The sequence below is a fragment of the Lactuca virosa genome, chromosome 1 (genome assembly GCF_052849685.1).
Source record: "Lactuca virosa cultivar CGN04683 chromosome 1, Lactuca_virosa_CGN04683_v6, whole genome shotgun sequence".
NCBI classification, from domain to species: domain Eukaryota; kingdom Viridiplantae; phylum Streptophyta; class Magnoliopsida; order Asterales; family Asteraceae; genus Lactuca; species Lactuca virosa.
In genome coordinates, this window is record NC_136426.1 from 52747437 (window position 1) to 52819525 (window position 72089).

At 33.7% G+C, this 72089-nt stretch overlaps 1 protein-coding gene and 1 long non-coding RNA gene across 2 annotated transcripts; one reads left to right on the forward strand and one right to left on the reverse strand.

Moving 5' to 3' along the window:
* Positions 1–28549: 28549 nt before the first annotated feature.
* Positions 28550–36023, forward strand: LOC145130506 (heavy metal-associated isoprenylated plant protein 7-like). The gene is made up of 5 exons (XM_079065317.1): positions 28550–28663; positions 28750–28903; positions 29117–29322; positions 29413–29506; positions 35471–36023. The coding sequence occupies exons 1-5, from the start codon at positions 28655–28657 to the stop codon at positions 35902–35904; spliced, it is 897 nt and encodes a 298-aa protein (XP_078921443.1). The 5' UTR covers positions 28550–28654; the 3' UTR covers positions 35905–36023.
* Positions 36024–39649: 3626 nt separating this feature from the next.
* LOC145104758 (uncharacterized) lies at positions 39650–40701 on the reverse strand. Its single transcript, XR_013707166.1, has 2 exons — positions 40422–40701; positions 39650–39831 (listed from the first exon to the last, which is right to left on the reverse strand). It is a non-coding gene; the product is annotated as an uncharacterized LOC145104758 (long non-coding RNA).
* Between the last annotated feature and the right edge of the window lie 31388 nt (positions 40702–72089).

Genomic DNA, 72089 nt, shown 5'->3' on the forward strand with positions numbered 1-72089 from the left:
GATGACAACGAGGGATTTTTGGATTATAGGCCAGTAGTTGTAAATAACTGTTGTAAGGCTTATAATGTACTGTTTATGCTTTTGGTCTGTATCGGAACATGACATCCCGAGGTTTTGATATATAATGAAAACATATATTTCTTTAAGAAATGTTTTGATAAATTTTTATCATGTTTTGTTTTGGGGACAAATTCCGCAACATCTTTTAAAAAGATTTCCCTGATTTTATTTTAAAAGCATAAACTAAATCGGTCTTTTCTGGCCGAGAAATTTGGGGATGTCACATTTTATAACAACCAAGTTACTGGTTGTGTTTTCATATGTCAATGTGCAACTGACACGCAACTACAACTCACACGTCTCCGTTTGAAGAATATAAGATATTATCGTCTCATATTTCACTCGTGATAAAATCCATGAAGTGATTCAAATGAGTGTGGGTTGAATCCAATACTCGAATCTCATTCCAGGACCAGTCATGAACACTGCAGCCACTTTGTCCCAGACAAACTACAGACCCTTCATGACAGTCTTGCTTCAATACCTATTTCCAAAGTATGATCGACTGTGGATAGTTTGAATAACCTAGTTATTCGGGTAGTCAAAACATGCAAAGTGAAACAAAAAAATAATCGAATCCAATATGGTCTCAGAACTTATGAATATAAATAAAAAACCTTTTATTTATCACCATATTTATTACACATTATTCATTGCATAATGTTTCAAACAATAGTTATGCCATACACCAAGTATGCACACTATGTTTGTCCAAACAATAGTTATGTCATACACCAAGTATGCACATTATGTTTGTCTATGATCCTTACTTTGTGGAATAGATCAATTGAACATAATTCCAATGATTCTCATTTCACAATCCCAAATCCTTATTGTAAGTGTAAGAACTCCAAATTCCTGCCATTTACCGAAATCTGTTAGATTCTAAACTCATATGCATTGATCCTTTTGTAATGATTATGCACAAAGTCACAAAGACTTGGCAACAGAAATTACAAAGTATTCCAATGGAGATCAATTCCATGAAACGAAGTCTCAAATTCAAAGTACATTCCTTTGAACATCCTTCTTGCATTAAGTTTTTCTAATCTTACACAGATTGAATAACTTCCACCTATGGAGACATTTCCATATTCCAATTTTGACTATCACTTCTGAACAAGAGTTGCCTCTTTTCAGAATATGTCAATATGGTCCTTTCCAAAAATTTACACCATACTTCCAACAGTCCATGAGCAACCAATCTTTGGTAAACCTCAGATTCTTCTCGACAATTGTTTAATCATTTTAGTCATATCCAATTCTAGACCTTTTCCCCTCTTAATGCCCTAGGCATTTGGAAAATTTAGAAATGATAAAAATTATAGCACATGTAATCGATCCTATATCCGAAGCATATGGGACACGATTCATGATGTCTCACATAAAAACATGATCCTAGACCAGTCCTTTGCTACAATATTTTTGTTTTTGCCATGTTTTCATAATTCCACAATGAAGAGGGATGCCGTAATCATAATCGAATTTTAAGAACGCAATATATATATAGAATTTCCTTATGTTGAACCATTCCAACATAAAATTCATATATATATATATATATATATATATATATATATATATATATATATATATATATATATATATATATATATATATCCATCCTTGACTAAAGATGATTAAAACTCAATCTAAGCTTTTAGAATTGAAATGAAGTATAATTTCCTCTCCCTTAATTATAGCAAAACAACTTTTCAAAATTTGCAGAGTCACGAATTGAGACTTTTATTTTCTATAATTAACACTTTACATAATAATCATGCTCCCACTAACATGATAATTATTATCATAACACTTATGCTCCCACTAGCTTTGACATGTATCCAGAAATTAGCTGGACTTCTAGAAATCAATACTTTATTGACTTTCTTACCAAAGTTCAGATTTATGATACGAGATGCTTTGATAAAACTTTATCAAAATCATACACCTTTCCTTAGATAGCTCACATGTGTGTCTAAACAATTACGAAGAGGGATGCCGTAATCATAATGTTTAGACCTTTTTGCCATTTCTCACAAGTCCATGTTAGTGTGCCGGTTAACCACACACGCTCCACTAACGACTTTGAGAATGCAAATATCACAATTGCTATCTACTTAAAACCTACTTAGTGAAAGCGTTTCCTCACCATCATTTTCATGAATCGGAGAGAAACCTTATGACACTTAGATTTTATGGTGTATCTATTCCTATCCATGTGAATTTGTCAAAACCATAATCACAAGACAAGGTTAGTGACAAATCCAAACTCATACGGACCGAACTTGTGCAATCTTAACTTCTTGCCACTTGGCAGTACAAGGCCTACCATTGCTTCCAGACTGTTATGCAAACGATTGAGAACTTGTAGAACTCAGATGCATAGTCAACTTTAACTGGAATGGGCACAGAAATAAGAATATGTCAACACGATAGGTTACAAACCTCAAGTCGTGCGCCAGAGATAAACTACAAGTTTTATTTTTGATCAGTTCTTGAAACTCTTTCAGGACCTTTTAGACTCCCACTGTCCTCTTGACATATAAGACTCTCTTTCCAAAAACCATTCATTGACAAACAAATATTCAAGAGATAGTGCGGATTCTTATCAAGACAAACACTTCACACAATTGGCCTTAGTTGGTCCTTGTTTTATCCAAAACATCACAACTTACCAATTTCTAATGTACAAGAGTAGAAAACATTTTACTCTTACATTTGACAAGTGTTATAAACCTTCTTTAAGATATGTCACTCAAGTTACAATCTTGGAGTATGACTCTAAGAATTGTTTTGGAACGAAGTATGACTCATCTTCTTGATTTAACTATTTCAACAATTCATGATTCTTCTTCTTAGCCATAGAAATGCACTAAGATGTCTTTAGAGGACCAATTGTGATATGGTTTCTTAATCATTAAAATTATCACAAAACATGATACTAAAGTACTCTCCCATCTTTTCAGATTTGAGAAACTTTTATCTTTCTGCCTAATTTGATTCTTCTCATTCGTTCTGCCATACATTGAAACTTTTCCAATGCTTCAGAATTATACTTAAACTTGTAAGTATAACCATATTTACTAAACTTTAGTAAATCATGACGAATAGTCTTATCGATATTTGTGGTGGACTTGACCAGTGCACAAGAATGTACACTCGATCCCTTAGTACTTCACTTGACTCACATATACATGTGAACAAGGAATTAGTCTTAATTTCCAAAGATGAAAATTCTCATTCATCATACAATACAACTCGCATGATTCCAAGTTTTTGTCCATTTGAAACTTGGGTGATGAGAATCTTTCCTTATTTGGTAAATTTAGACACTACCACAAATGAAAGAATCAAATTCATATTTCCAATATTGCTAGAAACATACAAACATCAATTTTTCATAAATGCCATTGCAAGGAGATATAAAATAAAACAAAACAAAATTTTATTTATTTATAAAATGCGGAAAAACTTTTCCTTACAATGCAACTTTAAATGAAAACTATGCTATTACATATTTCCTAGCAATCTATCATAACCCCTAAGTAGTAGCTCAAAAATCCGATCTTCAAACCATGCGATTGAAATCCATCTTTGTGATCAGATTCATCATACTCTTCTTTTAAGCTTCCTTCCCTTTGCTTGATCCTGCCAAACATCAAAATGCAACCCCAGTCACATCATGTATTAAGAATCAACAATTAGGAACTTAACAGAGTTAGATAGTGGACTTACCTGAAGCAGAGTCAAACTTTTTGATTCTTCCTTCTCTCAGATCTTTCAGGTAGTTAGGGCAGCTTTGCGACCAATGCCCATTCTCTTGACAATAAAAACATATAGACAATTTGGGAATGGTACACGGGACTATCACAGACTTAGCCTTTCCCTTTACCTTTTGGTCAACCGGGTTGACCATGGCCGATCCCTTTCCATTGGGAAGAGAAAGATTTTCTGGACTTCCAATGTTACCATTGTCAATGTCCATGGAAGTTTGAGAAATACACCTTCCACCTAAATTTACTTTTCCAGTGCGCCAAAACATTTATGATTCAGCAGCAACAAGCAAATAAGAAAGATCAATAAGGGTCATGTCGTGATCTGTCACATAGTAGTCCTTAATGAACTCACTATATGACTCAGGAAGTGACTGAAGAACCCAGTCAATAGCCAACTTCCTTGGGACAACGACACCCAACATTCTCAACCTGTCAATGTGTGACTTCATCTCCAAGACATGAGAACACACAGGCCTTCCATCTTTATGTTTCATTTCGAGTAGGGCTTAAGTGATCTTAAAATTTCAAGTCTTCGAGCTTGTGGGTTAGGGAGAATAATTGGAGGAGGTGGAGGAAGAGAAGTATGATTTCCATGATCCAATCGCGGGACATCATCTTCATTAGGAAAACTTGTTCCAAGAGATTTGGGAAGATCATAGTTGTCTGATCTAGACATCTACAATGGGAGAAATTCAAGTTAGTTGATTTAAGTCCTTAATATAACACCCAACATGAAATATTAAGGCTTGGACCCAATACAATATTTTATAACTTGGAAGAGGGATGCCGTAATCCAAGCCATAAAATATTTGAAGGTAGGCGAATGGCGATTCACCAATTTCCACCATGAAAAACAAAATAGGAATTAGGTTTTAATTGGATTTGAAACTCCTAGATCTTTTGAGATTCATTGAAATTTTCAATGGCATGTTTAAATCTCGATTGTGCCCTCTCAAGTTTGTGATTGGGATGCCGATGATCACAAACAAGGTGTGAATAACCATGCAAATTAACTTGGTACCCTTAATTTTATCACCTAATCGATGTGTCGGTTACCCACACGCGCTCCACTGATTTATGATAAACATTAAGTCACAGAAGCGGTGGGTGAGAGCGGACACCCATTAAGCTGCCATTTTATAGGTAACAACCTTATACCCCCCTTATAGACCGACTTCGTGAATGAGGTCTACTAACGGTAAGACTGACTTGTTCTTATATATATATATATATATATATATATATATATATATATATATATATATATATATATATTAACTTATAATACTATAAAGTATAAGGGTTGAATTTTAACTTTTAAAACTCTAGGGTTTGGAACTAAAGTGTGTATGAGACTTTACAAATTCCAAAACTTGAGGGCAAGTTTTGAACAATTCAAAAAACTTTTGGTTTTTCATAACTTATGAGTTTAATTAAGGTTTTAAAAAACTTTAATGAAGATACTCTTAAACATCCATAACTTGAGGACAAGTTATGGAGTCCATAAAACTATTTATGAGAAAGACTCTTTAATTATGTAACCTATGAGTTTTTAATGGATCTTTAAAAGAAATGACTTTTGGTAATCTATAACTTGAGGACAAATTATGGACTCCATTAAAAACATTTAGATCAAGAATTACATCATCAAACAATTTGCAAATAATTTCTATGATCTACTAAAACTCATAAGTATGAACATTCATATCAACAATTTATAGAATCATATAAACATATATAAAACTTGAAAATTTGATAATAACCATTGAAAATGGATTAGCATAATCATTCCCACACCAAAAACAGGTTTTATAAGTCCAAAACAGTTTAGGGTAATGATTCTAGTCCATTTCCAGCAGCAAAACTCGAAAATCTGCACACAGGGCCTCCTACTCGCCGAGTGCAAGAGCCTACTCGACGAGTAGGATGAGTTTATGCTTGGACTCGTCGAGTCCCCCCATGGACTCGGCGAGATCACTGTACAGTTAGCAGAATTTCGACTTTTTCAAGCAGTTTGCATCAAGTATAATGAAAACAAGCCTAGGCTCTGATACCACTGATGAGTTTTGAGCATTCTAACACTCCTATGGTGTACATGCAACCCTATAAACCTTGGATCTATGTTTTCTCTATTATACATGAAAATATTCAATATTCCAAGGTTTCATCCTAACTAGCATAATATGAACTATATACAATACAAGAATCTAGTAGAATGACATTCCTTTTGATGGAGCTTGAAGTCTTGAACCTTTAAGAGCTTAGTGCCACAAGTGTTGCACCTCAAATGGTTCACACAACACCAAAAAACCCTTGGAATAACTTGAGGAGAAGACTACTTATGTTCACTCTTATGAAATCGGATTTGCCCTCTTATGTACTATACACTAGTGCCCATTTCATGAACTAGTGACCTCTTTATATAGTGTGGGGGACTAGGGTTACATTCATGTAAACCCTAATACCCATGACCTTTCATTTCCATAGGATCCATGGGTTAAAACTCCATGGACTATCCATGAAAGCTTAGCCCAACCTAAATGAACTTGGCCCATCCTATATATAAATAAGAGTCCATATTTAATTAGTTCCTTTTGATCACTAAATTAATTCTTGATCAATACTAATTAAATAATATGATTTCATATTAATATATTAGAACTTATAATATATTAATATAAATCATAAGTATCATTTTTCTCATTTTGTCTATCCAATTCTTCGGATGCCATGCAACCCAAATGGACCATGCTACTCTCGGGTCGAATACATACCAATAATAGTTATGGGCTTTGACATCTAATCCAACAGAAACTCCACCTCGCGCAACCAAAACTCACACTTGGAGAACTTGGCGTACAAGCTCTCCTTCCTCAGGGTATCCAACACCTCCCGCAAGTGCTCCTCATGTTGCTCCTGCATCTTGGAGTAAACCAAGATATCGTCAATGAAAACTATCACAGAGCGGTCCATCATCGATCTGCACACACGGTTCATGAGGTCCATGAACGCGGCAGGAGCATTGGTGAGCCCGAAGGGCATCACCACGAACTCATAATGGCCATAGCGAGTCCGAAAAGCAGTCTTCTGCACATCCTCCTCTCTGACTCGCATCTGGTGGTAGCCTGAACGCAAATCTATCTTGGAAAACCAAGATGCCCCTTGTAGCTGGTCGAAGAGATCATCAATCCTCGGGAGTGAGTAACGGTTCTTCACCGTTACCTTGTTCAACTCCCGGTAATCTATACACATCCGATGCGACCCGTCCTTCTTTTTCACAAACAGGATCGAGGCTCCCCAAGGCGAACTACTCGGCCTGATAAATCCATTGTCTAGCAGCTCATGCAGCTGTGTAGACAACTCCTGCATCTCGGGAGGAGCCAACCTATGTGGTGCCTTGGCTATCAGAGTCGCACTGGGGACTAGGTCGATCCGGAACTCCACCTGCCTCTCCGGAGGTATCCCAGGCAGCTCCTCTGGAAATATGTCTGGGTACTCTTGTTGGGTTTTGAGCATTCTAACACTCCTATGGTGTACATGCAACCCTATAAACCTTGGATCTATGTTTTCTCTATTATACATGCAAATATTAACTATTCCAAGGTTTCATCCTAACTAGCATATTATGAAGCACCTATACTACAAAGTTCTAGTTTCGGTTTTATCAACTTTATACCTGAATTAAAAACACTAGTTGTCCCATGCTCCAAGCATGTACACTATGTTTTTCTAAACAATAGCTTTGCCATACACCAAGTATGCACTCTATGTTTGTCTATGATCCTTACTTTGTGAAATAAACCAATTGAACATAATTTCAATGATTCTAATTTCACACTCCCAAATCCTTATCGAAAAATGTGAGAATTTCAAATTCCTATCATTTATCGAAATCTGTTTAGATTTTAAGCTTATATGCACTGACCCTCCTGTAATGAATATGTACAAAGTCACAAAGACTTGTCAACAGTCATTATAAGGTATTCCAATGGAGATCAACTCCATGGAAACTAAGTCTCATATTCAAAGTACATTGCTTTGGACATGCTTCTTGCATTAAGTTTTCTAATCTTACACAGATAACTTCCACCTATGGAGACAACTCCATATTCTCATTTTGACTATCACTTCTGAACAAGAGATGCCTCTTTTCAGAATATGTCAATATGGTCCTTCCAAAATTAGCACTATACTTCCAACTGTCCCTAAGCAACCAATCTTTGGTAAACCTCAGATTGTCCTCGACAATTGCTTAATCATTTTAGTCATATCCAATTCTACACCTTTTCCCTTCTTAATGCCTCTGGGCATTTGGAAAAATTTAGAAATGACAAATATTATAGCACATGCAATCGATCCTGTACCCAAATCAAATGGTACATGATTCATGATGTCTCACATAAAGACATGATTCTAGACCAGTCTTTTGCTACAATATTTTTATTTGCCATGTTTTCAAAATTTGACTATGAAGAGGGATGCCGTAATCATAATCGAATTTTGAGAACGCAATATATAGAATTTTCTTAAGTTGAACCAATCCAACATGAAATTCATATATATATTCTTGACTAAAGATGATTAAGGTCTCAATCTAAGCCTTTAGAACTGAAATGAAGTATATCCTCTCCCTTAATTATAGCAAAACAACTTTTTCAATCCCTGCAGCCTCACGAATTGAAACTTTTGTTTTCTATAATTAACATTGCTAACTTGCAACACTAACAATAATTATCATGCTCCCACTAACATGATGATTATTAGCATAACACTTATGCTCCCACTAGCTTTAACATGTACTCAGAAATCAGCTGGACTTCTAGAAATCAATACTTTATTGACTTTCTTACCAAAGTTCAGATTTCTGATACGAGATGCTTTGATAAAACTTTATCAAAATCATACACCTTTCCTTAGGTAGCATGCATGTGTGTCTAAACAATTTCAGAACTATGAAAAGGGATGCCATAATCATAGTCTCAATTGTTTAGACCTTTTGCCATCTGCTTTAAATCTACTTGGTGGAAGTGTTTCCTCACCATCATTTTCATGAATCGGAGAGAAACCTTATGACCCTTAGATTTTATGGTGTATGTGTTCTTATCCATGTGAATCGTCAAAACCATAGTCACAAGACAAGGATAATGACAAATCCAAACTCATATGGACTGAACTTATGCAATCTTAACTTCTTGCCACCTGGCAGTACAGGGCCTGCCATTGCTTCCAAGTTGTTATGCAACCAATTGAGAACTTTCAGAACTCCTATGCAAAGCCAACTTTAACTGGAATGGGTACTGAATATGTCAACACGATAGGTTATAAACCTCAAGTCGTGTGCTAGTGAAGAACCTTAGGTTTTATTCTTGATTAGTTCTTGAAATTCTTTTTAGGATCTTTAAGACTCCCACTATCCTCTTTACATATAAGACTATCTTGCCAAATATTCAAGAGATAGTGCGGATTCTTTATCAAGACAAACACTTCACACAATTGGCCTTAGTTGGTCTTTGTTTTATCCAAAACATCACAACTTACCAATTTCAAATGTACAAGAGTAGGACACTTTTACTCTTACATTTGACAAGTGTTTTAAACCTTTCTTTAAGATATGTCACTCAAGTTACAATCTTGGAGTATGACTCTAAGAATTGTTTTGGAACGAAGTATGACTCATCTTCCTAATCTAACCATTTCAACAATTCATGACTCCTCTTCTTAGTCATAAGAATGCACTAAAATGACCTTTAAAGGACTAATTATGATATGATTTCTAAATCATTAAGATGATCACAAACATGATACTAAAGTACTCTCCCATCTTTTCAGATTTGAGAAACTTTTATCTTTCTGCCTAATTTGATTCTTCCCATTCGTTCTGCCATACATCGAGACTTTTCCAATGTTTCAGAATTATACTTAAACTTGTAAGTATAACCATATTTACTAAACTTTAGTAAATCAAATAGTCTTAACGAGCTTTGTGGTGGACATGACCAGTGCACAAGAATGTGTACTCGATCCCTTTAGTCCTTCACTTGACTCACACATCCATGTGAACAAGTAATTAGTCTTGTTTTTCCAATGCTTGAAAGTTCTCATTCATCATACTATTCAACTTGCATGATTCCAAGTTTCGGTCCAATTGAAACTTGGGTGATGAGGAACTTTCCTGATTTGGTAAATTTAGACACTACCACAAATGAAAGAATCAAATCCATTTTCCAATATTGCTGTCAGTGGAATCATATAAGCAACAATTTTCCACAAATGCCATTGTGAGGATACTTCAAATAAATAAAATTAAACAATTTTCTTTTATTTTAAAACTTTGCGGAAGAACTTATCCTTACAATCCACATGGAAAATTGTTGTTATCTATTCCTTAGCAATATATCATAACTTCTTAAGCAACTGCTCAAAATTCTGATGCGATCGAAATCCACCTTCGCGATCAGAATCAACATATACTTCCTTTAAGATTTCTCTCTATTCTTTGATTCTTAAAAAATCAACATGTGACCCAGTCACATCATGTAATGAGGATCATAGAATAGAACTTAACAGAGTTAGATAATGGGCTCTACCTGATGTAGAGTCAAACTTATTGACTTTAACATCCTTAGGTAAATTTGGCAGCTTTGCAATCAACGCCCCTACATTTGGCAAAATAAACATATGGACCCTTTGGTAATGGGACTATCTCAGACTTAGCCTTTCTGTTTACCATTTGGTCAACCGGGTTGACTATGGCCAATCCCTTTCCATTGGGAAGAGAATGCTTTTTCTGGATTTCCAGTGTCACCATTGTCACTGTCCATAAAGTTTTTGGGAAGTTGATCTTCTAATCAAATTTGCTTTACTATCGTTCCAAATCATTGCTGATTCAGCAGCACCAAGCAAATAGATATGATCATTAAGGTTCATGTCATAGTCTGTTTCATAGTAGTCCCAAAGGAACTCACTATGTGACTTAGAAAGTGATTGAACATCCAACTTTCTCAAGACTTTGACACCCAACTCTCCCGGCTTGTCAATATGTGACTTCATCTCTAAGATGTGATCACACATAGACCTTGCTTGCCATTAGGGCTTGAGTGACCTTGAACTTGTGGGTTAGGGAGAATAATTGGAGGAGGTGGAGGAAGAGAAGTATGACTTCCATGAGCCAAACTCGGGAAGTCATATTCATTAGGAAAGCTTGGTTTGGGAAGATCATTGTTGTCTAAACCAGACATCAACAATGGGAGAAATTCACGTAAAGTTGATTTAAGTCCTTAATATAACACCCAATATGATATATTAAGGCTAGGACCCAACAAACTATTTTATAACTTGGAAGAGGGATGCCGTAATCGAAGCTATAAAATATTTGAAGGTAGGTGAATGACGATTCACCAATTTCCACCAAGATAAACGAAATGTATTATTAGGTTTTAATTGGTTTTGAAACTCCTAGATTCTTTTGAGATTCATTGAACTTTTCAATGGCATGTTTCAATCTCGAGTGTGCCCTTCAGGTTTTGTGACTGGGATGCCGAGGATCACAAAACAAGGTGTGAAGTAACCATGCAAATATACTTGGTACCCTTAATATTTACCCCTCAATCGATGTGCCGGTTAACCACACACGCTCCAACGATACTATGATAAACATTAAGTTACCCTTTGCCTACCTTGTTAAGTCCAGGTTAGTGTGCCGGTTAACCACACACGCTCCACTAACAGCTTAAACAAAGTGCAAAGTGTAATTTCATGGATTAGCACCTTATTCACATTTTCCTAAGTAACTAAGATTGGGAATTTATAAGTGTTTAGTTACTTAGTATTTATCATTATACTTATAATGAAGGGAGAATTATAGTCCTTGTCCTACCTGTTCGGCTAACGACCCTCCACCGGTCAAGGAAGCGGTGAGTGAGAGTGGACACCCATTAAATTGCCATTTTATAGGCAGTAACCTTATACCCCCCTTATAGACCGACTTCGTGAATGAGGCCTACTAATGGTAAGACGACTTGCTCTTATACATATAATATATTAAACTTTTAATATTATAATAGTATAAGGGTGTATTTTAGACATTTAAAATACTTGGTGGTTTAATCTATTAATTAAACTAGACTTTTAATTTAATTAAACTCAAACCATATATTTATGAATTAATAATACTCTTTTAATTAAACGCTTTAATTAACTATTAATAAAGTCCATAAGAGTTAATTTGAACTATTCAACAAAACATCATAATTCCAATTATTAAACTCAAAATTAAAACCATTTAATTAATTGTTTCAGTTATGAACCCAAGAGTTTTAGAATTCAATTCTTTTTTTCATAAAAAACTTTTCTCAAATTCCAAAACTTGAGGGCAAGTTTTGTAATTCTTGAAACCTTTGGATTCCATAACTTATGGAATTAATGGTGTTTTATGATGAAACTTTCCATGTTCCATAACTTAAGAACAAGTTATGGAATTCTTTAAAACATTAACACCAAATTTTGTAACTCCATAAAAACTTTGAATCAAATTTTTTTTAAAAAAAAAAACTTTCATATCCATAACTTATGGAAGTTTCAAAAACCCTTAAGATCACAACTTTAAAAAAAAAAATTTGAGCTCCAAAATTTTATGACAAAATATGTAACTCCTTAAAACATTTAGATCAACCTTTTAAAACTAATAAAATAATTATATCATTTTATCTTTTACTAAATTTGACCTAATTCAACTCATATAACAAATGATTCAAATTTTATAAATAATTCGTTTTTCACAAAACAAGTAATTATCTTAAAATTTGACAAACGTCATATTTATTTTCTTTTTTTTTTTCAACTTGAAAATAAAACATTTGCATCAATATAACAGAAAACAACCCATGGCTCTGATACCACTGTTGGGTTTTGAGCATTCTAACACTCTTATGGTGTACATGCAACCCTATAAACCTTGGATCTATGTTTTCTCTATTATACATGCAAATATTAACTATTCCAAGGTTTCATCCTAACTAGCATATTATGAAGCACCTATACTACAAAGTTGTAGTTAGATGACATACCTTTTGATGTAACTTGATGTCTTCAAGCTTTAAGAGCTTAGCCCCAATAGTGTGGAAGCCTCAAATGGAATCACAAATCACCAAAACACCTTGGAAGAACTTGAGAGAATATGTATGCACACTAAAATCGGCCCACTCTTATTTTCACACACTTGTGCCAATTTTGTGAGCCAATGACCCCTTTATATATTATGGAGGATTAGGGTTACATCCATGTAAACCCTAATACCCATGACCTTTCATTTACATAGGATCCATGGGTTAAAAGCTCCATGGACCATCCATGAAAGCTTAGCCCAACCTAAATGAACTTGGCCCATTCCATATATATAAGAGTCCATATTTAATTAGTTCTTTTTGATCGCTTAATTAATTCTAAATTAATTCTTGATCAATACTAATTAAATAATATGATTCCATATTAATATATTAGAACTTATAATATATTAATATAAATCATAAATATACTATTCTCAAAAGACTATCCATATAAATTGTGCTGGTGAAGTGCAACCCAAATGGACCATGCCGGGTCGGGTCAAGTACATACCAAATATAGTTATGGACTTAGACATTATTCCAACAACTCTCGCACCACTGACACATCGCTCACGGTCGCCTTGTCCGCTTCTTGGGTATCCATAACGTAGGCGACGTACCCCTGCGCAACCCTGATGAAGGTAGCGCCTAGCCCTCGCTGCTGAGCACAAAGCTGGTCCTCACTGCGGCCTCTCGCCCTGAATCACCAGCTCTCCCCCACTTGGGGTCCTGATACGCACCAGCTGTTGCGCACAGTCGATCACCGCCCCATTAGGGCTCAACCAGTCGATGCCTATGATAACCTTGTTCCCACTTAACGGAATGGGAACCAAATCTACGAGGTAACGCTCGTCATATAACCTCAACACGCAGTCTATGAAAACCTCTGATGCTCGGACAGATCGGTCGTCAATAATCTCAACCTCTAAAGGATAGTCTAACATGCCTGAAGACTCAGAAAACCTCTTGCTAAGCGCATAAGAGACAAACGATCGGGTAGCTCCCGAGTCGAATAACACCTGAACTGGGATGTCGTTCACATGGAACAATCCTAAATATAACACATAAACACAACACATAAATATCATAACTGACATGAAATAAGAGTTAGGGAGAAAAAAACATACCCGTCACCACATCAGGTGCGGCACGCGCCTCCTCGGCAGTCAGCTGGAAGGCTCGGCTCCTCACTACCGGAGCATCTGTCTTGCCCTGTCGACCATCCGTAATCCGCATGGTCGCTGGAGCTGGCGCCGCTACTGGTGTTGCTGCTGCTGTCAATCTCGGGCAGTTGGCCTTTTATGGCCCTTCTGATTGCAATGAAATCAAATCAGGTCTGGTATCTGAAAGGTGGGGGTAGGGGCAGTACAATCCCTGCCAAAGTGCCCAGTCTTGCCGCACTTATAGCAGCCCGATCCCCCAGTCTGACAAACTCCCTCATGTGACCTGTCGCATTTCCCACAGCGGCTCCGGTCCTGCTGGACCTTTGACCTAGAGTCTAATCCCTTGGGTTTCTTCCCTGAAACCCCAGTACCCTGCTCAGTCTCCGCATTCCTCTTCTGGATGTGCTCAATGTCAATCTCCCTCTCCCTCGCCCTCGCAATCATGTCATCCAATGTCGGACAGGCCGAGTAGCTGACATGTTTCTGAATGTCAGCTCTCAACATGTCATGGTAGCGGGTCTTCCGCATCTCCTCATCCCCTACATACTGAGGCACCAATAAGGCCCTCTCCCTGAACTTGGCGATAATCTCCGCCACCGACTCAATCGTCTGCCTCATATCCATAAACTCCCTGGCCAGCTGCTGAAGCTCCACAGCCAGTGCAAACTCAGCCCTAAACTTGGTCACAAAGTCGAACCAGGTCGTAGCCTCAATGGCTGGGGCTCCCAAAGAATCACTGACCGCCTCCCACCAATCTCGAGATCAGTCTCTCAAACAACCTGTAGCATACCGGACCTTCGATCCCTCAGGGCAGAAGCTCGTCAACTGATCAGAATCCATGTCTGCAATCCACCTCCTAGCAACAATGGGGTCCTTCACCCCGTGGAAGTCTGGCGCACCACATCCCCTGAAGTCCTTGAAGGAGAGTGTGCCTGTCCCTGACTGAGTGGCCGCCATGTCACTTTGAAATGCCCTGAGGCGATCCTCCATCAGCTCGATAATCCCTTCCTTGATCGATCTGAAAATCACCGGGGTCGACTCAAGGATGCCTCTCGTGATCTCAGAAGCAATGAACTCACGTAGTCCCTCATTGACTGGCTCGACACCCGATCCAGAACCTGATCCTGACCCTGAACCTCCCCCTCCGTGTCGGGTCACCACTATTCTGAACCAAAACATATAATTGTCAGGGTCATACATAATCTCGAGAGGTCTCACACATTCTACAAGTTCCCTGGTTCTATCTTAGCCATCCTTGACTCGAGTACGGATCCTCTTCTTTCAGTAGTACGGGCCCATACTACCTTCCACATCTATCCGTACTTTCCTGATGGATTGCCTTGACTTCACCAAGTCCCTTCCACTACTACTGCTTGTTGCACTAATCTCATCCTAGGCTTACCCTAGGGTAACTCTCCGACCTACTCTCCTCCATCAGCTGCATAAGGAATCCCTGCTACCTTCACCTAACTAGCTTATGAATACCATTACATATCACTAAGACCAAATAATTCTTCGAATGAGAGATCCTACCCTACAACGGTTGGACTCAAACAAGAGTTGCGCAATAGGGCTAGACCTAACTTTCTGAAATTATTTAGTCCTTGCAATATGTAACTTAACGTTTTCATTTACTAGTTAGTTAAAGATAACTAGAACTCCTAAAAGCACAAAGCAAGCAGCATTTGAGCATTGAGTAACCATACCATGCATATCCTATTCAGGTTATCATATTACTGACTAATCAGTTCTAGCATGTAACTCAATAAGCACATATAGCAGGCACATAAGGCATCTTCCTAGATCCTTAACCCTAATCTAACATGCAGTTCTCATACATATACAACAGGGATCTACAACTTTCGTTTAGACTCCATCGGCTAATTTTGACTTTATTTTTAAAGTTATATATTAATAGGCTTAGACAGTTAATGTCCGTTAAAAATTCATAACTTTCTCATCCGACGTCCGTTTTCGTCTGTCTTTATATCGTTGAGCTCCTATTAACGAGATCTTCGATTCTCGTTTAGATTGTGTCCGCTAAAAATTGATCGATCTAAAATTCGATTTCCGGGCTGCGTACTGCTATGCCAAATCTTAGAAAAATCATAACTTCCTCTAACGAAGTCAGATTTAGACGTTCTCTATATGCACGCTCTCGGTTTAACATATACTATGACTTTCGTTTAAATCGCTAATGCTAAAAGGTATTTTATTGCAAACTCACTTTTTACGATACACAACGTCGTGTCGGTTTTGTCGCAAAACTTCGACGAGTCATAACTTCTTTGTTGTAAGTCGGATTTCAGTGTTCTTTATATCTCCGGAATCCATGTTATGACTACTTCAACTTTCTTCATGGATTTGGGTCTATTTATTATTTTATTTTTGACACATATTTTTATTATTATTTTATTACATCGTTATAAGCACATATGTAGCACATAAATCACATAAATTACATAATACACAAATAATTCATCTTCATTACTTCAAAATGGGTTACAATTGTCGACTCTAACTATTACATCATAATATTAATGCTTAGTCAGAAACACGGGCACTACATTCCAGAATTATAGTAGTGAGGTGCTGGTTTGTCAGTTGGTGGGTCTATAATTGTTCACCATTAGGGTGTATGGATTCTGTTAAAGTTGGGCTTTGGTGGTAGCATTAGAAGGCCGCTATGAGTATGAGTTAGCCTCTTCGATGGAGCGGCATTTGAGAGGAATTGGTTAGGTTTTCTGGTTGCCAGGAAGGTGGTAAGTAGTGATTTCGAGGACAAAATCTAATTTAAGTGGAGGAGAGTTGTAACACCCTATTTCGAATCATTTTAGAATTCGGTTCGTCATCCGAAGATCAGTTATCATGAGGCTTCGGGCCTTGGGGGAAAGAGAGATTTAGACCCCTTTGGATGTGGGTAATGTAGCCTAGGTGATCCGAGAGTTCAGTTGGTGCTTTGGAGCCCGAGGGTATAACCGTAAAGTGATAGGTCAGGCCTTTTATGAATTTTGGATTTAAGTTCAGAAAGTTTTAAGGCAAAGGAGAGTTGATAGGATTGTAGTGCTTCTCCTTAACTTTCCGTGGATATAATGATCGTCGAAATCGGAGTTGAAACAAAGAAGTTATAACAGTTTGAAGTTAGGGCGGTTTTGGGTTAAGTCGCGTACGCTGGGCATAATCAACATGTACGCTGGGCGTACTAGGCATACCTAGAGTACGTTGGGTGTACCAGGAGTACGCTAGGCGTACACAATCAGTTCCCAAACCCTATTTTCTTTGTTTGAGCCCTATTTAAGCTCCTTAACTCCCCTAAACCCATTCCATTCTCAGCCTCCACCTCTCTAACACCCTCCCTTGAAACCCTAACCCTAGTTTGAGCCTTGTGAGCAAAAATAAGGTGTTTTTAAGTGCTTTGGAGTGTTATTGGAGCATCTTGGAGAAGACGGAGCTCATTAGAGAAGTTTGGTTGCATTGGAGCTTCTAGATCCAGAGTTTGTTCACCTTGATCTTTCTTCTAGAGGTATAAAATTTGAATCTTCATGATGCATTTGATAGATTTAGCTAGTCTTAGGTGTTATGAGCTTTTGTTCACTTTAGTGCATAAAGTTTAGATCTTGAAAGTTTGTGACCTTATTATGGATAAAGTTGGAAACTTTATCCATCTAAACATCATATTGATTCAGATCTAAAAGCTTGAGACTTAATGAATTAAGTTGGAAAAGATGTACCTTTGGTCCCTTTGAGACTTAAAGAATAAATCTTGGTTGCTTGGACCATTCTAATGGATTAAGTTGGAAACTTTATCCATTATGGAGTTATTAGGAACCATAAAAATATCATCTTGATGGGTTTTGGTGAATCATGCTTAAGTTGATGTTCATATTATGGGTTTAGATGGATAAAAACGGGTTTTGGGTCCCATTAAGACATGCAAAGGAGTAGAGTTGGTCAGTTGGCAACTTTAAGGATTAAGACCTTATTTAGAAGTTAGATCTAAGTTTGGACGTTTTGGTCTTAAGCATTAAGTGCTTAATATGAAGTTTTGGTCATCCGATGGGTAAGCTAGGCGTACGTATGCGTAAGCTCAACGTAATGCATGAAGTCCCCGTCCTTGAGCTTTAGCGAGTTGTACCTTGTGCTTCAGTGGGCCGTACGCAGGGCGTACGAGTTGGGTACGCAGGGCGTACTCGCGAGGTCTTCTTTTGGGCCTTGGGTGTTTTGGAGTTTGGGCCATGGGTTATTTTATCAGATATGAGAAGGGTAAAATGGTCTTTTACCCATTGGAAGTATAGAATATGGTTTGGGACCTTGGCTTTTAGGAAATTGTATTAAATTATTGATTAGGGATATTTTGTTTGTGCTCAGTGTGAGGATTCCGGTAGCAGCAACGCGTGTGTTTTGGTTATCTCAGATTGAGGTGAGTTTTCTCACTGTAACCGTGGATCGAAGGCACCAATGTCAACCCATTACTTTGTTATGTAGAATGTTAGTTGTCTTTGTGGTACTTGCATGAAAGACTGTTAGGCATATCAAACCCAACAAATGATAGGGGTACAACAGACTCCAATTACACTGCTTTAATGCACTAAAAAATAGTTAAGGCAAGCAGGGCCGAATCACAGAGACACGTGACAAAAGTCTATACCTCTTTGTGCAAGGTACTTTGATCAAAGGGGATTTGTTTGCAAAAGTAAAATAATAAAATAACAATCTACTTTAAAAGCATGCACAAAATGAAATAAACTTGATTGAATGGTTCTAGTTCTAGTTCTCAATGTTGTTGTTCAACTTGATTATGACTTGATGTAATTCAAGATTGCTACTCTAAGTTGGTACTGAAAGATATTAACATGCTCTAATACCTCTCGCTTGCCAAATTATCTAACCAAAACACGCTCTTTGACTAGACCTAGCTTTACTAATTCAACCTAAACACGCTCTTAGATTGTATTGAAAAACTGCATTAAGTTTTGTACAACCTTCCCAACAATGTTCATTTCTTCTCATACGCTCGGAAGTGTGAAATCATGTGATAAATGTTCTACAATAAGTAAACCTATTGTTTGTTACCAATCATTAACTTTGTAGAACGATTAGGTGCCCTAAAAGTTAATTAACTACACAAAAATTCAATTCATGAAAGTGGCCAATCAAACACAAATCAAATTTAAGGATTCTAGTTTAAACAAGAACATAATCACTAGAATAGAATCACAAATCAAACATTAAATCACATGCTTCAAGTCAAGCAATCAACATGTTTTGAACAAGAACTAGAAACTAGAGTTTCTTGGCCACACATGGCTAAGAAAAAATCAAACAAGAATAAAGATGGAATTGGAATGTTTAATGCTTACAAAAATGAAATCAAAAGTGTTTGCAATGATTAGGTCTTCTCAAAAGCTCCAAGAAGTCTCCTAGAATCGCCCAAGATCGCCCCAAAAACTGCTCCAGAAACCGTTCTTGTGTAAATGGCAACATGTTCACTTGTTTTATTAATGTTCACGTGCTTGCCATAAGGCCATGCGTTTTTAGCATGGCCATGCCTTTTGCCCATGTGTTTTTGGCATGGCCATTTGTCTTGACCATGTGGTTTTGGCATGGCCCATGCTTTTTGCTAAAAATCCAATAAGTCTTCAGTGTTGGCCCCATCTTCAGTCTAACTTCACCACGAGTCATGTTGCTCAAATATAAGATGAGAAAGGACAAACACGACCCGTGTCGATCTGACAAGAACCGCGTTTCAAACGTAGTCCTTCGCTATAATGACAATGCAACAATGACTCGGGTTATGTCTTCATGCTTTCTTCCATGGCATGACCGGTCCCTCTTCTCTTCAAGATCCAAAGCTGCAAGCTCCATGCTCCAAGCTCCATACTCCAAGCTCCAAGTTTCAAGCTCCATGCACCATAATGCCTGCAAAATAAATCAAAAATGGTGAAGTACCAGGCATTCCTAATGAAATATGCAGTTGCCAAAATAATTAACTAAATGCAAGAATTATGAAGTAGAATGCTATGAAAGGACGGAAATAAACATGCAAAATAGGTGCATAAAATGCACCTACCAAAGACGATGATCTGGCCCCTGGAAATTGTATGGAAGACTAGGATCTGGCCCTTGACATTTGTATGTAAGAACGAGATTTGGCCCTCGGAACTGCAAGGAAAGACCATGTGGGTAGCCCATGACATTTGTATGTAAGACAGGGATTCGGCCCTCGGCATTGCAAGGTAAGACCATGGGGTAGCCCACGACACTTATATGTAAGACCAGGATTTACCCCTCGGCACTGAAAGGAAGAACCATGGGGGTGACCTATAACACTTGTATGTTTATGGATGTGGTATTTTGGGGAACTCACTAAGTTTTGTGCTTACGGTTTTATGGTTATGGTTTCAGGTACTTCCGGTTCGAAAGGGGAGGGCCCAACTTGATCACAACGCATCCACCCATGTTTCCGCAACTATATGGTTTTTGAGATTGTACTCTGATAACTATTTTTTTATGATATACCTTTGAATGGCTGAAAAGAATAATTGATGTTTCTGGTTGAATTAAAAATGAAACTTTTACCTTATAAAATTTGGAACATTACAAGAATTAATTTGGAATTAGTTTTTGGCTAATTAGAATTAACTAGAGGTACAGGTACTGGACTGCAATTGTTCAAGAGTTGAGCAAAGGAAAGGATCCAGAACCTTCGTAGGGGTGGACGGTTCTAAGGAGCTCTTTTAGGATTTCTGGAAGCCTCCTAGTCAGATGAAGAAACATAATTTGAATAAGAATAAAAAACCATTATTTTATTATTCAAATTTAGGGTTTCGAGGTTATCTGGTAAGTATAAATATAGGCGTCCCTAGCAAAAATTGAAGACTACCTCTCATAACCAGGAAATTTGAAAAACGTCCACCTTCTTTAGGGCTTCTAGAATGCGCATCTTGTTCAACTTTGGAACAATTAACATTTACTCACTGCACTTTTAATCAAATCATGATTAATTCTAATTAAAGCCAATTAATTACAAATTAATTCTAATTAATTATTAATCAATTGTAATTAGTTTATAATTAATTTATTAACATGTAATAAATCAATTAATTAATTATCTTAATCTTTCAAATCTATTCTAGCTATTTTAGCTCTTGAGGGGCAACCCAAAATGGATTTCGTTATTATTCCAAAGTTATAACAATTTAGTTATGACATTGAACATTTATTTTCAACATTTTAGATGATAAAATTCCCATATTTTATTTATTTTTATTGTTTATTTAAGGATATAAAAACCATATATTTTAACAAAAATGTATAAGACAGTTAATTTATTTCTTTGTAGATTCGACATGTGATTTATCTATACTGTCTTTCAATATATATAACATCGTTTAATTTTATTTATATAACTCTACTAGGTTAGTGACCCGTGGAAACCACATGTTATAAGAATAGACAATCAAAGTAGATTGATAAAATAAAAAAATAAAAATACAAATTCTGTACTAAACTATATTGAAAAAATGATTGTCAAAGATGATATTATAATATTTTTTTTTTTAAAGTTTGTAGCGGAGTACATAGTGTTCGGTGTCAAACTGCCTTTAAAAAGTAATGTTTGGATTAAATTATATTCTATACCAAAATGCAATAAATTGATTAAGTATGTACTAATGTTTTGCAAGAATTATACTTATATGTATAAAAAAAACATAATATATATTATTAAGATATATTTTTTAATGTATAACAATTTGTTAATAATAATAATTTAATAAAATATTTATGTAAGTTAATGTTGTAACCGTTGATTATTCTTTTTAAAATTTACATTTTAATTAAAATGTTAATCGTTTAAAATGAAATTAACTTATTGGATAACAAAAATTAAAATTTTCATTTTATTATATATTCATATCGTAAACTAATGGACATCTAGTTAATTTAATTTAAAATTAAAAAAAGAAAATAATAGAGTTAAATAAAAACTAAATATTTAAAGAAAGTATGTTAGATGTCATGTGTCATCTTATAAATAAAACTGAAAATTAAATATAAACTTTAGAAAAATGACATGTGATACATACATATTTTTATTTATTAGGTATTATATATATATATATATATATATATATATATATATATATATATATATATATTCTAATAAATGAATAAGTTTATGTCACAACTGGCATTTTTGCCAGGAAATTCTGTGATCATGTAAACGTCATCTATGATAATATTTGTAACTCTAACTTGATATCATACATTATGCTCATTCTATGACAACAAACTTAGTCAAGATTTACAATTGAAATTCAAAACTCTATGCAAAACATTTCAGAAAGTCAATTGGGAGTTGAAAACCCTAAAAATCCCGGTTCAAGTTCTTTATGGACTAGGATTTTTTTATTGGGCCTAATGGACCAATAAGCATTCAATTCGACTATTTTGGGCTTAGAAACCATATTTGGATTCTAAATGGACCTAATTCATAAATCTATAACATTTTGGACCATATGGGCCTAGAATGATTCATTCTAACCCTAATGGGCCTTAATGGGCCATACACTCCATTTCTTTTATTCAAATGGGCTGTGAACCATCCTAAGGGCCCAATGGGTCGAAAAATAATATTGGGCCTATGAAATTCGATCAAATCCAAGGATTTGAGCCCAAAGCTATCTCACCTTCATTCATTGAGCCCATTCTCGGCCCAATGGGTTTATAAAAAAAAAAGAAAAGATTGTGCATGTAGTTAAATGGTGCTACCTCAAGTTTACCTTGTGGTCTTCCATGTTAATTACCCTTCATGTAATTAACCAATCCCATGTTTCAAGGCAACTAGCTCATCTTAACCTATCCCTTCCCTCTTCTTCTTCTCTCGGCTGAGACCCTCCCCTCACCACTCTCATTCTTCACTTGAAAACTCTTTCAAGAACCTCTCAAGAACTTCTTCATCTTCCTCAAAAATTTTGAGATCTTGTGTGTTCTAAGAAGTTTGCATCAAGTTCTCATCCATAATTGGTAACCTACTCTTACTCAAACAAGTTTAACTTCATGATTATGTTAAAACTTGATGCTTATTTGCTTCAAAACCGTGAATCATACCTCTTTAGGACCATTTGAGTTCAAAAATCATCTCAACAAGCTTGCTAGGGCCGAGAGTCACTTCACCTTCTTCCATATCTTCATCAAACCGAAACATCAAAGAAAATTGAGTTTATACCCCCTTGTTTTCAATTTTACATGTTTTTGGGGGGAGAATACAAGTGTTTATGTGTAGATCTATGTATTTATGCATGTTATGTGTGATTTTCTTGGTTTCTGTTGTGATTATGTGATAAAACTTGGTGAATCTCGAATACTCTGACAAAAATGGGTGAGATTCATAAACTAAAGCACTCTAAACATCATACTACAAGTATAAAAGTGTTATACATGCCTAAGATGTGAAAAACAAAACAAAAATCTTGTATAAGAATCATTCTTGACAAGTAAACAAAAGATTGGGAAAATTTTGCCACTTACGGTTTTGTTAGGATCAAAAGGGCCACATTTGTATAAAAAAAAGTTTTTATAACAACTATACCTTCCAAAGGACCAAAAGTGTAATATTTTGCATCATGGGCCTTAATTTGGGCCTTACGGCTTTTTGGGCCCAAATTGCAAAAATATAAATTTTTATAGACAAAAATGTAATTTGATCAAAACTGGAGCCAAAAATGAAAACTTACAAATTTAGGGGCTGAAAATGACACTTATTTCAAAATTAGGCCAAAAATGTAAATTTTATAAAGTTTGGGCCGAAAATATCATTTTATTCAAATAAGGGCTGAAAATGTAATTTTCTGCAAAGATGGGCTGAAAATGGCAATATATGTATTTTTGGGCCAAACCCGTCAATTACTAAACATTTAGGGCGAAAATATAAATTTTTATAAATTAATGGGCTAAAATGTTATTTTTAATTAAAATAGACTAAAAATGACATTTTATGCAAAAATAACCTGTAAATGTTCAAATTAGTTCTTAAGGGACCTAAAGTGTAATTTTTATTAAAAACAGGTTCAAATTATAGAATTTTGACGTATCGAACTAAAAATATCATTATAACAAAACACGAGACTTTTTATAACATTATGGATAAATGTTTCGACTAAATGAACTATACTATAAGAAACAAACGAAATACAACAACGATACGACTATTGGGCCTGGTACTCGCTATACATGCTTATTGGGCCTTCGTGATCCATATGCATGTTTATTGGGCCCAATATAATCATTTCATGTCGATTGGGCCTTCGCGATCCAATTACATGCTTAATGGGCCTATATTAGCCTTTACATGTTATTGGGCCTTAGTGGCCAATTTACATGCTAATTTAGCCTGGAATAATTCATCTTATGCTTAATGGGCTTTAGTGTGTCCATTGCATACTTAACAAGCCTGGAAATAACTTACATGTCTAATGGGCCACAATTGTCTTTTCTTCATGTTTGTTGGGCCTTATCCTTTCACGTTCATGTATTATCTGATGTTCGTAATTCTAAATACACATAACGTTATACATATTCATGTGGCAATAATTAGGATATAGTGAGACTTGTCGGTTGACACCATTGAGTGTATGGCCGTAGCCTGTAGTTATAATCAGAGTCTCCTGGAGGGAGAGCGAGAGTTTGTGTATAGATCTATACGGGGGTGACTCCCCCACACCTGAGTTGTTCGCTACAGTTAGACTAGGCCAGTATAGGGTGACAAAACCTTGATCAAATCCGGCGTTTGGAAAAATGCCAAGACAGGCAAATCCAGTCACTATCATGCATGGTTATAACGACTCATATAGAGATCCATTACCATCACGACATTACGGAAATCAAAACTCGTAAATCATATTGATACCAAACAAATCATACGATAATGCAAGGACTGCAACATTTTTATAAATCAGAAAATATCGGATTTTATGGGGAAACACTATTATTCAATTACCCTCTACTTACAACAAAAAGAATACAAAGAAATTTGGACTGCATACTTATACATGTTTTTACTATGAAATTCACACATGCAACTATACTTGATTTTCACATCATTTTTCAGACTTTTTACAGAAAATATCGGATTTTCTGGATTTACAAACAATACAAAAATCTTTCATTCAAACATGCTTATGAACTCACCAACATTATATATGTTGATCGTTTTCAAAATAACTTGTATTCTCAGGTAACCGTTAAGCAGAAGAACCTTCAAGAGTGTGGATTTATTTTGTGTAATATCAATCATCGTACAATTAATATTTTGGAATATGTAACCCAAGACAATGTACTTGATGTGAACAATATCAGATGTAATATGTTATGTTTGGTGATGATTGTGTTATGTTTCATGTATATTCATTGTGATGATAATTCAATTGATAGTCACACGAGCCCCCGGACGATTCCGCCGTTTGGTTCGGGGGTGTGACAGTTTATTCTCATATTGACAAGTGTCATAATATTAGAAATCCTCATTAATATTATATGTCACATATCATGCCACATGTCAACCTATTAATTCTTCATTTTAAATTTTAAATTTTAAATTTCCCATTTTAATTACATTAAATTAATAATTGATTCTTCATTTTAAATTTCCAATTTTAAATTTCACACTTTAATTACATTTAATTAATAACATTAAAATAAAAAATAAAATAAAATTAATATATATTATAAGGTGATATAATTTCATGTATTCATTTAAATCAACAATTATAATTTTATATAATTAAAAAAATATCTCTTAATTAATAATTTATTTGAAATAATTGATAAATAATTTTAAGTTTTTACTATGAAAATTTAATTAATTTTATAACCGTGGTTTTCACGAGTTATATATATATATATATATATATATATATATATATATATATATATATATATATATATATATTAAAAATATTTATATTATGAAAAAAATAACTTATTTAAAATATTATTTTAATCTCTTACAAATTTCTTTTACTATTTCTTCAACATTCCTTTTTAATTCGTGTATCTAAAAATGTTGGTAGTTGATTTATTTCATGACCATGGTTTAACCAGGCTGTTTTTTAGACTATTATTTATTTATGGTAAAGCAACATAAAAGAAAAAAAAAACGAATATTCTAAGTACAAATAAGATACTTCAAAATTAATTGATAGATTTCAAAATAGCCCTTCAACTAAAACTCAAATTACATTTCTTTGTAATGAATAGAGTAAAGTGCAAAAAATCGATGACATTATGATTTTATTTTTTGTGACTTTGTGTATGTGTTAAATGGTTTTTAATGTTTGGTCGATATTTAACTTGATCTATACGTATACTCATCGGTTTATATTTTAACATAACTGCTTCCAACCACTTATGTTTAAAACCATCTTAACAACATGACTTATATGTGGCATCCGAATCCACTTCTTAGTCAATTTTATTTTTTATGAGTTCCAGCAACCTATTATTCTTTTTCTTTCACGTGTACTGCTAGAACATTCGAACATTAATTAAGTATCCGACTCAATTTTGAGTCCCTTCAGAAAATGAGTTAATATCAAAACAATCTTTTTTTTTTCAAAATGCTACACCAAATTCAGATTAACTTAATTTTAAGGCAGAAACGACATTTTGAGAAGAACTCCTTTATCAGGAGGGTTAAAAATCACGATTTATCAGTTCTTTGTGCAAAATTTTATTCTTTTTAAATTTTGTTGACTTTTTCGTAATTTATTTACTTCCAAGGTGGCTAGGGTTTTACCACCGAAGGACTCATTCATTGTTTCTTTGAAATCAAGTTTCTAATCATTAATAAATTGAGGGTTCCTCAAATCTGTCATTCTTCGGTTTTCTACGGAATCAACGAATTTTTAGTATTGTCTTCCTATTTTTTCCAAACACGTTTCGTTATACATAAGAATCTAAATTGATTACAACATTTTATATAATGCTCAAATAAATTGGTAGTTGACAAATTGAAGGTGGTAGGTGGTGAGTAGTGAATTTAAGATGATATGTCGTAAATTTAAAGTGGCATGTGGCAACTAAGTTTCTATTTTTTTCCTCCTATAATTACCCATTTACATCCAAAATCACCATGTTGTATATAAATCCATTGCATTGTCTCACAAATAACCTTAATGAAACACCATTATCGGTAAATCATGTTCATCCATCGATAACATGGTAATGGCATTTGGAATATCAATATTCACTACATTTAAACATATGTTAGGGAAAAAAGGCCTTTGTTAATTTCACATGATTAATATTTCCAAGCCAATCACGTTCAGTCCTGCTCGCTAAAGGTCCAATGACATATTCTAGATTTCTAGTTTGCTAAATTTTGTCCAAAATAAGATATTATATATGATTTACATGTCCACTATAACAAAACTTCTATTACTCTACTTCAACAAATCCTAGGCCGCAAACAATACCCATGATATGAATTTGGGATGACCTGACTAAGGGAAAGTTTATAACAACGACCGTATTAGTTGTGAATGTTGCTTGCATAAGTTCATGAGACATTGTTTCAACATCATCAGGAACTAGGTATTAGATTCAACACTATTTGTCATGCCCAGACAAAACGTTATAGGTTGGGTCTGGTGGTTTCCGTTCATAGCAACTACTTTGAACATTAAGCGTATATAGTCCCCTTTCAGAGGGACACTTCATATAAAGATCACTGGTAGCATGCATGCTTGTATGAACCTATAAATTCTTTGCAACATCAATTGTAACAAAGTTATTAACTAAAAACAAACAATTGTTATTTGGCAAAATGCTTCTTACCAAATATCCAATAGCAATAAAACATAATTGAAAATGATATATAACATATGTCCTGATATTGGTGAAATTTTCAGGGTTAGTTCTGTGAATGTTATGCAAGTAACAGGGAGGTTTATGAAGTTTTTTTTTTTTTTTTTTGTGATCACGACCTGAACAACTCATTTTCATATATTTTAAAACACAATTATGAAATTTTGGTGGTAAATGATAGAAAAGATGATTGAAAACATAAGATATGTACTTCAGATATTCTGAACTATGTGTCCGGAATGTACAAAGACAGTGTGGAATGCTTAAATATAGTCTGGAATGTAAGTCTGATGTTGACAACGTTAGTCCGAAATGTATGTTATTAGATTTTGAAATAATTTTACATCAGGTCTCATCAAAATCACACCAACTCCAATACAACCAAAACTACTCCGAAATGAAATGTTCAGAAGATAGTGGTTAGTTTTTAATTATTTTTTGTTTTAATAAAACCATTTATATGGGTTTTATGTACTTAATCGTTTTTATCTAGTCCAATAGCATGCAAACAAAAAAGGCGTGCTTGTAATACGACGACGTAAAAGAGAAACGACCCTCATGCCACGTCAATCTCCAGTGTCGCACGTGAGTTCACCCTATATTAGATCTAACGGTTATCAAACACACAACACTCTGTGCTTACACTCGAGATTGAAATTTTTGAGTCGGTAAATCAGAGCTTATGGGGAAGGTATTTCTGTTCAATGCATTTGATTGGCAGCTTTCATTTAATTGAACTTCATATTCATGCATTTGAATGCTGTTTGTTTGATTCAGGAAGTACAGAAATCAGAAGTAGAGCCAAAACTGGTCGCCGATGGTAAAGAGGAATCAAAGGAGCCATCTCTACCTCCGCCGATTGTTTTGAGAGTGTTCATGCATTGCGAAGGATGTGCTAGCAAACTCCGGCGATGTCTCAAAGGATTCGACGGTTTGTTATTTGAATCCGATCTTCAATTATCTATTTATTATTAATCTGAAGAAGTGGATTAATAATGTTCAACTGATAATGTGATTCGATCCAATGATATTTCAATTTTCAAAGGCCTCGATTGTTTGTTATTATATCTGGCTTTAATTTCTCTACTGCTTGCTCACTTGATAGATTGGATTAATTTTTTGAAAAATAATGTGATCCGATCAGGCGTTGAGGATGTTAAGACGGATTGTAAGACGCAAACGGTAGTAGTGAAGGGAGAAAAAGCAGATCCTTTGAAGGTTCTAGAACGGATTCAGAAGAAGATTCACCGGCAAGTTGAGCTTCTCTCTCCGGTACCGAAACCTCCGGCTGATCAGCCTAAAAAAGTCGAGGATAAAGAGGCGTCGAAACCTGAAGAGAAGAAAGAGGAGGTTTGGAAATTAATAGATTTGTTCTGATAATCTCAGTTTCACTGAATTCAGTTTATTTGATTAGGGTTTATATATAATATCAAAACACAGGCTCCTCCACAGGTGATTACGGTGGTTTTAAAAGTTCATATGCATTGTGAAGCTTGTGCACAAGAAATCAGAAAACGCATAATGAAGATGAAAGGTAATTTCTTTTTCAAATTCTCAACACAATTTTTGATCAGCTATGAATTCCCCCTTTCCGTAATCTGTAAATATTTTGAAAAAATATCTTTGATTTGAACTTTTAATTCACTGAATTTCGTTTGAACTTTAAAGTCCATTACATTAACGTTAGGCTCAATTCAAGTTTGAAATGAATCAAACGTTAATGTGCGGGTCGGACGTTTGGTAAGGATCGGGTTGGATTGGTTTATCAATGCCTTTTCTCTTTCGGTTAAAGTTTTATTATTAATTGATAAATTAAATGTCATCACAAAAACCAATATAGTTAGTATTCGTAATTTCGTATGATTATTTTGATATTTAAAAATTAAATTATATAGGGGTCTTATGAGAATATAAATATTTAATATGGCAAATATATTAAATATTTACCTATATCCATTTTTACCCACTTTAACCCGTTCATTTTGTAAACTAAGATTATAAATTTACTCATTTGATATTTGGAGATAGAATAGAGAGTTTGTCAAATTCATATATTTATAGATAAGTGCTCCAAAACTATGTATTTTTACCAAATTTGATTAAGAAAACCATGTGGAGTTGTCTATTAGGCCTGACAATCGTGTTGTGCTCGGGTTGGCGGGTCGCGGGTTAGCGGGTTAGCATGTCAAAATATACCAACCCAAACACAACCCATTTAATTATACAAGTCACGGGTTGACGGGTTTGGAAAATAAACTCATATATGACACGTCAACCCATTTATTTATACGGGTTCACATGTTGGGGAGTTTGAGGGTCAGATTTGGATTCGTATGTTCGTGAGTCACATTCCATAAATAAAATTGATAATTAACCATGAATAAATTCTTGATGCAAAAATATCCGAATTTTAGAAACTTAAATCTTAAACATCCAAATGAAAATTATAAACATTCATGGAAACATTTTCAAACTAAAACATTAATACAAATATAGATAAATTCAATCACAGGCGTTGACGTCGTTCGATAATGGTTCAATCGTTCATGTCGTCGTTTTTGTGGGATATTTAGATTATTTAGGGCAAACACCAAACACGTTGCAATGCAAATCAACAGATGGTTACCCACAAGTCAAATGGTCAATGATATTGGGTATCATATCCTAGTATAAAGTATAAAATGTATAGAGGATAATACTTAATACATTTAAAAAATATATAATTTTTTTTATTAGAGTTCTAAACGGGTTGGCGGGTCAACCCGTATATTTTTTGAGAAACCCATATATGACCTGTTTAATAAACAGGTTGACGCGTTGGCGGGTTGACAGGTTGAAAAACTCAACCCAAACCCGTTTATTTCGTGTAGTGTCGCGGGTTGTGTCGTGGATCGTGTCGAGAATTGTCAGACCTATTATCTATCTTTTGGTAGAAAAACCCTATATATCCTCATCAAAGTATTTTCAAGAGTTCAAAACTTCAAATAAATCAAAGTGACTGGATAGTGTAAAAAAGGTTTAAAAGTATTAAACTCTTTATTCACTTAGGGGATGTTTAGGATTTATTTTAGAATAACTTTTGGTTTTTAGCTTTTCCAAAAAATCAAAACAAGCCAAAAAAATGTTTGGATAATTCAAAAGTTCTTTTGAAAATGACCTTTAACATAGAAGAAAATGAAGGGTTTCTAAAAGTCATAAAAACCTAACTTTTTATGACTTTTTCTGTTTTATATGTAAAAATTAAACCAAAAGTCATTTTACTAATTTAAACACATTTTTTGTTAATCCAAACACATTTTTAAAGAACTTTTTTTGCAAAAATTCATTTACAAAAAGTCATTCAACAAACGTACTTTTGATGTTCAAAAGTAATCATAAACGCCCTTTATTATGTTTTGACATTGCTAATAATTATTAGTGTTTGGATTAGGGGTGTTCGCGGTGCGGTTTGGTGCGGTTTAGGGTTGAAACCGCACCGCACATACGGTTTGAGTTTTTTGGAAACCGCACCGCAAAAGCTCTAAACCGCATTATGCGGTGCGATTTCATGCGGACGGTTTGTGCGGTTTGTTTGCGGTTTATGCGGTTTGATAAGTTGTTCCAATTTATAACTTTTGTTGTAAATCATTCCATTTAAACACTTTCAAATTTTATTAATTATATTGCATACCCTTTAAAATGCATACATATTGCAAACAAAAAAACCACATAATCTTTTTCTAAGTTGTTGTGACTTATGAAATTGATATCATAATCTTTTAAGTCTTTAATTATCAAATTTAACCATCAGATATAGAAAAAAGTTATTCGACAGTATGAAGTATTTGGTGATTGGAAACTTTTGATATATATATATATATATATATATATATATATATATATATATATATATATATATATATATATATATAATTTTTATTAATACAATGCGGTGCGGTTTGAACCGCAGTTTGGTAACTATAAACCGCAAACCGCGCCGCGTAGTGCGGTTTGACAAAATTACAAACCGCAGACCGCACCGCGAAATTCTAAACCGCATTATGCGGTGCGGTTTGGTGCGGTGTGGGCGGTTTGTGCGGTTTATGCGTTTTTTGCACACCCCTAGTTTGGATAGTTTAAATATAAAAGTCCCTAAATACATAAATAATGAGTTTTTCATAAGTTAATGCTTTCTAACTTACCTAAAAAAATTTATAACTTATTTAAACTAAATTACCATACCACCCTTGTCATAACCCTACATTTTTATATACTAAGATGTATTTTTGGACATTTTACGTGAATAAACAAAATTTGTCAAACACTAGACTTTTTTTTGGCAAAAATAAACTAGCTTATTACTACAATTTGTTGTTTGATAAAACCACAAAATAGCTTATTTTAGCTTTTGATAAGTTACTTTAAAATAGTTTTTGAGAAGCTTAGGGTGCGTTTGGTTGCGGAAAAATAGGCCGTTTTCCGGAAATATTTTCCAAAAAAAATGAGAATTTTGAAAACGCGTTTAGTTCGTCTATTTTTCTAAATTTTTCACGGAAAATGAAAATTTTCCGTTTTCTAAAATTACAAATAAGTTGGAAATTTTTGGAAAACTGATAATCATTGTTTTCTACATTTTTCTAATTCCAAAATTTTTCTAAAATATAAACACACCCACTCCCACCCCATCCACCTCTACCTACCCCCATCTTAACACCCCCCACCCACACACACATACATACCCACTCCCCCACACATACACCCGCGCACACACACACATACATACCCACCCACACACACACACCCACCCGCACGCACACACACACACACCCACCCACAAACACACACACACATTCATACCCACCCACAAACACACACACACACATACATACCCACACACACACCCACCCACAAACACACACACACACACACCCACCCGCACACACACACACCAACCCACAAACACACACACACACACATACATACCCACCCACACACACACACACCCACCCACCCACAAACACACACACACATACATACCCACCCACAAACACACACACACACATACATACCCACCAACACACACTCACACACATACCCAACCACACCCCCACAAACACACACCCACACACACACAAACCCACACCTACCCCTACCCCCACCCTCACAGACACACACACCCACACACACACAAACCCACACCTACCCCCACAAGCACACACATACACACACACAAACACACACTCGCACCCCCACCCACCCAACACCACCTCCACAATCACCGACCTACCATCACCATCACCACCACCACCACCACTAACCCGTCACTAGCACCACCACCACCGCTGCCGCCGCCATCACCACCACTGACACAATTGCCGCCGCCACCACCATCGCCTGTCATCACCACCACCGCCGCCGACCCACTACCGTCAGCTCCCCCACCCACACCCTACCACCACTACCGTTTTCTAAAAATGAAAACCGATACAAAAATACACATCTAAACACGTTTTCTAATTTTCTAAAACTGAAAATCAAAAATGAATAAGTTTAACTAAACGCGTTTTCTAAATTTTTCAATGAAAAATGAAAACGGAAAACGAAAATCGAAAAGGGAAAACAAAAAACGGAATATGAAAATTGTTTTTCTGTAACTAAACGTAACCTTAGGGTGCGTTTGGTTGTGGAAAATTTTCCAGTTTTCTAGGATAATTTTCCAAGAAAAACGGAAATTTTGAAAACGCGTTTGGTTCGTTGAGTTTTCCAAAATTTTCCAAAAAAAATGAAAATTTTCAGTTTTCCAAATTGTATGTAAATTAGAAAGTGATTTTTACAGTTTTCCAAATTTCTAAGATGGAAAATGAAAACTCCCCCGGTTTCAACCAAACGCGTTTTCTAAAATTTTCATTGAAAATTGAAAGCACAAACTCAACTCTCTTTTCTGAAAACATTTAGAAAATGAAAACAGTTTTCCACAACCAAACGCACCCTTAGGGTGTGTTTGGTTGTGGAAAATTTTCCAGTTTTCTAGGAAAATTTTCCAAAAAAAAAACGGAAATTTTGGAAACGTGTTTGGTTCGTTCAGTTTTCTAAAGTTTTCTAAGAAAATGAAAATTTTCAGTTTTCCAAATTGTATGTAAATTAGAAAAGTGATTTTTACAGTTTTCCAAAGTTTTTCAAATTTCTAAGATGGAAAATGAAAACTCCACCCGTTCCAACCAAACGCGTTTTCATTGAAAATTGAAAATGAAAACTCAACCCTATTTTCTGAAAACATTTTCATAGAAAATAAAAACAGTTTTCCACAACCAAACGCACTCTTAAGGGTGCGTTTGGTTGTGGAAAATTTTCCAATTTTCTAAGAAAATTTTCCAAGAAAAACAAAAATGTTGAAAACGCGTTTGGTTCGTTCAGTTTTCCAAAATTGTATAGAAATTAGAAAATTTTCCCAGAAAAACGAAAATGTTGAAAACGCGTTTCTGAAAACATTTTCTTAGAAAATGAAAACAGTTTTCCACAACCAAACGCACCTTTAGAGTTTTTTCAAAAACATTTCAAATATACGCTTAATTATATATAATGCTAGTTTTTAGTTACATATCTAAATTTCCATTTAGTCATTTTACATTTGCAATCTAGTTTATAAACTATTTTTTACCAAACATTATTAATATGTAAACTAGCTTTTCAGTTAGTCTGCTAAACATGACCTAAAAACAATTTATCATTTTATTACGTTTTGGTATTAGATAAACTAATTCAAACATTTTTTAACTTGATTTTAAGACCGAATACTAATAAACATTTTTATAAACAAACATGAGTTGTTTCAAATAGACAATCCCAAACACCCTTAAAATACAAAATTTAGAAAATCTTAAAATATATTCCTTATTAACCAAATCTTATCACAACCTTTTGATTTTTTTTTTAAATGATTTTTACCATCGTAAGACAAAAGGAAAATAATGTTTTTATTTTAACCTAATAATCATTTTCTTGAAATTATTTTGTTAAAGCTAATTCAATTTTTGTGTGTGTGTTTGATGCCATATAATCTAATAATTACTTTTACCAAAAAATGATTATTATTTTCACAATTCAATCCCAAACACACACTTAAATTTTAAATATCTATTGTCTCTTACTAATTAATCCATTTTATTATATATTCTATATAATATAATATCTCCTATTATAATATATATAATTATTTAAATCTTACTGAATAATATTTCTTTTTGAAATATCTTATAAAAAACGATGTATGCTTAAAAACTAAAATTTATTTATGAATACTTAACAAAAGTATTTCAAATAAATAAAGATAATTAGTTAAATTTTCAGAAAAAGGTTTTTGAAACAGTTAAGTTTAGTTTTTGTTAAATGAAATTAGTAGAAAACATGACAAAAAGTCAAAAATAACAAATCTATGATAGAAATTAACCAGTGTGGATTCTCTTACGTTTTTTGGCTGTATTGTATATCTCCTTTGCAATTCAGTAGATCTTTTGTGCAGGGGTGGAAAGTGCAGAAGCCGATTTAAAAAGTTCAGAGGTGGCGGTGAAAGGCACATTTGAGCCGCAGCAACTGGTGGAATACGTTACCAAGAAAATAGGCAAACAGACTGTGATTGTGAAACAAGATCCAAAGCCCAAGATACCTGAAGACGACAAAGGTAAAGATGCAAAAGTCAAGAAAAAGGAAAGCGGTGCCAATAAGAAGAAGGAAGAGAAGAAACCGGAAGAAGCCGGTGGCGGCGGCGAAGTAGCGGCGCAACCAAAGGAGGCGGCGAGCGGTGGAGAAGAGACGAAATTCGTAGATTTGAGAAAGATTGAATTCAATTGTCACCAAACAAACCTTCCGAGATACGTTGTGGAATCGGTGTATGGTTATCCGGCAGCTCCACAGTTGTTCAGTGATGAGAATCCTAATGCGTGTTCTGTTATGTGAAAAGCCCGCTTGATTTCGTATGCTATTATTTTGACCCTTCATTTCTAATTCTTATTGTATCTCTCGTACCAATCAAATAAAATTATAATATTTATAATCAAATTGAATTTCTTTTTTTACCTCCTTCTTATTGTATCCCATTATTTTAAATTTCATTTATTGTTTTTTAGTAATAATCATTTTTTTACGAACGTCAAATTTAATTTAATTCTAATCTGTTTTAAATTCCACTTATGTTCCAAAAGAGATTTGAATCTCAGATATAAGGGGAAAGAACAACATTTAATATCATTAGGCTAAAAACCCTTTAATTTCTATAATAATCAATTAATAATGTTAGGTTAATGTATCGGTGGTGTTAGTTTAATATGTTTGTCAAAATTGTTTGTCCCCCATAGAAAAAAGTATTAAAATATTATATGTTTAAAAAACTTGTTATTTTATCTTTATTATAATAGACTAAAGCATGAAGTGGGCTAATTGTTGTAAACTTTGAATCACTAATGAACTACTAGTGATTTACCTACATAACCTGAAAACCTGAAAATCTGTTTTATTAATTATTTATTCTTAATTAATTTTGTTTACCTGATAAGATTGGTTGGAGTAATTACCGGAAATAATTTTTTGACAGTTTCATACCGATCCTATATAATATGAATTTGATTTTTAGGATCTCTCGAATGATCGATAACCTCATACATACAAAAATTCTTTCTCAAATTCCATGATTTCATATTATAGATTCTCCATAAATTAAGTTTTCGTGCAAGAACTTAATTAGAGATAGTTATATCATAAATGCAAAAGTCTAGAAACTATTGGACGAATAGGGACAAAATTTTGTCTTAAGACATTATATTTGCATGCCTCTATCTACTTCTAATCTGCAAATTTCGTATTAGTACACTTTCTGTTTATGTTTGTTGATTGCTTCTTATTTTTTCTTTTTTATGGTAAATACATGTTTTTATATTGTTACTTAACATGTTCTAACATGTATGACAAAAATTTCTAGACAAAAACATCACCGTAATCTTTTTTTTTTTTAATAATAATCAAACTAGATGATATCAATTTAATTTTGTAGTCAACTGTCAACTTTTGATACAAAATATCATACATTTAACATAAACCCAGATGTAATCTATTTTTCAAAATGAAATTATGATAAATAAACAAAATTACTAAACCCACAATTATAATTAGCAAACACAAAAGTAAGAATGTTGTGATTACTTGTAATTCAACAAAAATACTATTGCAGTGAACTGATTCTTATGTCTTAGGTCTTAGGCTAAGTGGTATGTGAGGAAGAAGTGTCTGTGGCATCTGATGTGGGCATGTTTGCCGGCGAGCAAACACCGCCCGGTGTTGGCGGTAAACTTGGGTGACGAAGGTGAGCGGCAAATTTGCCAATGGAAATGTGGGTGAATTTCTCTTAACCTTTTTTTTTTCTTTTTTTTTTTTTTACCATCAACACCATCCCTACTAGCCACAAAGTTAATAGGCATAAACGAAGGTATATGTAAAGCTTATGAGAAGTGTGACACCGTAACGTTAAGCCTCAAAGACCACTCCTTTAAAACCTTAAAAAATGCAAAAAATATACGTTTAACAAGGCCACAAAGTAAAATCATATACAATAGCAATTTGAATCGAAACCAAATACATGTATGAGTAAAATCACTTTAATTTATGGTTAGTAGGTGATCGATTAAAAAGTTTAAGAAACATTATCTATAAATGAAAAGGAATTAAATTAGTATGTATTTTTTTTCTTTTTTGCAATTTGAACTCACCTCGATGGCCTAAAATTATATTTTAGAATTCATGCAAAATCATTTGAATTGAATATCAAAGCAAAAAGATATACAATCACACAGCAAAAAAAAATTAAAAAAAGTCATCTCCTTACTGCAAAAAGAAATACAGTATCAAAATCTTGCAATTTAAACTCACCTCGTTGTACACCTTGCTCAATTGTAAAAAAAAAGGTCACTATGTGATAAACGGCTATGAGTAAATTGATTTATATGGTTATTATTATTATTATGTAGGGTCTATTTTCACTTTTCAGATCAATGGGACCTAGGAGATGCTTTTATGTAGTGGGATGGCTAAGATGTAGGGCTAATGTCATAAAAACCCTCAAGTTTTCAAGGTTTTGTCGGTTTTGCCTAAAGTTGAATTTTATGTCCGTTTTTACCCTAACATTTTCCAAAAAGTGTTCGGTTTTACCCTTTTACCGGTGATAACAGGTTACCATTATATTAACTTCGCAAAAAAGCCCTTAAGTTTATAGTTTTTTACGTTTTTACCCTTAAGTTTATATTTTTTTTACACTTTTACCCTTTGTATTTTCTTTTTCATATTATATGTATTCATGCAGAAAAATAATATTTATATACGAAAAAAATTTTAATTAAATATTGTATTTACAATTTTTTAATGTTATTTCTTCATATATATATATATATATATATATATATATATATATATATATATGTGTGTGTGTGTGTGTGTCTGTATGTGTGTGTATGAGTTTTTTTCTTGGATAAACACTTTAAGATGTAAAAAAAACACATTAATATGTTTTTGGAACTACAGGTACATATTTTTATGTATTTAAAAATATACATATCAATAAAAAAACTTGTTGAATCATAAACATGCTTATATAAGTATATACATATATTTTTAGAAGTGTAAATATGTATTATGATATATGTTTTTTTTAAGTATAAATATATTTTTAGAAGTATAGATACATATTAATATATAAAAACTATATCTATAAAACACGTATTCATAATTCTAAAAATATTATTTATCTTTTTAAATGGTATAACCTTGCAAACACACACACACACACAAACAAACATATATATATATATATATATATATATATATATATAATTAAAAAAATATAAATACAATATTTAATTAATCATTTTTTCGTATATAAATACGATTTTTCTGCATGAATACGTATACTATGAAAAAAAAATACTTAGGGTAAAAGTGTAAAAAAATTATAAACTTAATGGTAAAAACGCAAAAAAAGATAAACTTAAGGGTTTTTATGACATTAGCCCTAAGATATAACTTGATTAGTTTCCTAATTTGAAAGAAACGAAGTTAATTTTATAGAAACAAAAATTATTCAATTACCTTAATATCATTGTCACAGAGAAATTAAATGTCCTTTTATATTTTCCTTTTATTTATGTTTCTATCTATTTGAAATTATAACATTTAACATGAACTAGTGAGTGAGCTTATCATGAACCATGGGTCACTTTTTTTTGTTGAGTTTTTATTATTATGAGATAGGCTTTGTCGTTGGGTCCGTATTAAATGTTCTAGTATTTTTTTTTTTTTTTTTTTTTTTGATATTCCAGCTTATTGGTGTTGGTAAATGAAGTGGTCTTTACTATAAGTTACGTTTCAAGTATATTAACGATCATGTTTAAGTCAAAGCATTTTCAAGGATGTAAATCAAAACACCATGTAAATTAGGGAAACATATGTTACCAAAAATCTGATTTTTTGGACAATCGTCAATGGAAAGGGTGATCAATTTGAAGGATGTAAAATCAAAACACCCAAAAACCTTCAAAAAGCAAATAATTAAGCACCAACAGATTAGACACATGGTAATAGTTTGAAACATGATATTCATTGTTGGTTCGCAATAGAATGATTCATGACTTCAACCGGGATCTAATATTCTAATAAGAAATAAAAACTGGAAATACAATGATATAATTTGGTGGTCTTCCAAAATACATTGCTTAATAATAAATAACCAAAAAGTACAATGTTGTCTATAATTCTTATATGATGTTGTTGGTTCGCAATATCCTACCAGTTGTAGCCATCATCTGCAACACCAAAAATCATAGCATTTGTCCCAATAAAAGCCTGTAATAATAGACAAAAAAAATAAAAAATTCCCATTTATAATTTTGTACCAGAAAAATGTATATATGATGTAGTGAAGGGAGGTCTTACTGAAAATAAGGATGATATCAAGGAAGTGTAAAAATATTATACTACAATATATGCCACGTAGGATATCAACAGTGGCGGATCCTCTATAGGGCCGGGGGGGGGGGGGGGGGGGGGCCTGGCCCCCCTGATTTTTTTACTTACTAATACATATGTTATATATAAGATTGATTTGATTTTTCACTAAGTTTTTTGGCCCTCGGCCCGGACATCTTACGAAAATTTATTTATACAATTCAAGAAAATTATTAATAATTATTAATTTACTCCAAAAAAAACCAGAAAATCAAAAGGCAGCAGCAATAAATCAAGGATTTCAACAAGTAATTAACCGAAATCCAGAAAATTATTGAAAAAAAATCAAAACTAAACCCAATAAAATTAGGAAATCATCAAACGATTATAATGTACAATTTATTAACTCAATCTTTGAGAAACTATAAACCCTAAAGTCTAAACCAACGAATTCTGCTGCCAGAAGAAAAAAAAAAAAAACTTCTCACCAAAACATATCACCGTCGTCGCCGTTTTCCGACTGCAACTCCGACCAACAACCTTAACGGCAGATGTTTACTCTCCGACGGCCTTGCGCCGACTTTTGTTTGCTCGCTATCTCTCTTCTCCGACATCATCTCGTTACCGCCTTACCGGACTTGTGGTTGTAAGTCTTTCTTTTTTTCTTTCTAATCTCGTTAATTTTCTCTCTTTCTAGTAGAATTCTCTTTCTAATAGAATGTGATATGAGTAGTTGAATTTGAAAAACTAGATTACTGTTAAAGTAATAAAGCCTGCAACAATGCTTTATTACTTTTTTATTGTTTGTCAATTTAGTAATAAAGCCTGCAAAAATTTGACTATGCGTAAATCTTACGAAAATGAGTATAGGAGATATTTTGCTTTTAAATGTATATGTTATTTGTTAATTTCTTTAACTTTTTATTGTTAATTTTTTATTTTCAATAAACTACAACAATATTTTTTGTAAAACAGTTTCAATAAATTAGAAATAAGTATATGTTTAAAGTTTGAACAAATAGATTTGTTTTGTATTTGAAATTTTGGTTCCGCCCCCCTAGCTTCAGTCCTCATGTTCCGCCCCTGGATATCAAGGAAGTGTAAAAATATTATACTACAATGCTACATCAATCGTTGTTCAAATAAAATCAAAGTACAATTCTATATGCAATTCTATGTCAGTGTAGTTTAAAAAAAAAGTAAAATGCAATATTTGCTAAATTTACGGGAAAAAAATGAAAACGGAATGCTATATGAAGGTACTTTTGAAAGTACGATGCTATATTTGTGTATTTAAAAAAAATAAACAAAAAGAAAAGGATACATGTTGTCGGGATAGAGTGATGGTTCGTATTATAGGTTGGCAAATGAATTATTTTGATAAGCTTATTCAAATAATTAAAAGGTGCTTCTGGTGCAGGAAAAGAAGAAAAGGGATCTTCAGTCCTTTTTTGTATTACACCTTCTACGAGTTTGATTTGGACTTCTTGGACGCTCGATAGACATGGTGTTATAAGGTTTTGGTTTGGATTTTTATGGCATTGTTTGGGCATATTAAAAGAGATTTATCTGATTTCTTTTTCATTCTTTTGGTTGGGGTCGATCGAAATAGATTGATAAAAGGAGAAGGGAGGAACTAAGTAAAGGAGTTTTTGGGTCTATTCAGAAAAAACAAAAAAAGAGAAGGAATAAGGGATTTATAAAAGGTTCTAGGCTGTTCTGGTTCAAAGTTATAAAGCAAGGTCAATTGGGTCTTTTTTTTGTATGTTACTGTTTGTTTTTTTTAGTTTTGGAGGTTCTGAAGATTTGCGATTTTAAGTCATTGATTCCAAGATACCTGAAAATTATATAAAATTGTGTTATAATTGAAGATTTATAATTTTGTAATGTAAAAAAAAACAAAAAACAATGAGAAAATTACATGAAATGCAAAGATTGAGAATCTCATAAAGAGTCTGGTATATAGCATGTTAATTTGTTGAAGCTCAAGTCCCTTCAACATATTAAGTCTAAAAAAATCTATTAAGCACATTAAGCAAAAATAATAATAATAATAATAATAATAATAATAATAAATAAGACCCTTACCATTTTAATATCCATCTCAGTGCCAACAAATGATTTTGTAATAATATTATAGATGTAGAAAAATGAAACTTAGACCTTAATTTTGATTTTCAGCATCAATTCCCTATTAACCTATCAAGAAACAAACCATATGATTATTCAAACCTTTTAATAATACACAAACTCTATGGATGCATCATTTGGCTATATCTCGACTGGAGGATTTGGTGTCATCCTATACGTACATTCCATCTTGGGAGGAGCGTTGGGCGCGTATAGGAGATAGAGTTGGAACTAGCGGGACTCCATTCGGATGAGAGTGATCTATCCTTTTTAGTTTATGTTTTTATTTGATTTGGTGTGTTTAAGACTATTTTATTTTGTTTGGTTTGTTTAGGATGTTGGTACTATTTTATTTTGGATTGTGATTTGACTGTTTTTTCTTGTATTACTTGTGTTTATGTTTTTGATATTGTTGAAGTTGGTATGCTAACAGTAAGTTCAACGATTAGGACGAGAGGGTTCAAGTCGATTAAGCGAGACACGTGACGAATTCCATGTGAGCAGTGCGACTTTATTAGTCGAGATAAGTTTTGAATGAAATTTATTGATTCTACTTGATTATGGAGAAATACATTTAAACAGAAAAGAATTTTGTTATCCCAACACTAATTCCTGCCATCCTAAGCACGAATAATCAGACACCGTTTTACAAAGTTCGAGTATCCATGATGTGGTGATGTTAAAATCCGCGATCCAGATTTAGCACAAGACTACACCACGATGTGGTGCCACGACGTGAAACATAATTTCGAGTATTTGGTTCACCACAAGTTGAAGTTCATTCTTTTGGTGCATTATTTGGTCAATCATGGAGAAGTTCAGTAGTCCATATTTCCAGAATTTACACGAGATGTCGGCGACCACATTACTTTTGAATTCAATTTCGTCATTTATATCCCAGGGGAGTCTGTTCCTTTTTCTCCCTCTAGCTTTTTTGTTCTTTATTTTTGTCATGCATATAATGGAGACATTATATGAACTAAGTGTGGGGTAGGGGGCCGAATAAGGAAAACAACAACAAAGCTTGATTTAAAAAAATTATGTTTTAAAAAGTTTTGTTTTGATATTATTGTGTTGTGACTAAGGTTGCTAGTGTTATGCGGGATAATGTAATGAGAACTCTAAGATTTAGTTCAACCAATATGTTATTATATATTTGTGGCTTCCCGGTCTTAGTGAAATCATGAGATAAAAACGTGACCTTGTGTAGTTTGAGGGAGATAATATGTTTTGCTTTGTGAATACCTAGACCCAATACAAATCCTACTGGTGACTATTTATCTCTTAGTCTTTTTCTGTTAAAATAAAGCGAGTCAAGTTCCAAGTTTATCTGTTTAATTTCTTTATTTTGAGTCTAGTTATATCTGATAAATAATTAACAGTTCGGGGTGGAACCAATATGTGGCCTTTGAGACTCGGTGAGTATTCCCCATGGGGATATTTATATCTACCCACCTAATTATAAAAGCTTGGATGGATAGAAAGAAAATCACTACATAGATTTCATCGAAGGTCGTGAGTTCGATTAGTGGCCTTTAGATTTCGAGGACCCCAATAAATTTGTTAAAAAGTCATGAACTATACTATTGGTAGAAATAAAGTTAGTATTATTTGTTTGTTTATTATATGTGAAATTTGAAATAAAAAAAACAAAAAATTTGTGAAAAAAAAAGTGAAAGAAAAAAAGTTCCACAAAAATATAAAAAGTTGCAATGAAGTGTAGTTATATTTTTATATCAGTTATTATATATCATATTTTTCTTTTTAAAGTCGTGTCATTTGGAATTTGACAATAACTTTTGAAACGAAAGTGGTAAATAAAAGGACATAGGAGGTAGGAATGCAAAATGAATGTTGTTCAAAATAAGTGATAAACGTTTATGAGAATTCTGGGTATTTAGGATTTAGGAGGTAATTAGGATTTAGACACAAATATATGCATTGCGGTGGGGGCATAATTAGTGAGTTCGAGTTGGGTTATTTTATGTGATGTTGGTTATCAAGGTTGTGATGTGTGATACTGGAATGGAATAAAAATCAGTTTTGCTTGGGGATAAGTAAAAGACAAGTGTGAAGTATTTTGATATTGCTCTATTTATTCATATAATTCATGTAATATCTTAGTATTTTTAGCTCATTTGGTCTTAATTATAGATAAAAGGTGTTTATAAAGTTTAAAATTTGTTTTGTAGCAACGAAGACATGCTCGGGAGCAAAAGGAATGAAAATGCAGATCTGGAGCGGGAATTGCTAGATTCAATCAACAAAAGTCAAAAGTTGAGGATTTGGAAGGCCCCACGGCGTGGAAATATGTATCCCATGGTGTGGCATATTGTTTTTGCCCGTCTTAAACTTGTCAGAAGGATCACGAAGGAAGACTTGGAGGGCACGCTTAAAATACTTTTCCACGGCGTGGACATCCATTCTCAATGGCGTGGAAGCTAATTTTTAGAAACTATAAATAGATAGTTTTTGCATCTTAGCCTAAGTGATGTAACAAGACTCTCTCGACCATTGAAGACCAGAGAACCCTTTTGGAGCCTTTTGAGATCAGAATTCATTGGAGAAACTAGTTTTGAAGAGATCGATAGCATAATCACATTTAATTTTGTTTACTTGATAAAGATCCTTATGTGTTAAAGTTCCAATCTTTTTCTGTTTATTGCTGAGTATTATTAGTATTAGATGGTCATTTTGTCTTGATATGCTTGAATCATATGAATTTACGATCATTAGATTTGTATGACTAAGATTTTGACCATAAACATAGGGTTAAATAGAAAAGTTAGTAACTTTAATGTGTGAGCTTATATATGACGGCCATTCATGTATATAATTGTATATTATGATCATTAATATCATTTAATAATTCAAGTCTTGCATAATTCGAACTAAACAGTGATTTATATGATTATTTGCTCACTTGATCACTGAGTTAATAATTGTATTTGATCAAAGGATTGGTAATATGATCATTATTACTAGTCATAATAGGAATCGATATTCAACAAAATTAAACCCATTGTACTATCAATAGAGAATGAGCTAACTGAACCTAAACGAAAGTTCTCTTTAATTCTTGTCTTCAAAACCGTTTTCTGTTTGTTTTTAGTTTGAGTTACTTTTTGTTTTATGATAGTTGCATGCTATTAAGTTTTCTGAACTTTTAAAACCAGAACAAACCTCCAATTTGCTTATTTAATTAGTTAACTTTAAGCAGATAATTTAGTCTATAATCATTCCCTTTCCCTAACTGTTCGACAACCGGTACTTACCATCTCTATAATGTCAAACGAATAGGTACACCTGCCTATTTGTGTAGCAATGTTAGTGGATAATAAGTGCAATTTATAAATATAAAACTAGTATCTTTTTATACATCACATACCTTTTTTTTTTCTAAACAATGCTCACATTCAAAATGTCTTCCTGTATCCATTGCCACAACAATTCCAATTCCAATCTTAACCACCACTTATAACACCCCCCAACCAAAACCCAATTCCAATTCCAATCCCAACCACCACCACCAACACCCCAACCGAAACCTATTTTAATTTTGAACCCGGAAAAATAAGCTCAACCAAAAAGAAAAAAAGGGTTAAAAGCAAAAGATGGACTCCACAAGAGGAAATGAAATTAGTTAATGCTTGGGTGAACATATTGGAAGATGGTGCCAAGAGAACGACTAATCTCAAGATCAATTTTGGTTTCGTGTTAACGAGCGATTTCGTAGTTGTATGAAACGTAGTGACACTTACCGATCACATGACGAATGTAATATGAAATGGGCTAATATGAACAAGCTTTTTAAACACCGGAACAAAATTTACACATACTTTCAAAACCAATAGGCTGGTAGGGAAAGGGAGTCCACTTTGTTGAAAAAAAAGTCACATGATGTTCCAAGACGACATGCTAAAGCTTTTTAAATTCTTACATGTTTGAGATGTTGAAAAAAAAAAGTATCAGGTGGATGGAGAATTGCAACAATAAACAAAATTTCTAAGACTAAAAAAAACAAGCAAAATATATTCGTGTTCGAGCTCACGACAAATATCATTAAATGGTCACATTGATGTCAACCTTAATGATGACAACGATGAAATGAAGCAATACAACCGCTTATCCTCCCATGGGAATGGACAAAGCAAAAGGAAAATTAAAGAGACATCTTCAAATTCCTCGGTGGATATTGGTCAAACTAATATGATGAAATGATGTCGCAATTGACACAATTAAATATGACTTTGGATGAGCATATGTTCGAAACCATCCGACTTACGAAAATGACTTTGTTAATGCAATACGTGAGCAACCTTAAAGCCGAAGATCAAGCAACGGTTTTGGAAGTCAAAGCGACAATTATGACTAAAAATAATTTGTAGATTTTTAATTTAGAAATTTATGTTTTTTTAAGTATTTATTTATGTAATTTTAATTTTATGTTATTTTCAATTTTTAGTTTTTATTTATGTAATTTTCAATTTTATGGTTAATGAAAACTTAAGTTTTATTTTAATTAATATTTCTTTTTTATTATATGTAATATTTTTTTAATTTAAAAAAAGTTGGACATCTTATTCATATGCAAAAAAAAATGATAAAAACCTATATAAAGCCTATATGACACCAAATGTTACGAATGACAACACATCCTTTAATGAATGGTTACATACACATCAATCTCAATCGCTAGAAACGATAAAATAAAACATGTTCCTATTTTTATGACGGAATGCAATAAAAATTGTTATTATATTATAAATAAAAAAATATTTTTTATATTGACATGAGAAGTTAACATGCTACTATTTTTTATAGATATATTCCAATAAAAATGGCTTGAGAAAATATAACATTAAGTGGAAATCAAGACATAAATACCACCAAAAAAAGCTTCCTATTATGAGTCGTCTCCACCCTTCAATTTCTTCATCATTAAATTTTATCAACTAAAAATAAAGATTGGAATTAAATTGCAGATATGGACATTTCATCCAAAGCGGACATTCTTGTGAACCGAATACTCTTCAAATCAACTTAACGCTACATAAAAAAAAGAAAAAAGGTTAGAGGGACCAATTAATAATTACCTACAAGTCACCCACGAGCGGAAGTTCATCGATTTTAGAAGTTCACCAATATACATTTAGGGGTATTTGTGAATGTTTATTAGTTTATTTATTTATTATTCTGAGACCCTCTACATCACTATAAAAGTATTTATCTTTCAATTTTATCAATATCGTATTGTAATTACAAATTTACATCAGTATCACAGTACATTTTCAAAATAGATCCCACTAACAAACTATAACTGATTTATAATTTTTATAATATATCTTATTTATTATAATTAAGGATCTATATTTACAATAGATGTCAATTCACATTTGAATATATATATATATATATATATATATATATATATATATATATATATATAAAGAGAGAGAGAGAGCTAGGTTATAATGTGGATGGACAACTATTGTACGGATGTGTAGACAATGCTATTCTATGAGAATTACTAAAAGATTAAATTGTTTAGTATTTGAATACGTTCAACCTCACATAATTATTGTCTTTTTCATTCATTCTCACTAATTGTTATTCATTTTTGTTCTCACACATCGTTTTTCACTCATTTTCATTCTTACAGAATACGACTCAATAAACATCCTGACAACATTCTAACAGAATGTGAATAATAAAAAAAGTATATAATAACCTTATACATGATTTAGTTGATTAGAATGTGTGATAATGAACGTCCGCACAATAGATGTCAATCTACATTTGAACCTAGCTCTCTCTCTCTCTCTCTCTCTCTATATATATATATATATATATATCCCTATTCTAATAAAAGAATAATTTTATTCTCCTTTTGACATGTGTCATTCTATTAGACATCCTAATTAATACATATTTTATTCTCCTTTTGTCATGTGTCATCTTAATATGTCCCCTAATTAATGCATGCCACTTGTCAACTCCATTTCAAATTTCAAATTTTAAACTTCTCACTCTAATTACATTAAATTAATAACATTAGAATAAAAATTAAAATAAAATTAATACAAATTATAAAATATAGTTTCATATATTTATTTTAATCAATGATTAAAATTTATATAACTAAAAAAATCTCTTAATTAATAATTTATTTAAAATAACTAATTAAATTTTTTGAGTTTTTACTATAAAAATTTAATCAATTTTGTAACCGTGGTTCCCACGGGTTATAAACTAATATATATATATATATATATATATATATATATATATATATATATATATATATAGAGAGAGAGAGAGAGAGAGAGAGAATGAGAGAGAGAGAGAGAGAGGAAAAATCCATATTTTTTAATTTGTTGGACTTGGAAAAAATTAAGAAAAAATGATTTTTCTCCTTTTTACATTTAGAAAAATTTGTTATAAATTTAACTCTTCTAAAATTAATGGGAAAATTATACTCAGACTATCTTCAATGAAAGTTTGTTTTTTTTTTTTTTTTTTTTGTTTTTTTAATAAATTATATGTACATATTAAATCTGGCTAATGTTAGGAACAATATAACGTATACTTTTTATGTTTTTTTATTAGCCCACATTAGTTTTGAAAGGTGACACTTTTATCCCTAAAGTATGGAAGCTGACACTTTTGGCCACAATACTTTGATACCTTTTGTTTTTTTAGTAAAATACACTTTTGGTCCCTATGGTATATCAATTTCACTACAAGGTCCAAAAAACAATCTTTTTTAATTTTTCGTCCCTATTTCACTTGTTGCTAGCATTTTAGTCCCCAGATTAGTAGCCATTCCAAGATGGGTTATAAAGACCGCTCAAAGTTATCAACGAATGTATGCATAGATTGGATTCATACAGTTATTTGTAATTTTACTAGCGTTCTATGTTTGAAAGATTTGAATATCATTGATTGTTGTTAAATATGAACTTCATCATTAATAGCTACTGGTAGACTCAAATGTTAAATATCTACATTAAAAGAAACAAAAGAAAATTAATCATTTAAATTCCTGATATACCCTTTGTAAAACTATTATGTTTTTATCAACTATTAGATATGATTTTTATTGTTAAAACACATAAATACACATAAACTTTTCTTTGAATTATACACAACGTATTTTCGATAATCTTTGTCAAATCTGCTATAAAACAATACCAAAAAACTAAAAAAAAAAAAAAAAAACACGACCCGGGACGAAGCCCGGATTTTTTACTAGTTATTATTATTTGGTTTTATGTTAATTAGTTAAAAGCATTATCGCATATAATTTATTTGTTTATTTTTATCTATTAATTAATATATGTTAAATTGTCAATAAACTTTTATACTTATTATATATCTAACCGTTAATTTTCACATATATTATACTTTAATTTTAAATATTTTATTGATTTTTCTAATTGACTACTCTTCTAATAAATATTAAATATTAATGACAGTTCATTTATATAATATAAAATTTATATTGATATTATAATATTTTAATCATTTTTTATTTTTATAATTATAATATAATAATTTGATTTATATCTTATGTATAAAAAATTAAGAACTGGTTTATTGTATCTATATTGTTGGTTGTTTGTAAAATTTTATATATAATGTATGTTTAAGAAATATAATACTTTTTAGATATCAAATAATAGATTGATTAATCTTTAAAAAAGAAACACTGAAAGAGTCTAATCGCTAAGGATGTCATTATTTATTGGAGTTTTGATTTTTTAACCATCGAAGTCTAAAAGTTAACTGGATTTCACTACTAAAGATCTACTGACGTTAAATTGAACCATAAAATTTGAGTTTTGACTCAGTTTTCCCCTTACGACCTCTTGTAGTCGGTTATCCGGTTTATCTGTCTACGTGACATCCTAAATAGACCATAAACTTCTGATCATACTAAATTAGATCCAGAACTGTGATTTTTTTTATTTATTAAAACTAAACTCAGTTTTAAGTTTTTTTTAAAACTAAATTCGTTTTAGGTTTTCTTTTTTCATATTTTATTAATTTTTATATTTATATTTATTATTTATGTTGACATTAAGTTTACTTCGAAAATAATAAATTATGTAAACATTTATATATAAATCTATTTATTATAATTTTGTAACAAAAAATTTATAGTGAAACCGATTGTTGTGTTCGCTGATGGTAACTAGATATGATGATGGTGGACTGGATTTGATTATTTACTTTTAATTGGCATTTTGCCTATGATATATATATATATATATATATATATATATATATATATATATATATATATATAATGTTGACAGTTGGTTTGAAATTGTATTATGAGGATAATACACCTTTATTAGCCTTACAACCGACATCAGAGGATGACTGCGTTGAGTGGTGGTATTATAACGCCACTTGGATTAATCGTGATGATTTACCTTTGTCACTATGGGGCATGCCACTGTCTCTCACACTTTCCCCATAAAAAATACCTAATTTTAAATATTTTATTGATTTTTCTAATTAACTACTCTTTTAATAAATATTAAATATTTAATGACAGTTCATTTATATAATATAAAATTTATATTGATATTATAATATTTTAATCATTTTTTATTTTTATAATTATAATATAATAATTTGATTTATATCTTATGTATAAAAAATTAAGAACTGGTTTATTGTATCTATATTGTTGGTTGTTTGTAAAATTTTATATATAATGTATGTTTAAGAAATATAATACTTTTTAGATATCAAATAATAGATTGATTAATCTTTAAAAAAGAAACACCGAAAGAGTCTAATCACTAAGGATGTCATTATTTATTGGAGTTTTGATTTTTTTAACCATCGTAGTCTAAAAATTAACTGGATTTCACTACTGAAGATCTGCTGACGTTAAATTGAACAATAAAATTTGAGTTTTGACTCAGTTTTCCCCTTACGACCTCTTGTAGTCGGTTATCCGGTTTATCTGTCTACGTGACATCCTAAATAGACCATAAACTTCTGATCATACTAAATTAGATCCTTAACTGTGATTTTTTTTATTTATTAAAACTAATCTCAGTTTTAAGTTTTTTTTAATATTTTATTTAAAACTAAATTCGTTTTAAGTTTTCTCTTTTCATATTTTATTAATCTTTATATTTATTTTTTATGTTGCCATTAAGTTTACATCGAAAATAATAAATTATGTAAACATTTATATATAAATCTATTTATTATAATTTTGTAACAAAAAATTTATAGTGAAACCGATTGTTGTGTTCGCTGATGGTAACTAGATATGATGATGGTTGACTGGATTTGATTATTTACTTTTAATTGGCATTTTGCCTATGATATATATATATATATATATATATATATATATATATATATATATATATATATATATATATATATATATATATAATGTTGACGGTTGGTTTGAAATTGTATTATGAGGATAATACGCCTTTACTAGCCTTACAACCGACATCAGAGGATGACCGCGTTGATTGGTGGTATTATAACGCCACTTGGATTAACCGTGATGATTTACCTTTGTCACTATGGGACATGACACTGTCTCTCACACTTTCCCCATAAAAAATACCTATTTTTTTCAATCACATGTCACCTTAGTTATCATTGCTATGTAAGAAAATTCTACACCAGATCCCAACACAGACCCATCACCATCGCAAATTTGACTACCAATAAAGTCTAGACTTAACCATCACATATTTTATCCCAGGCAGCGAAGAAATCAAATAAGGATCATATCATAATGAAGTTGTACCAGGAAATTAAGGAATCTTAGATGCAGCTGCTATTCGCTCATATTACTACAAAAATACACATATATGTTTCATACCAAGGTTAAGGATACCGGTAGACCCTTTGAAAGAGACACGTTTTGGCTGTTATGTACGGTTGTTTCCTCTTCGTTTGTTTTACACTTGTTAATCATGTTACCACATAGGATGTGGGCTCGTCACATGACGTAGAGATGCCCAAATCCTTAACTCAATTTTAGATGTTAAAGGACAAAAAGAATTGGGAATGAAATTTGACTAAGAAAAAGAAATTTTTAGAGAATAGCTTGCTATATTGTGAAATATGTTATGAATCGATTTTCATGTGAATTACGTATGATCTAAACTAGATTAAATGGATTCTAAAACTGAAGGTATATGTGAAATCAAATTAATATGAGTGGTAGGTGGGATAATATAGTGATATGTGAATCTAAATTCGTATATGAGAGTTTAGATTTACAAGATTTATGTGATTACGATAAAGACCAACTCCAAAAATTTAACTGTTATCCTGAAATAGGAACTCTGGGATATGGAGTCTAACTACTGAACATAGTGTTTCGAAAAAATTAGTTATTTTGTTAAACACGCCATATAAGAGTTAGTTGAATCAATTTCCCTAAAATAGATTTTGTTTCATACCATTAAGAAAAAATGGTTTTCTAAACAATTTTGGTAAGAGTTAGTTTAACCAACTTCTTATGTACTAAGTCAAATCATGAGGTTAGTGATCCAACACTTAATTCCATCATTGGATATAAGATCAATAAGTGATTATTACCAGCAACAATGATTTGTTTGACTCTAAATTAGTTATTAACACTGAAAAATTTATGATTCAAGTCTTCAACTCATCAAATGGAGCTATCGACCGAATTCCTCCATTAATAGGGAATAGAAGCTTCAAAACAACACTTGGATAGACATGTAAGCATTATAGAATAAGTTTTAAGTTATACTAATGATGTAGTGAAGAAAACTAACTAGAAACTAAGATAGAAACTCATTTAAATCTATAAAATATGGATTTAACTCCACACATCACAAACTAAGTAAAGGTATATCACAACCTAGGTAAAAGTATAATGAGATTAGGGAAGAGATATACCTCCTAAGGCTAGAAATTGATGAGGAAATATTTTTACTATGTCACAATATATACTTCAAGGCACCGTAACTCCTTTAACATTTTCAAATTTGAGGAGATCTACAAACCTCGATCGATTGTGGGGAGATGAAGTAAATGTATGCTTCTCCAATGGCTTTTTAGTGAGCCACTAACTTCCTTGGTCAACTCACTTAGTCAAACATGAATTTTAACAAATTGACGCTTTTAACCACATTCACATTTTTTTCTAATGAACAAAATTGCATGACTTCAATAATATTTTAGTTAACAATATAAATTTATTATATAAGTAATTATATATTAAATCATACAGTTGATTTATTTTGATTTTATTTCAAAAAAATTATTTTCACTAAATGCCGAAAACTTATAGGCCTTGGAAGAAGCCATTAGCTTTTTCTCGAGTTTGAATTTATAAGGTCACAATAATTATTGGGAACTCTGAAAAGGGTATAAAGTTATACGGGAGAAGTAATTTATGGTTCCTCGTTTTACAATCGAGACGACATGTCTATTAAACAAAACTTGGGGATCAAAGATGCAACAATGACACCTACTCCGCTGCTACTGATGTGCTGATTAGACGTCCTAAAAAAAATTAATATCCAACGTGACATCAATACTTATCATAACAGATTAAAAGATTAATTTAACCGACAAGAGTGTATTAGCATAATAAGTTGTATGTGTTCTTTTTGTATTGTGCCTTATGTTTAACCCTTTAGCTAAGTTAGTGTAACGCCCGTGTTTCTGGGCTAGACATTAATGTTGATGTAATAGTCTAGGTTAACCTTTGTAACTCATTTTCAAATAATAAGAATGTATTATTTGACTATTATGTGTTTTGTGCTTAATTGTGTGGCTGAATTGAATTAATAATAAAGATAAGCGTAAAAATAAAATGTTAGATAGAACCGATATCGATACATGAAGACGTAGTGGTCGTGACGAGGTTTCCGAATATATAACGAATGCCGAAATCCGAGCTATAACGAAGAAGTTATGACCTGTAGAAGTTTCGCGACAGAACCGGCACGACGCTGAATGACGTAAAATATGAATTTAAGATAGAGCGAGATCTAGCCTTAGTGATCTAAATGAAAGTCGTAGAATACGTTAAACCAAGAGCGTGCATAAAAAGAACGTCTAAATCTAACTTCGTATGAGGAAGTTATGATTTTTCTAAGTTTCAGCTTAACAGTGTACAGCCCGAAGTTCGAATATGAGATCGAGCGATATTTAGCCGAAACAATCTAAACGAGAATTGAAGATCTCGTGGACGAGAATTGAAGATCTCGTGGATAGTAGTCCAACGGTGAAAAGACAGACGAAAACTGACTTCAGATGAAGCAGTTATGAATTTATAACGGAGTTTTCCTGTCCCGACCTACTAAAAATAATATAATAAAAATATAATAAAAATAAAGTCAAAATTAGCCGACGGAGTCTAAACGAGAGTTGTAGAGCATAATCTCACTTACGCGTCGATATAAAGAACGTCGAAAACGGAGCTTGTATGCGAAAGTTATGAATTTATGAAGTTCGGGGTGCGAACCCCGATACTGTGTCAGAGTTCACGACGTGAATACAGTGTTCACGACGTGAACTCAGTGATTTGACCTTTCAGAGCCTGTCAGACGCAACCTGTGATGACGCATGCAGTGACGACTAAGTTCACGACGTGAGAACTTAAAATTCACGACGTGAGAGCTGAAAAATGGTCCTATAAATAGAATTCAAGGGGCAGTCGAGTTTGGTTGCTCAATCTCTTTTCTCTCACTCCCGATACTCTCTCTAAGCCCTATTTTAACCCCCCTAAGCCCCGTTATCATCCCGAGACCCGAAGCAAGTCCCGAAGCTCTGAAGATCCCGAGAAGAAAAGAGTTTCCGAGCCGAAGCTCTGCTCACGAGAAGCCCGGTGTGTGAAGATCTCCCGGTTTCACCGAAGAATACTACTTTTAGAGCCGTAGTGCTGTCCGATCATCTTCTGATCAAGTGAGTGTATATTCCCTTTCTTCTAACACATAGATATGAAGTATCTACTTTATAATACGTGTTACGTGTGTATAAATATACATGTATATATATGTTATCTGTTTATTTGGAATGAGTATTGAATGAGTATCTTATCAGTTTTTAAGTTGCATATGAATACATATGTATGTTGTTATCTACAAAAATGTTGGGTAGAACTTGGGGTAGATAGTTGATGTGTGATAAACTGATGAGAGGCCTCGATGTTGATGTTATTAATCTAGTCATCTAGCGGAGTATGGATGACGACCACAGACTCTTTCTAGACTGTCCGGTGGAACGCTGGCAGGTTCATAACCTGTAGGTGTTGTGAACGATGTGTTCACCGGTGTATTCTATCCCCCTCATGGTTGCCTTTAGGACATCTATTGTCAAGGAAACCCCTTTGCAGTAATGTCCATCCCGATGAAAATCCTAGATTAGGTCCCTGGTAATAGATGTTGTTTTAGGGACGTAAAGTGAGGATAACGGGAATGGGTAATCGGGTTATTGTTGGTTGGTGAAATTAAATATATTTATTTATTGTGGGTTGAAAACCCTATATGCTCACCAGGCTCCCAAGTTTGACCCACTCAGTTTTCTTTGTATTACAGGTAGTGGCACGAGAGCATAAGATGTTTTTGGATTATAGACCAGTAGTTATATATACTGTTGTAAGGTCTATTTTGTATTGTTTATGGTTTTGGTCTGTATCGGAACATGACATTCCGAGGTTTTGCTATATAATGAAAACACATTTCTTTATGAAATGCTTTGATAAATTCTTATCATATTTTGTTTTGGGAACAAATTCCGCAACTCTTTTAATCAAAGGATTACTCTGATTTTATTTAAAAGCATAAATTAAACCGGTCTTTTTCTGGCCGTGATTTTGGGGATGTCACAGTTGGTATCAGAGCATTAGTTTAAGCGAACTAGGAATTTGTAGGATTTCTAGACTTAAACTTAGAATGCTAAGTGAAGATTGTGAGATGAGTGTCCGTTATATTTAAGACACGAGCACTAGTTTATTTTAGAAAACTTGCCTAAAATGCTTTTATGTGCTAAATGTTATATGTTTTCCATATATGATATCATTTGTTCGGATCTATGGTTTGTTGCCAACCGGATCTGGAAACCTTATGTGTTTAGGATTCTAAGCGTACGTCGACGGTATTAGAACTAGCACGTAAACGTTTCAGAGTGATAATGATGATTTGATTATATATCGTGATTGAGGATCTAAATTCACCTTATTTGGTGTATAGATCAAGAATGGCAAGAACAAGAAGCGGAGTTGGAAACGCGAACGAAAACAGAAATCAACCACATGTAATCGAGCAAATACCTGTTGTAGCTGCTGCACCTGAGCCGGTGACAATGGCTGGTGTACAATTGATGATTCAGACAATGTTGGATCGTCAGATGGAAGAAACTAGACGTCTGCTTCAACAAAATCGTGAAGAAACTTCAATTCAAGTTGAAGAGCCCGAAGTGAATGGAGGGCCGTCGGAAGGAGGTAACTTCAGTGGGACTGTTGGTCAAGCCAACCCACCGATTGTTAGACAAAACAATCGTGATGAAGGGAATGATGGAAGGGGATGTAAATACAAGGATTTTATGGCATCTAAGCCACCGTGTCTATCCAGAAGCCTGACGCCGGTGCGAGTTACAGACTGGATCTCCGAAATGGAGACAATGTTTGAAAGTTGCGAATGCAGCAACAGGCAGAAGACCGCTCTTGCGATCCCTTTGTTAAAATCTGGCGTGTTGAATTGGTGGAAGCTGTTAGCTGACTCTATGCCCAAGGGAGAAGCGAGCAAGATGTCTTGGGAAGACTTTGTGGAACAACTGAAACTGCAATACTGCTCCGAGCAGGACCTTCTGGAAATCAATAATGAGTTTCAGAATTCGAAGAAGGGAAAAATGAGCGTTACTGAATACGCTGCAAGTTTCACAGAAAAGATGAAGCTTATCCCATACCTAGTTCCAACAGAACTCTCAAAGGTCAATAAGTTTGCCCTCGGACTACCAGCGGACTATGGTCCAATGGTTAAGCAAGCAACCACATTGAAAGCCGCCATCTGGGCTGCTAAGAATGTTGAGGCTCAGATCAGGGAGAAGGGTCTGGAGAGATCAGAGGTTGGTGAGAAGAGGAAGTCTGATGGGCCTTCAGGGTCCAACAAGAAAAAGAAATTCTCGAAGTCTAGTTCGAGAGGAGGAGGAGGCGAAGCGAAGTGGTGCGACAAATGCAAGAAGAAGCATCATGGGAAATGTGACGGGGAAGTCACATGCTTCAAATGTGGAAAGTCAGGGCACTATGCCAACGAATGCACCCTTACCAAGAAAGTTTGCTATGGTTGTGGTGAGGAGGGGCACATCTCGAGGGATTGTCCGAAAAATAAGGAGGCAGCAAAGCCCAACATTCCACCAAAGCCGAAGGCGAGAGCCTTCCAGATGACACTGGAAGCTGCCAAAGAAGAAGCTGATGTCGCTTCAGGTACCTTTCTCGTAAACGAATTGCTTGCCCAAATTTTATTTGATTCTGGAGCCAACTACTCCTTTATTTCGCATGAATTTGGTAGAAGACTAGCTTTGCCTGTTGATAGACTAGATAATGCCTTATTAGTCGAAGTTGCTAGTGGCAAGTTTGTACATGTTAGCCATTGTATGAAAAACATCTTAATTGATTTAAATGGGAATAAGTTCCACGAGGAATTACTGCCTATTGAGTTAAATGGTTTCGACATCGTGCTGGGAATGGATTGGCTTAGCGCCAATGATGCCGAAATATTATGCAAGAAGAAAATAGTAAAAGTAAACCCGCCAGGGAAGGAGTCATTTATGGTGTATGGGGACAAACGCAGGGTAAATTCTGGTATCATTTCTCTAATGAAAGCCAGAAAGTGTTTGGCCAAAGGATGTACATCATATTTGGCATTCGTGATTGACGCAAAGAAGGAGAAAAAGGAGATGCAGAGCATTCCTGTGGTGTGTGATTATCCGGAAGTATTTCCTGAAGATCTTCCCGGATTACCGCCTGATAGACAAGTGGAGGTCAGAATAGACTTGTTACCAGGAACGACGCCAATAGCAAAAGCACCTTATCGATTAGCACCGACGGAGATGAAGGAGCTGATGATGCAACTTCAGGAGTTATTGGACAAAGGTTTCATAAGACCTAGTTCATCACCCTGGGGACCTCCGGTGTTATTCGTGAAGAAGAAAGATGGAAGTATGAGAATGTGCATCGATTACAGGGAGCTGAACAAGGCAACAATAAAGAATAGATATCCGTTGCCAAGGATTGATGACTTGTTCGATCAACTACAAGGTTTAAGTTATTTTTCAAAGATCGACCTAAGGTCAGGATATCATCAGCTGAAAGTAAGACAACAGGATATTGAGAAGACTGCATTCAGAACACGATATGGACACTACGAGTTTTTGGTTATGTCGTTTGGACTAACCAATGCTCCAGCAGCATTCATGGATTTAATGAACAGGGTTTGTAAACCGTTCCTTGATAAATCTGTGATAGTGTTCATAGATGACATTCTGATTTAATCGAAAAGCCAAGAGGAGCATGGCAGACACTTGCGCGAAGTGTTAGAAGTCTTGAAGAAGGAGAAGCTGTATGCTAAGTTCTCAAATTTTGATTTTTGGATTCGAGAAGTCCAATTCTTGGGTCACGTGGTCAACCAAGAAGGGATAATGGTTGATCCACCAAAGATTGAAGCTGTGATGAAGTGGGAACAACCGAAAAATCCCACGGAGATCCGAAGCTTTTTAGGATTAGCCGGATATTACCGAAGGTTTATCCAAGGCTTTTCTTCGATCGCTACTCCATTAACAGCTTTGACTCACAAGGGAGCTACTTATGCTTGGAGTGATAAGCACAAAGAAGCATTCGAGTTGCTAAAGAAGAAGCTATGTGAAGCACCGATTCTTTCTCTACCCGATGGAGTTGAAGACTTCGTTGTCTATAGTGATGCGTCTGGTGTTGGGTTGGGTTGTGTTTTGACCCAAAGGGAAAAGGTGATAGCATATATGTCTCGACAGCTAAAAGAGCATGAAAAGAACTACCCCACTCATGATCTGGAGTTGGCAGCGGTAGTTTCCGCTCTGAAAATATGGAGGCATTACCTCTATGGCTCAAAGTGCAAACTTTTCACTGATCATAAGAGTCTCCGATATCTCTTTAGTCATAAGGAATTGAATATGAGGCAGCGACGCTGGCTAGAATTACTTAAGGACTACGACTGTGAGATACTTTACCACCCCGGTAAAGCAAATGTTGTTGCTGATGCTCTCAGTCGGAAAGTCAATCTTGAAAGAAAAAGGCCAAGAGCGTTGAGAATAGAAGTTGTCTCGACAATTGTGGAGAGTATAAAGAAAGCTCAAGAAGAAGCTTCAGAGAAGAATGACCGAAAGGAGGAACGTTTGGGCAAAACATTAGTGTTTGGTACAAAAGGTCATGGACTGAAGGTATTCCAAGATCGTATTTGGGTACCTAAGTCAGGAGGAATTAGAGATCTTCTAATGGAAGAAGCTCACAAAACCATGTACTCAATTCATCCTGGCAGCACTAAAATGTATAGGGACCTGAAACCCTATTACTGGTGGCCGACGATGAAGCTCGACATTGCGAAGTATGTGGCGGAGTGTGTGACCTGTGCGAGAGTCAATGTGCAACATCAGAAACCATACGGGAGTTTAGAACCTTTACCTGTGCCGATGGGTAAGTGTGAAGACATCACGATGGATTTTGTCACTAAACTGCCCATAACAAAGAATGGTCACTGATTTGGGTGGTTGTTGATCGATTCACTAAGAGTGCGCATTTCATAGCAGCCAATGAGAAATGGTCTATGGATAAGCTTGCGAATTCTTACGTGAAGGAAATTGTGAGGCTTCACGGAGTTCCGTTAACGATTGTATCAGATCGTGACAGCCGTTTCACCTCAAGATTTTGGAAAAGTCTACAAGAGGAATTGGGTACCAAGTTGTGTTTAAGTACAGCTTACCATCCACAGACTGATGGTCAGAGCGAACGAACAATACAAACACTTAAAGATATGCTGAGAGCATGTACCCTGGAATTCCAAGGTAACTGGGACGAACACTTACCTTTGGTAGAATTTTCCTACAATAATAGTTTCCACTCGAGCATAAAGATGGCACCTTATCAAGCTTTGTACGGACAGAAGTGTCGTACGCCGTCTTGTTGGCTTGAGGCTGGGGAAAAGTAGTTTATGGGACCGGAGATAGTCCATCAAACTGCTGAAAAGCTGAAAATAATCAGGGAAAGAATGTTAGCAGCTCAGGATCGTCAGAAGAGCTATGCTGACAAGAAAAGAAGACCGATGACTTTTGAAGTTGGAGATTCGGTTTTGCTTAAAGTCTCACCGTGGAAGGGACTTATAAGGTTTGGTAAAAGGGGAAAGTTATGTCTAAGGATTATTGGACCGTTTAAAGTTCTTTAGAGGATTGGGAACCAAGCTTACAAGCTCGAATTACCCGAAGAACTGAATGGAATTCATAACACTTTTCATGTGTGTTATTTGAGGAAGTTCACGGGAGAAGTTCCCGATATAATTCCACTTTCGGAATTGAGAATTGATGAGAACAAGAGGTTAATTGAAGAACCAGAGGCAATAGTTGACCGAAAGACTAAGAAGTTGCGACGCAAGATGGTCGAGTTAGTGCTTGTCCGATGGAAACATACGAATGAGCCTAATCTCACCTGGGAAACGGAGAGTGACATGATGAGTCACTATCCGCATTTGTTTGTTGATGTGTGATTCCGGGGACGGAATCGTTCTAAGGTGGAGAGAATTGTAACGCCCGTGTTTCTGGGCTAGGCAATAATGTTGATGTAATAGTCTAGGTTAACCTTTGTAACTCATTTTGAAATAATAAGAATGTATTATTTGAGTATTATGTATTTTGTGCTTAATTGTGTGGCTTAATTGAATTAATAATAAAGATAAGCGTAAAAATAAAATGTTAGATAGAACTGATATCGATACATGAAGACGTAGTGGTCGTGACGAGGTTTCCGAATATATAAAGAATGCCGAAATCTGAGCTATAACGAAGAAGTTATGACATGTCGAAGTTTCGCGACAGAACCAACACGACGCTGAATGACGTAAAATATGAATTTAAGATAGAGCTAGATCTAGCCTTAGTGATCTAAATGAAAGTCGTAGAATACGTTAAACCGAGAGCGTGCATAAAAAGAACGTCTAAATCTGACTTCGTATGAGGAAGTTATGATTTTTCTAAGTTTCAGCTTAACAGTGTACAGCCCGAAGTTCGAATATGAGATCGAACGATATTTAGCCGAAACAATCTAAACGAGAATTGAAGATCTCGTGGATAGTAGTCCAACGGTGAAAAGACAGACGAAAACGGACTTCAGATGAAGGGGTTATGAATTTATAATGGAGTTTTCCTGTCCCGGCCTACTAAAATTAATATAATAAAAATATAATAAAAATAAATTCAAAATTAGCCGACAGAGTCTAAACGAGAGTTGTAGAGCATAATCTCACCTACGCGTCGATATAAAGAACGTCGAAAACGGAGCTCGTATGCGAAAATTATGAATTTCTGAAGTTCGGGGTGCGAACCCCGATACTGTGTCAGAGTTCACGAAGTGAATACAGTGTTCACGACGTGAACTCAGTGATTTGACCTTTCAGAGCCTGTCAGACGCAACCTGTGATGACGCATGCAGTGACGACTAAGTTCACGACATGAGAACTTAAAATTCACGACGTGAGAGCTGAAAAATGGCCCTATAAATAGAATTCAAGGGGCAGTCGAGTTTGGTTGCTCAATCTCTTCTCTCTCACTCCCGATACTCTCTCTAAGCCTAATTTTAGCCCCCCGAAGCCCCGGTATCATCCCAAGACCCGAAGCAAGTCCCGAAGCTCTGAAGATCCCGAGAAGAAAAGAGTTTCCGAGCCGAAGCTCTGCCCGCGAGAAGCCTGGTGTGTGAAGATCTCCCGGTTTCACCGAAGAATACTACTTTTTGAGCCGTAGTGCTGTCCGATCATCTTCTGATCAAGTGAGTGTATATTCCCTTTCTTCTAACACATAGATATGAAGTATCTACTTTAGAATACGTGTTACGTGTGTATAAATATACGTGTATATATATGTTATCTGTTTATTTGGAATGAGTATCTTATCAATTTTTAAGTTGCATATGAATGCATATGTATGTTGTTATCTACAAAAATGTTGGGTAGAACTTGGGGTAGATAGTTGATGTGTGATAAACTGATGAGAGGCATCGATGTTGATGTTGTTAATCTAGTCATCTAGCGGAGTATGGATGACGACCACAACCTCTCTCTAGACTGTTAAGTGGAACACTGGCAGGTTCATAACCTGTATGTGTTGTGAACGATGTGTTCACCGGTGTACTCTATCCCCCTCATGGTTGCCTTTAGGACATCTATTGTCAAGGAAACCCCTTTGCAGTAATGTCCATCCCGATAAAAATCCTAGATTAGGTCCCTGGTAATAGATGTTGTTTTAGGGACGTAAAGTGAGGATAACGGGAATGGGTAATCGGGTTATTGTTGGTTGGTGAAATTAAATATATTTATTTATTGTGGGTTGAAAACCCTATATGCTCACCAGGCTCCCAAGTTTGACCCACTCAGTTTTCTTTGTATTACAGGTAGTGGCACGAGAGCATAAGTTGGATGACATTGTCAAGATATTTTTGGATTATAGACCAGTAGTTATATATACTGTTGTAAGGTCTATTTTGTATTGTTTATGCTTTTGGTCTGTATCGGAACATGACATTCCGAAGTTTTGCTATATAATGAAAACACATTTCTTTATGAAATGCTTTGATAAATTCTTATCATATTTTGTTTTGGGAACAAATTCCGCAACTCTTTTAATCAAAATGATTACTCTGGTTTTATTTAAAAGCATAAATTAAACCGGTCTTTTTCTGGCCGTGATTTTAGGGATGTCACAGTTAGTCCTAGATAATTTTCATATTTATAATTTTATTTAACTTGCTTTGTATTTACAGTTTTCTATCAATAATGTGACCCTAGCTATTTTCTCTCTATATTATTATTAGTTCTCTTTAGATTGTTATTAGTTCACATGGTATCGTAGCCGCGTTCGATCTGCCTTTTACGATCGTTTGATTATTTGGTTTTGGCTGCATTCGTACTAATGTTTGGTTTTGACCGCTTTCATGCATATTGTTTGGTTTTGGCAGTTTTCGTGCAGATTGTTTGGTTTTGGCTACTTTTGTCCAGGTTGTTTGGTTCTGTTGCTTCTCTAAAAGAATGTTTGGTATTGATGCTTAGATGAAGATTGTTCGCCGCTACTGAAATGCATATTGTTTAGTTGCTTGCGAATATGAATGTTTGCTAAGGCATACTCAACTTTTCATTTTAGTTTCTTTAAAGACTAACTCTCAATGTTTTCACCGCATTATAAGTTTGAGTGAGATTATTAGCATAATAATTTGTTTGGGTTCTTTTTATATTAGACATTATGTTTAGCTTTTTAGGTAGGTTAACCCTATATAGTTTTTCTATTTATAGTTTTATTTATTTTTCTTTGTATTTACAATTTTCTATCAACAATATAACCCTAACTGCTTTCTTTTTATATTATTATTAATTTTATTTAAATTGTTATTAGTTCACAAAATGGACTTTACGCCCAAGGTTTAGAAAACTGGACCGGAGACCGAACCGGTCGTCTTACTCGTTCGATGTTTCAAGTGGTTCAACCGATTAGACTGGTCTCAAAAACCGGAAAAAGTGGATGATGTCATAATTATATTTAATTATATAAAAAATATAAAAAATGAAAAAAATAAATATTTTTTAAACTTTCCGGTTTTACCGGTTCAACCGGGCCGGTTTTCACCGGTTCGACCGGTTTTTTGGCCTTTAAAAACCGTATCCAGGACCAGTTCCGGTTGAACCGGTCGAACAGGCCGGTCCGGTCCGGTTTTCAAAACATGGTTTATGCCCCTAGAATATTAAAAACAAGATAAGGGACTTTTTAAAATAAAAGCTAAAAACTTGTAGAGTTACAATATCATTTTTTCTAAATATATAAAACAATTCATTCGGTTCTGTTAATTTCAAAAACAATATTTAAGTTGCTAATACATTATATCGAAATCAAGTTATTTAAATTGTTAGATCACATATTGATGTACTGATATTAACCATCCATGCCCAACTAAATTCATATCACATCGTATACAAAAACATCATAATCTACTCCAACCAAAAATCAATAAAGAATGAATGACAAATTCTAGTTGAATAACCGAGTACCATTTAAGAATCGTGATTGAATGTTTTAAGGTTATCGAATATTGATTGAAACATCACAAATAATTTGTACTAAAGATATTAGGTACACATTTGTTAATCTAATAATGGATTTCTTTATATATGTAAACATATGCCATATACTTTCATTTGCTATATATATATATATATATATATATATATATATATATATATATATATATATATATATATATATATATATATATATATATATATATATATATATGGGGATAGGGAATATACATTACAGCCCTACCTAAGATTAGGTACTAAACTTCTAAAATATGTCGTTTTAACATGCTAGTTATACCCGGTTTGGTTTCACTTGGTAAATATATCATCCTCCACAACATTTCTTTCTTTCATTATCGTTTTACCATCCCTGTTTTCTTTCCTCAATTATCGTTTACTACTTCACCCAAATAAACATTACTAAACCCTAAACCTAAACCCTAAACCCTAAATCTAAACCCTAAACCCTAAATCTAAACCCTAAACCCTAAACACTAAACCCTAAATCTAAACCCTAAACCTAAACCTAAACCCTAAACCCTAAATCTAAACTCTAAACCCTAAACCCTATTGTGTCGATCTTGAATTTACATCTTGAATTATTAATCGTGAATCCATTAACCGTAATCTTTATATAGTAAAACAATATATTTTCAAGAGGTTTAGTACCTAAGCTTAGGTGGGGCTGTAATGTATATTCCCTTTTCCCTATATATATATATATATATATATATATATATATATATATATATATATATATATATATATATATATATATATATATATATATATATAGAGAGAGAGAGAGAGAGAGAGAGAGTCAAGATCAAATAAGAAGGAAATTTTTGGTAGGAAGGTAAGAAGTTTTTTTTCTACATATTTTTTTCGCGAACAAACAAAATGAATCATTAGATGATTCATTTGTAAGATGATTCACAAGAAAAAATTCTCAAAAAAAACATCTCGGTGATTCATTTATACACTGATTTTGTTGTTATTCACTAAAATTTTCATAAAAGTGAATTTTTTCTTAATTTACTTAAAAATGAATCATAAAGATGTTTTTTTGGGAATTTTTTCTTGTGAATCATCTTACAAATGAATCATCTAGTGATTCATTTATTTTGTTCGTCAAAAAAATATATAGAAAAAAAAACTTCTTACCTTCCTACCAAAACTTTCTTTCTTACCGGATCTATATCCTATATATATATATATATATATATATATATATATATATATATATATATATATATATATATATATATATATATATATAATGTTGTAAATAATTGGTGGATGACATAATAATTGGTGCATGATAAATTTGTCAACATTTCTAACTAGTTACAATTATATGTTAGTAAAATTTGTAGTATAAATACCCCTCCATTGTAAAGAATGAGATACACCAAAAGTTATAAGAGATATAACTTTCATATTCTCTCTAAATATTCTTTCTTCTCAATTAAAGTTCTTATCAAAGTTTACTAGGTTGGTTTGATTTATAGTTACATTAATTACGCTTAATTCATAACACGTTATCAGTACGAAAGCTCTAATCATGGTTATTAAACAAGTGGAAAAATCACATCTATCTTAATCAAGGTATGTATTACTTAGTAAAAACACTATTAATTATAAAAACCTTAATCATATTAAAATAATAATAATACTAATGAATTAATGAAACTTATACATTATGGACTACTAACAATTTTTATTTCTTATACTAACATTTCTTTATGTATTCTAATTTTTATACTAACATTTACATTATGCAACTAATTTTTATTTATGCAAACTAACATTTACATTATGCAACTAACTTTTATTTATGCATACTAACATTTATATTATGCTACTAACTTTTATTTGTGCATACTAACATTTAAATTATATTTATTTATACATGTCAATGTTTATTTATATTTTAGATACTCTTCATAATTTTATTTAAACATTTACTAATATTTATTTATGTTTCTAATTAGTAAAGTTATGTATTAGTTATAAGTCTTATTACATGATTTATAAGATACATATACATATATACACAACGGGAATATATATGCAACGGTTATAAACAGCAAAAACAACGACTATATTTTTTTTTTTACCATAAATAAACATCTTTACCCTGCTTATTTTACCCACAACAAATATTTCTCTCTTCTATCAAATAAATCAATTTCAAGAAATCAAGCTTCAAGATGATTCATCCTTTTGTGATAATCATGACTATAATAGGCATGTTACTTTTCATCCAAATCCTTAACATCGAAGATAATATGGAATTTCATCTACTTTTAGGCTTGTATGCAATGTTAGCTTTACCGCTTCTTTTTTGTGTAATATTTATTGAAATAAATGGATTTTAATTTTAATTTTTATTTTGTTTAAAATTTATAGTTACATTATGTCCAACATTGCAAAGCTCGAGTTTCCAGCACTTGAAGTTAGTGGGAAAAACCATGTGCCATGGATGATAGATGTAAAAATGCATCTTGAATCCATGGGAATCTCAAATACTATATATGAATTTAATAATTGCTTGGCACAAGACAAAGCAAAAGCACAAGTTTTCCTTCGTAAGTATATTGATGAAATGTTGAGATTTGAATATCTTGATGTTACTGATCCAAGTATTCTCTGGAATCTTTTGAAAGAAATATTTGATCATCAAAAGGAAGTTATACTTCCAAATGCTAGAGATGAATGGAGAACAGTAAGGTTTCAAGACTTCAAGAAAGTAAATGAATACAACTCAGCTTTGTTCAGAATATGTTCACAACTCAAGTATTGTGGAGAAGAGGTTACTGATGAAGATATGTTGTAGAAAACTTACTCAACATTTCATGCAACAAACATTACCTTGATGCAACAATATCGGATGCAAAAGTTCACAAGATATTCTGAACTGAATGCATGTGTGCTTGTTGCAGAGCAAAACAATGAACTCTTGATGAAAAACCATGAATCTCGTCCAACGGGATCAGTAGCACTTCCTGAAGCAAATGCTACAAATATTGATGGTCATCGAAACAATACACGTGGACGAGGGCGAGGTCGTGGTCAAGGACGAGGCCATGACTATTTTAATCGAAACCAAAGCCATAATCAGAACCATAATTCTGGTCGTGGACAAGGTAATAATCGTGGTCGTGGCCAAAAAATGAATAATTACCAATATTCACAAAGAAACAATGTCTACACACAAGATAAGGCCAAAGTAGCAAGGCATGACACTGGGACATCACAAAAATCTGATGGTTCATGTTATAGATGTGGTAGCACAGCCCATTGGTCAAGGACCTGTCGCACACCTGCACATCTTTGTCAACTTTATCAAGAGTCAATTAAAGGAAAAGGAAAAGAAGCAAACCTCATTGATAATGTTGAATTTACTCCGCTAAATGTTGCTGATTTCTGCAATGACATGGAAGACATAAACTAAAAAAAAAATTCTATTATTGTTCTAGTAAAACTGTTTTTCCTTCGTTTGTTTTTCATGTAATGTCTTTCTTACAATAAATAAAATTTCTTTTTAATAATAATTATGATTATGTTTATTCACTTATTATTCCTTTTATATGTGAAGTTTAATATGAGTCCAAATGGAGCACAACACCAAGAAAATATTAGAGATCTTTGTATAGCAGATAGTGGTAGTACACATACTATTCTGAAATCAAAGAAATATTTTTCAGAATTAGTACCAACAAAAACAGTCATACGTACAATATCAGGTCCTATAGACTTGATAGAGGGAACCGGGAAAGCCCATTTTATATTACCAAATGGTACAAGCTTTTGTATAGAAAATGCCTTATTTTCTCCAAAGTCTAATAGAAACTTATTAAGTTTCAATGACATATATTTCAAAGGATATGACACAAAAACTGTGACCATTGAAAATAAGAAATATATGTATGTTATAGACAAAAACCATGTGCTTGAAAAACTACCAACACTTGATTATGGTCTGCATTATACATATATACATATGATTGAATCAAATATGGTAGTCGAAGGAAAACATTGTGATCCTGGGACATTCAGTTTATGGCATGATAGGTTGGGCCACCCAGGATTAACAATGATGCAAAGGATAATTGAGAATACACATGGGCATCCATTGAAGGACCAAAAGTTCCCTCAATCCAATAACATAAAACCATGTACATCTTGTTCCCTTGGAAAGTTAATTATAAAACACTCTCCAATGAAAGTTGAAAGGGAGTCACCTAGATTTCTAGAAAGAATTCAAGGTGATATATGTGGACCGATTCACCCACCATCTGGACCATTTAGATACTTTGCAATCTTACATGCTGGATCATTGATACGCATGAGACCAAGTTCATATCATGTATATTCGCCACTACAACTTACTTTCGGTCAAGAGCCAAATATATCCCATTTGAGAATTTTTCGGTGTGCAGTATATGTCCCTATTGCACCACCTCAACGGACAAAAATGGGTCCTCAAAGAAGGTTGGGAATATATGTTGGTTATGAGTCAGTCTCTATTATAAGATATCTTGAACCATTAACAGGTGATGTTTTCACAGCACGCCAAGCAGATTGTCAATTTGATGAGGCAAATTTCCCATCATTAGGTAGAGAAAAGAAGATTCTGGAAAAGGATGTGTCATGACATTAGCCTTCTTTATCATATCTTGACCCTCGCACAAAGCTATGTGACATGAAAGTTCAAAAGATAATGAATTTCCAAGAAATGGCAAATCAATTACCTGATGCATTTACTGACACAAAAAGGGTGACTAAATCATATATACCAACTGTCAATGTTCCAGCTCGAATTGACATTCCACATGGACAATCTGATGATAAAGTCACTCAATAGTCTAATACACACCTGAAGCGTGGAAGGCCATTTGGTTCTAAGGATAAGAACCCACGAAAAAGAAAAGGAGCAGAAAATGCACTAGATCACGAGGAAAGTGTTCGTGGAGAAACACAAATTATTCAAATTCCCCCAGGAAAGGAGGATGATGCACTAAATTATGGTCAGACAAATAGAATATGTGACCAAAATGAAACTAACAATATAGGTGCAATATTTTCTTATTCAGTTGCATGTGATATTATGAATGATGATCCCGAACCACAATCTGTCATTGAATGTCAAAGAAGAAATGATTGGGATAAATGGAAGGAAGCTATGCAAGTTGAATTAAATTCTCTTAACAAGAGAAAGGTTTTTGGGAACATTATCCTCACACCTGAAGTTGTGAAACCATTAGGATATAGATGGATCTTCGTACGAAAAAGAAATGAGAAAGACGAAATTGTAAGATACAATGCCAGGCTTGTTGCTTAAGGTTTTTCTCAAAGACCTGGAATTGATTATGAAGAAACTTATTCACCGGTAATGGATGCAACCACTTTCAGATATTTAATCAGCTTGGCAGTATCTAAAAATTTAGAGATGCGTCTTATGGATGTTGTTACAGCTTACTTGTATGGATCACTTGATAGTGATATCTATATGAAAATCCCTGAAGGATTTAAAATGACTGAAGCGTTAAGTGCAAAACCCAAAGAAATGTATTCTATAAAATTACAAAGATCTTTGTATGGTTTAAAGCAATCTGGGCGCATGTGGTACAATCGTTTAAGCGATTATTTGACAAGTAAAGGTTATAAAAATAACACTATTTGTCCGTGTGTATTTATTAAGAAAACAACATCTGGATATGTGATCATAGCAGTCTATGTTGATGATCTGAACATCATTGGAACGAATAAAGAAATCCTTTAAGTGATTGAACTTTTGAAGAAAGAATTTGAAATGAAAGATCTTGGAAAAACCAAATATTGTCTTGGTTTACAGATTGAGCATATGCCTAACGGAATACTTGTGCATCAATCAAATTACACAGAAAGAGTCTTGAAACGTTTCAATATGGAAAATACAAATCCTTTAAGCACTCCAATGGTTGTTAGATCATTAAATATTGACAAGGATCCATTTCTTCCATGCGAAGAAAATGAAGAAGTCCTTGGTTCAGAAGTACCATATCTAAATGCAATTGTAGCTCTTATGTATCTTACCAATTGTACTAGACCTGAATTTTCTTTCGCTGTAAACTTTCTAGCAAGATTTAGTTCAGCCCCAACAAAAAGCCATTGGAATGGAATCAAACATATTTTTCGATACCTTCGAGGAACTAGTGATTTAGGGTTATTTTACCCTAACAATTCAAAACAAGGCTTGATTGGTTATGCAGATGCAGGTTATTTGTCTGATCCTCATAAAGCTAGATCTCAAACTGGATACGTATTCATGAATGGAGGTACTGCAATTTCCTGGCGTTCTTAAAAGCAAACACTTGTTGCCACATCCTCAAATCATGCTGAAGTAATTGCACTAAATGAAGCTAGTAGAGAATGTACATGGTTAAGATCGATGACACAACTAGTTTTAACTTCATGGGGACTTGAAAAGGATATATGTCCAACTTTAATTTATGAAGATAACTCAGCATGTGTCACTCAAATGAAAGAGGGATATATCAAGAGCGACAGGACAAAACATATACCTCCAAAGTTTTTTGAGTACACTCAAGAGCATATAAAGAACCATCAAGTTGAAATTAAATATGTTCAATCCAGTAACAATGCAGCAGACCTTTTTACGAAGGCACTTCCAACTGCAATCTTCAGGAAACATGTCCATGACATCGGAATGTGACATGTGCATTGAATATAATGTGACAGATGTCTAAATAAGGGGTTGTCAACTATACACTGCACTCTTTTTCCCTTCGCTAAAGTTTTTTCCCACTGGGTTTTCTTTAGCAAGGTTTTTAATGAGGCAGTACGTCAAAGTTGAACGCTAAAATGATGTCATCCAAGGGGGAGTGTTGTAAATAATTGGTGGTGTTGTAAATAATTGGTGGATGACATAATAATTGGTGCATGGTAAATTTGTCAACATTTCTAACTAGTTACAATTATATGTTAGTAAAATTTGTAGTATAAATACCCCTCCATTGTAAAGAATGAGATACACCAAAAGGTATAAGAGATATAAATTTCATATTCTCTCTAAATATTCTTTCTTCTCAATTAAAGTTCTTATCAAAGTTTACTAGTTTGGTTTGATGTAACACCTGTTTCGAGTTTTGGTTGGAATTTGCTATTGTGGGGTGTTTGTGCATGGACTCGGCGAGTTGGGAGTCCAACTCGTCGAGTAGAGTCGTGATATCATAAACGCGGGTCGGGACTGACTCGGCGAGTCGGAGGGTCGCCTCGGCGAGTCCGAGCTGTTTAAAGAAAACCCTAACTTTTGGGGTTTGCCCCCTATATAAACGTCATTATCCACCCTAGTAGCCTCCCTTGGCACCATATTATCCTAGAGGAGGACGTTTGCGGCCGTGAACTCCCTTGGGTGAGAGTAAGAGCTTGGTTTAGCAAGGTTGGAGTGTTGAAGAAGAGATCTAGAAGAAGGAATAAGAGGGGAAGCAGTAGATCCGACATCTTCACTGAATTGGGCATCATTTTAGGGTAAAAAGTCGTTACCTTGATCTATAGATTCTTAGATCTCTCATCCTTCTAGTTCATGTCCATTTTGGGGCAAATGGAGCCCAATTTTAGATCTGGACGTACCATTGGGATATAGTTTCAGATCTGGACCTTTTTAGGTCCCCAAAGTCATAAAGTTGC

Bases quoted from the DNA above. Each gene is read 5' to 3' on its own strand.
- LOC145130506 (XM_079065317.1), top strand. The intron at 29,323-29,412 runs GTTTGGAAATTA...ATCAAAACACAG, and splicing joins CTGAAGAGAAGAAAGAGGAG to GCTCCTCCACAGGTGATTAC. The intron at 29,507-35,470 runs GTAATTTCTTTT...TCTTTTGTGCAG, and splicing joins ACGCATAATGAAGATGAAAG to GGGTGGAAAGTGCAGAAGCC.